The 72,089-nt window shown below is 34.7% G+C and overlaps 3 protein-coding genes and 1 long non-coding RNA gene across 4 annotated transcripts; 2 read left to right on the forward strand and 2 right to left on the reverse strand.

Moving 5' to 3' along the window:
• Nucleotides 1-12,961: 12,961 nt before the first annotated feature.
• On the forward strand, nt 12,962-16,999 carry LOC112030905 (pentatricopeptide repeat-containing protein At4g21705, mitochondrial). The gene is made up of 2 exons (XM_024063581.2): nt 12,962-13,401; nt 15,516-16,999. Exons 1-2 carry the CDS (start codon nt 13,123-13,125, stop codon nt 16,773-16,775), a joined length of 1,539 nt encoding a protein of 512 aa, XP_023919349.2. The 5' UTR covers nt 12,962-13,122; the 3' UTR covers nt 16,776-16,999.
• A 1,549-nt stretch (nt 17,000-18,548) lies between these two features.
• Nucleotides 18,549-26,892, forward strand: LOC112030883 (DEAD-box ATP-dependent RNA helicase 42). Its single transcript, XM_024063554.2, is given in 9 exon segments — nt 18,549-19,233; nt 19,595-19,640; nt 23,823-23,847; nt 23,850-23,871; nt 24,204-24,245; nt 25,206-25,319; nt 26,212-26,290; nt 26,386-26,457; nt 26,544-26,892. Coding segments are annotated over 9 exon segments (1,059 nt in total). The 5' UTR covers nt 18,549-18,622; the 3' UTR covers nt 26,592-26,892.
• Nucleotides 26,893-28,546: 1,654 nt separating this feature from the next.
• Nucleotides 28,547-30,418, reverse strand: LOC136063009 (uncharacterized). Its single transcript, XR_010624720.1, has 2 exons — nt 29,749-30,418; nt 28,547-29,408 (listed from the first exon to the last, which is right to left on the reverse strand). It is a non-coding gene; the product is annotated as an uncharacterized LOC136063009 (long non-coding RNA).
• Nucleotides 30,419-45,115: 14,697 nt separating this feature from the next.
• Nucleotides 45,116-49,368, reverse strand: LOC136063010 (F-box/LRR-repeat protein At3g26922-like). Its single transcript, XM_065762839.1, has 4 exons — nt 48,173-49,368; nt 47,878-48,018; nt 47,471-47,786; nt 45,116-45,321 (listed from the first exon to the last, which is right to left on the reverse strand). The coding sequence occupies exons 1-3, from the start codon at nt 49,214-49,216 to the stop codon at nt 47,514-47,516; spliced, it is 1,458 nt and encodes a 485-aa protein (XP_065618911.1). The 5' UTR covers nt 49,217-49,368; the 3' UTR covers nt 45,116-45,321; nt 47,471-47,513.
• Nucleotides 49,369-72,089: the final 22,721 nt, after the last annotated feature.

The following is a 72,089-nucleotide window of genomic DNA, read 5'->3' on the forward strand; positions in this document are numbered from 1 at the left end:
AGAGATGCAACACAAAGATAATATGACGATGTGTTATTGAAGAGGAAACCGAAGTACCTGGTGAAAAATCTCTCCGCCGACCTCCAAGCAGTCAATAATCCACTAGAGAATGAAGTTAGGATACATGAATAGCAGAAGACCTTCCAAGCCTAATCTACCTAGCGCATCTAAACTCTTCAAGTTTCTTACTTCAACAGGGTTACGCCAAACCTTGTCTTCTCTAACTTACTAAATCCCGCAATAAGTTCATTACATCAACCAAATGAATTGGTCCTCTCTGAATTGCTACCCAAACACTAAAATACCTCCTCACTGATATGTGTTTGGTGAGATAAGAATTTGGTAAATGTACCTCTCAAGGATATGTTAATAGAGAGGGTGAGAGTAAATGAATTTGGAGAATCAAATGATAAAGATTGTGAATGAGTCAATCTTGTTTTTCTATAAGGTTTCTCTCTCAAAATTCTCTCTAGAAACTTTCTACATTTCATGGATATATGGGTATATATAGTAGGGTGTATAAGGAATGCGAAAAGACATGTTTCAACCAAACAGGACATTTTGGCGATTCAATCTCGAGACTAGAACGAGTCACGAGTTTGAGTCGCGAGCTAACTGCTTGGCTAGACTGGAAGTTTTGTCCCATAGTGCTCCAGCTGTCGTGACCCTTCAGCTCCTCTGCATGCTTCACACGTGTGCCACCTTTGGCGACTTGCCAGTCACGAGACTCTTCTTGAGTGCACACATCTTGAGTTTTCTTCATATTCTCTTACACACAACTCTTACACAAATCCCACCTAAATACAGGGTATCTAATTGCTAAATTACAAGCAAATTTGGCACGGAATAAAGCCAACACATGATTGAATAAATTCAACCTTACAAGAATGAAAATTATCAAAACTAGAATGAAGTATAGGTACTTGAGAGTCTTAGCCATGTTTCCTTACTGATCACCAGGGATGGAACCACCCTTGGACTAGGGGGGCAATGACCCCCCCCCCACCCAGATTTTTTTTTTAAATATTTTTATATATATGTGTATTAATTTTAGCAATTTTGTACTATAAAATTACATTTTGTTTCCCTTTAACAATATCATTGATTCTTTTAAAAACAATGCTATATTCACAAACTTTTTTATAACATTTTTACAAACTGTTTTGGTAGCAAATTTTTATTGGTTCGCATATAGGCATACTACTCACATCATTTTTTACTTATCAATAACCATTTATCACATCAATAATTTATAATAAATAAAAAAATAAAAAATAAAACTTGTAGTTCTAGCATTTTCCTCATTTTAATGGCTATAAAAAATTTATAAATCTAAAATCTAAAACAAAATATACAAGCCCCAAAAAAAAGCTCAACAATAAAAATTACTAGTAAAACTAAAAACAAAATTAAGCTCAATTAACTAATTTTATCCAAAATAAATAAGCTTGCCCTTTAAAAAATTCGAAACAAAAATTATTTTGTTCTTACCCATACAAAAATAAATAAATAAATAAATAAATAAAAAATAATCTCAATAGCTAAGTAGCAGAATTAAAAGTTGAAACCACCACACAGCCAACAGTAAAACCGCCCCTCCCAATTCAAAGTTATGGCTCCTCCCCTGTTGATCACTGATGCAAAATTGGAATGACATTCTATTCCATTTATAGTACGAGTTGTTCTGTTTCGTGCACACTACAAATAGTTAAATAAGTTGTCAACAAACAAGAATTCAAATGGAGTTCATTTAATATATTACTTTGGCCCTGCAATGTTATTTTATTATAAATATGGCTATAGCAAGTCTTAAGAGTTATGAATAATATTTTTTCCATTTCTTTTTTGTGGTCAGGAGAAAAAAATCAACAAAAAAACAACTGCAAGACAAAAAAAAAAAAAAAGTAAAACTGAAAACTAAATTCTAAGAGGAATTCAAAGGCCATACTTTTACAATAAGATTCAAACTAGCTAGCTAGAGAGGATACGGATCGGTACATCCCGTTAACTCAGATGGATCCTCAAGTGAGCTTGGCAGCTGCTTAATCTGCTGCATTACTTGAACAAAGAACCATACTAGCTTGAAACTTTTCAAAATATCCATATAAAATAAAACATGGAGTAAGTAGAATACATCTTTTTTCTAAGCTGAATGAACTTTTTGATTCGTCAAGTAGATAAAATTGCCCAGATTATGTCTCCATCGCTACCTCTTCTGACCCTAAATTAATTGCCATTTATATATATATTTTTCTTTATATAGTCCCTGGATCTCCTATAAAATAAAATAAAAGATAAAGAAGAAGAAGAAGAAGAAGAAGGAAACCAAAACCTAGACCATCAATTACTGCCTCTTCACCATTTCTAATGACTAATGTCCATGCCAATGCTTGCATACTTACGAATTCTGGACTTTCTTTAGGTGGAATATACCTTACTAGCAACGAGGGATTGCGAATCCTTGCATGTTTATTGATATCGGATATATGATTTGTATCTAATAATTCTTATTTATTTATATGTTTATAGAACTATGTGCCGGTTTGGATAGCTAGTAAAGTTGCGTTGCGTTTCACTTGTTGCGTTTTCTCCTCTCTTTTTTTTTTTTTTTTTTTTGGCCGGCTTTGTTGACTTTGGGGGACAAAATTCACTGTGCATGTACTATTCACACACTGTTCATGCAATATTAATATTAAAAGTGGGTCCCACAATACTATTCACACATTTAAAAATTATTTTGCTACAGTGTTTTCAGCAACAATCATTTTTATCAACTTTTAACAACAATAAGTGCTATCCAAACGAACCCTATATATGACTTACGTTCGAAGACGTTTTAGCTATTTTTGTATCCAATGGAATCTCTTACAATTTTCAATTAATGGTTGCCAGTTGCCAAGGCCGGCCCGATACAATTTGTGCTTTAGGCAGGGGCTTTAATTGGGCCTTTGTATTATATATCACTTAAATAATAGTATTTATTTATTAACCAACCATTCAATATAATGTTCTTTACTATAATTTTTTATTTAAGATCTATTATTCATAGTTGGGGCAATTATCCTTCCCTCCCTTCAGGTTTAGGGAAATGACACTCCACCCTAAATTTGAAGGAAAAGACACTCCCCTCCCTTGAAATTTGAAAAAATTAATACTCCTCCACTTCTATTTATATATTAGTAATGAAATATTCTAAATTTTCATAAAAATCTCTTTACAAAAATTTAATACTAATGATTAATATTAAAATATCTGATAAATTTAGAAAATAAAATGCAATATTTATCAAGTATCAAAACACTTGCAATGACAAATCTTTCTATAACCCGATGAAAAAAGAGAAAAGAATAATAATCAAAATTCACACTTATATTTTAAAATACACTTTAATTAAAAATTTAAAATGATGAATGAAATAAGATATTTTGGAAATCTCCCTCAAGCAAGTTGTAGGTTAGTACACAACATTTTTAATATTAATTTAATAAAGTTTAATTTATCGGATGTAAAGGGTGGGGGGGGGGGGGAAGTGTTTTTTTACTTCAAGTTTGGAGTAGTGTCATTTCCTCAAACTTCAAGGGAGAAGAGTGTAATTAATCTTTCATACTTTTTTTTTTTTTTTTTTGTGGTTGATGCATTTGACTGATGTTATTAAAAAATTTATCACATAAGCTTTACAAACTAACATGTCACCAATCAGAAAAAAAATTGATTCAAACATCCATTTGTTGTGTCGTTTAAGTGGCAATGGTCTATTCTTGCCACAACAGTTTGTTAATTTGTAGTAGTTTTAGTATTTTCCATTTATTTAATGGTGATTTGGTTGAATTTCTATTAATCTATATCTTTTGGGAGAGAAAATGTTAAAACTACTACAAAATTTATTACAAAAAGCTTATAAAATAATGGCCCTAGGCCATTACCTAAGTGGCCTGGGCCTAAAGTTGGCCCGATGGTTGCCTTTCTCAAACCTTAACAGATTGCATTTTTTTAAAAAAATATTTTAATTGTAAGGACCAAAAAATCAAGCAGCCTAAGCCCACTTAGAACAGTAGGTTTGTAAGCTTAGCCATGACTATCGTTTACTAATACAAATCATAATTACTCTAGGGGACAAAATGGAAACCTTCTCGGACCATTTGACAAAGAGGGAAAGCCGGACTCGATTCCCTCTCATCAAAGCCGTGACACGCTCATGAATTCTAAGCCATGACAAGCTCACGCATCCAAAGTCATGGTTGATCCGCGCATGCCAAGCCATGGCATGTTCATATATCTCAAGTCATGACAAGCGCATGCATTCCAAGTCATGCCAACGCCTTAATCATTCTTGAATTCAAGATTATGCTTGAAGAGAAAGCACCAATGTTGCCATCCTAAAGAAAATTATTATTGTCACTCAACTCTTGCAATTGAAATTTGCAACTAAGCTAACTAATAAGAAGGGTTTGCGCACACGCCTTTGAAGAATTCTTTGCTAGACCTCGCTCTAGATATTGAAGTAAAAAAAGCTCAAAAATCACATGCTAGTTGCTGGAAATCCATTCCAAGGATCTTTGAGTGGAATCTAGTATAATGTGGAAGCTTGGAATAAGCGACATGAAGGCAAACAAGAGAAATTGTTGTGCTAGGGATGCAACAACCCTAAACTGACTTCTTTAATGCTTAGCCCACCATTATCCTAAAGTTAGAAGCCAAGCAAGCAAAGTATGGAGCCTTTGTTTACGGTACCATGTATCTTCGACAAAGAGGCTAACTGAAACATGAAAAAAAAAAAAAACGCTATTGTGCTGGGGATGAAACAACCCTATACCAACATCTCCAATGCTTAGCCTAACATTGTCCCAAAATTATAAGTCAAGTCAGTGAAGTATAGAGTCGCTGTTTGTGGCACAACAAATCTTCGACAAAGAGGAATCATATTTTGCCCACTATATAGCGTATAAGAGGACCTCCATTTTCAAAAGTTAACTTTGAATCATATGGAGAATACTAAGGGAGGAAGAAATCCCACCAATGACTCTTGGCATATCCTATAAATCTTCATGACATGAGTGTCCCAAAGCATTCCACACTTGAGGGCTTGACCTCACCGGACCTATCCATTTTCCCTTGAATAGGTACATTTAGGTCTTCGCCATTAAGTAATTCATTAAGTGGGTAGAAGCAATTTCACTCAAGAAAGCAATGGGAGTGGCCATAGCCAATTCCATCAAAGAGCATATCATTTGTCGCTTTGACATCTCACACAAGATCATAAGCGAGAACAATATATCTTACTCATACCAATTTTTGGAGGCAAGCCCTATTAAACATTAGGAAGCCGATGAACTGTCATATTATTCAAGTATGGTGAGACCCCTACATGCAAAGGTGTAATGCCTTTAATAAGGTTGGGAAAGCCAATACTTTCTCTTAATGGCAAACCTTGCGAAGTAGCGAGAAAGCCTATAAATTACTCTTTTGACGAAGCCTCTACATGCGAGGGTGAAAATACTCTCAATAAGGTAGGGAAAGCCAAGCACGTACTCTCTTAATAGTAAGCCCTATCAAATGGTTGGGAAGCCAATGAGACCTTTCATTATGGCGATGCCCTACTTGTGAAGGCATAACTAGTCCTCAATAAAGTAGGAAAGTCAATATGCTCTTAAAGATAAGCCTTACCAAATGATTAGGAAGCCGGCGAGATGTCATATCATTCATATGTGGCAAGACCCTTACTTGCGAGGATGCAACGCCCTCAACAAGATAAGGAAAGCCAACATTTTCTTAATGGCAAGCTTTACGAAACAGTAGGAAAGTCAACATCACATCTTAAAATTCAAGTACGATGATCTATTACATGCGGGGACATAGCCAGCCCTCAAAAGGATGAGAAAGCCGATGCATAAACCTTTTAAAGTAGCAAGGAAGTCAATGAACTATTAGCCCATTGCTATATGGTAATTTGTTAAATGCAAGGATAAAACTCCTCAAGAAAATAGCAAACTTGTCATTCTAAAAGTCATTTTATGCAAGAATTAACATCCTCAAAAGATGACAACGATACAAATTTTATTCAAGCCATTGTCTGTGAAAACGCAATCAACCTCAATGAAATGGTGATAAACAAATGCACCAAATCCTACAACGTGCGAAAACGCAACCCATATGTGCGGGCTTCTTGAAACTAACAAAGTTGCAACCTAATACATGTTAAGAATAAGTCGAATACTAAGCAGTGAGCCAAGTTTCAATATATATGAGCTGTTGTCTGCAAAACCAAACTTGCTCGTCAATAGAGCACTGAAAAATAGTGCACAGCATGTGAGACATGTGCTTAGCCAAAACCTATTCGCAAAAGCATGACAACCAAACAACATGACTACTAACTTGCCCTTGCAAAGGTAAATTCAATTTCACAACATATCCAATCAAGCACAAGTCATTCTCAAGAGACTAAGTGTGTACAATCTATCAAAGCTATGCTACTCAACTACAAAGTATGCATGGTCTTTTCAAGCAAGTTTTCCTCAACATATCAATGCATTCATAACCGTATAGGGGCTATTTTCACAACAAAACATACTCATATCCTATCAAAGAAAGGTACAAAGTCATTCTTAAGGTACAAATTACAAGCTATATACGTCCTTAAGGTACAAATCATTCTTTTCATTCCAAAATTCAAAATTACATGTTGAGACATCTTATATGTGTTTCTTTGTACAACATACAAATTGCATCTACTAATCATGACAGCACAAGTTCAAAGTTTCCGTAATGCAAGTAAAAGGGAGTTGGTCTATACATTTAAGTGGGCTGTTCATAAAAGCGAAATACAAGAGAATGTGTTTCCAAGGCAACAGCCCCTATTATACATTACACCCAACTCAAATTCTCAAGGTTTCAACAAATTCAAGAAACAAAAGAAATGAGAAAGAAAAGCGGGACTCGAAGAAGATCAAGACTTGCAACAATGTCCAAAGTTATTTCATTCAAAACACTCGCTTGCAATTGATCTCTATATGAATTTCTAGCTACAAGTTTCCGCCTCTTCCCAACAATCCGGTTGCCAAAAGATGTAAGTTGAACTTCAAGCCTCACTTGAACTATGTATCGACAAAGTAATGAAGGTAGTAGAGAAGAAACTTTACAATCAGCCAATCCTCAATCAAGTTCTTGGCGACACTCTTTCATTCGAACAATTGTTTCTTAGACAAAGGAACAAATTGAGTCCTATGCATTTTCATTACCACAGTCATTCCGCAATCATTAAAAAGAGAAGCTCTATGTTTGTTGTTATTCTTCTAACCAAGCTCAACCAAAGGAGCATTGTAATCATCTTGAGCCGAGCTAGGAGTGAAGAGACAAAAGAGACTCAATTTCAACTTTAGCACTCAGTTTGTAGCAACTTTGGATGTTGTCTCTCAATAGAGAAAGTTAAAGTAACTAGGTCATGTGCACAAACAGCAAGTCAACAAGTTCATCAAATGTCCAAAACTAGCAAGAAATTGATCAAAAATGGTTCAAAGTTACTAATGACAGCTGTGGTTCCATCTATTACAGCTCTATGTTGCCATTTGTAGCAGCTTCAACATCAGAAAATGATGCATTGGTAATAAGATTGGCCTTATGGATGAAGTCCCAACGATGGCACCACAATTGCCTAAGCCAAAGTCATCCTACAAGAAACCATAGTATGATGCGCTCAATATACTATTATATGAAACCAAGAAAAGAAAACGAATAAAATATGTGACTTACCAAATAAATTGCAAGTTCCTGTTCAACAATGGCGTAGTCTGCCAAAGTACATTTATTCTATGTAGAATGAAGAAGCATCATACTCAACAACTCCTATTGGTATGACAAGAAAGAGTGGCAACGAGCTTTGGCTTGCCACAATGGATTTTAACTCCACAAAAAAAAAATTGCAACTTCATTCTCAAACAAATAGAGCTGCGACATCACCACAAGAGAAAACATCTTGGCACAATGACGTTTCATTGAACATTTTTCATACCCACGTAGCAAAGTAGAACCTCCCACTTGCTTACAAGTTGCGTCGTTCATCACTTTTAGCATACATAACAGCTATTTTACAGGGCATCATCTCATGCCATCATGGTCTATTTTCCCTATCAAGGCCCAAGATGTGAGGGCTATTATGGATGGGCAACACTATGATCAAAGAATAAACACTCTATGGAATCATCAATCTCTTCTTTGCCAACAATTGCTTATTACAAAGCTGTGGAATACATGTCTTACTCAATAGCGTCAACATTTGAAGCTTGACAATGAACAAGCGGCTAAACAAGTAACTCGACGATGCTTTGGCTAGACCAACCACATCTCAATCTACTTAGGCAAAAACAAGCATTGCGAGTATGAAGGCATGGTTTCTAATACGTTTGTGCAAATATGAGCCCATGTTATGGATGTGGGCTGATCTCATCATTTTTTAGGACCAAGAAACAATGCCGCTCTAAACATGATATTTCTTGCATATGAAGAGGGAGAGCCCGTTGAGTGCCTCTCGTACCTTTTCATAGTCATCGACAACCTTGTCTTCAACCTAACACAATCAATATAACACTTACAGCGTCTTAATGTTAACACCTATCCCAATGGTGTCTCAACCAAGACTTTCCTCATCACTACAACAAGCATGAAGCGACAATAACTTGTGACTCTGTATTATTACTCGCATTCACCATAAGAACACCACACTAAAGGGCTGCTGGCACATATTGCAGCTGTGTCACACCCCTATATTACATCGTCAAGTCATATATTCACTTCATTCCATCTTAAATATGCTATACCAAGGCGGCCAGCAATATCTCTCATCACTCATGGTTACAACTTCATTGAAACTAATTTTGGCAAACACAATCTCACCAAATTGACCAACAATCAAGCAACTCAAGAATTGAAGCATCCCTAATATGATCCAATTATTCAAGATAGTTTCTCATTCATCATTATCTTTGCATATGGACCCAAGTCAAATTTACAATTAAGCATGCTACTTCATTATACTTCCAACACGATGGACAACTTAAAGCCAATCATAGCCGCATTGCAAACTAATCTTCATTCCTTGCGACTATCGGAATCTATGGGAATCGGCTTTAACATGAGATTTTGGAGTCAATGAGAACAACGGCTCAACCTTATGAATTAACGCAACCAAACTATCATTTTTCCAAAGAAAAGCCACTCTACAAATTTAATTGAACAATTTGTTCAACATATCAACAAGGGCAACCGAGAGACCAACAAAAACAAAAACAAAATTAGCTCACCAAAATAGGTGTCACATCTAATTTATCAAGTTTGCCCAAAGAATGGTTTTGACACATTTTCGCAATATTCAGTATAATTCTACTACAACAAAACCTTGCTCCTTAGTGATGATAGTTGTTTTCTCTTTGTCGACAGCATCGCTTCACTATCATTGGTAGCGACAAATTTTCCAATGGAACCCACTTGATCCCTATCAATAGAGATCTTCTCCATTTCCCCACCATCATCTCATCTCCCTTGGGTTTCAGCAAATATGGGTGGAGGACTGAAAGTGGGTGTCGCAAGATTTGACAGAGTTTAAAGGGTTTTGTTTTTTTTTTTTTTTTTTTTTAGAGCTTGACAAATCTTGATTTGGAGAGCTCAACCTTGAAAGACTAAGAGAAGTAAAATATTTTTGAAGTCATGCTTGAAGCAAATTGGAGAGAAAAGCCAAAAGCAATAAAAGAAAGGGCTATTGAAAATGTAGAGAAAACTAGTGTGTTGGTTTAAGGAAAATAAAAAGAAAGATATAAGTGGCATGAGAAAGTTTCAGGAAAACTAAAGGCCCGTTTGGTATATGTATTTAAACATATGTTTTCAGTTTTTAAATATTACACGTATTTTTACACACTTTTTCACCCACACGTATTACTAAAAAAATTAAAAACTGTTATTTAAACATATAAACCAAACGGGCCCTAAGGAATCTAAGATGTAAAAGTCAAGAAAGAACAATATGTGTTATAAGAGAAAGTAGTGTGAAGGCCAAAGTTTTTAAAGAAAACAAGGCTAAAGCTACATGGCCTTCATGAAAGGCAAGCCATTTAAGTGCTGTAAAGGGCTAAAGTTACCTTAAGTAGCATGAAAGACACTATAAAGAGATGTTAAAATCACCATAGTGGTCACAAAAGTCATCAAGGAGAAGATTCTAAAGTTACATGTGAGCATGAAAGCCAATCCTTATAGCTTTTCTCGAGGTACTTTGAATCATATTATGCATAAGATGCTACATGTATTAGCTGATTGGTGTTCTTTAGTGGAACAAATAAACATCAAGTGCCTCTGTCCATGACCCACAAATTTTTTAAAAAATGACTTCTTCAACCAATGTTTTTATACAAGTTGGCTTTGTGATCCATGACATCTCAACAAAAAATAAAGCGTTTGGGTAAACTAATTCGCAAAACTGCAACATCTACAAGTAATGAGAAACATCAACTACTCACACGCCTGAAGCAAGCAACACGCATGCTTGAGGGGCTAATGTTGATACCCATTTTTCGCAACACATTTCGTAAAAACCCAATTCAACCAAGCTCGACTTCCTTGTGGGCTCAATTCATGTATTATATTTTATTTTATTATTTTAAGCATGGCCCAAGCTCATATGACTTATGAGGGAAATTGAGAGAATGTGGTTTGGAGGTTATGGATCGGTTCCTTTCGGACCTTTTGCATGAGCCCAACCCATGTGTGCTACCAAATGGGCAAGGGACATTGGTAGCACCTTAGGCTCATGGGAGAGGTCTTGTACCCGAAAGTTCCACCTCAAAAGAATTTTTTTGCTCTGGCTGACTGTGACCTAAAGTTTCTGCCTGAACCCATTTTTCCTTTAAAAATGGTTGGCTCTCATTAGCCAACTTCAATTGCTAGCCCTCATTTAGGTGAGCCTTCCAATGGTCTAAAAAAATTGAAAATGGGGGCCTAATGAGGGTTTGGTTGAGCATTTCCCTTAATGATGATAAAAGTAAGCCTTCCTTTTATCCAAACAAAAGCAAATCTGAACCAAACATTAGTTTAGCATCATGGAGGTCCATAGCCTCATCTTTATCCTAAAAACCAATCACTTAGAGCACCCCAAACTCAATATAAAAGGCCTCAATCAGATTCAAAACAAACCAATCACATTTTACTCTGAGAGCAACACCCTAATCTCAAAACAAGAGTCTCGCTTCAGCTAAAAAACCAACCAACTATGTTTTACCCACATAGCTGAAACTTTAGAGCAAAAGCCCATTCAACCAGCCAATATTCTCATAATTCTGAAACTTAGGGGTGAAAATATGGGTACTGGGGAACCTTCCCTCTCTTCCTCACTACACCTCTCAATTTTCTCTTCTTGTTAACTGTAGGTCGAAGTTTCGAACTTGTGTAACTTTTCTACATTTTCTTGTATTTCAGTTATGACATTTTGATGTCTTTCTTGTTAAAGCACCATTAGCCTTTTGTTTATTATACGTTTGGAATTTTGGGCTTAATTCTCCATAAATAAACATTTTCTAAAGAACTCAAGGGGAAATTTGGGCTAATCTTGCATTTCTGGCTTTGTCACAAAAACGTCCTTGACAACCTTTTATGATAATAATAATCATTATCGAGATATTACTTTTTGTAGGCTGATTAGGATTCTTTGTCAACATCTATAACTAGGAACTTCAAGATATTCGATCAAAATAAAATAGGTAATCTACAAAAACAAATTCAACTGTTATTTATTTGATATCTATATTATCTATAAGAGATTCTACTATTTGAACTAGACTTTTAAGTGGTTCGGACATACCTTAAAAATACTCTTAAATCTTATGTTTAAGAGGGAAAAAATTGAGGACAATACGATTAAAATATGAGAAATGATATGTTTATAATATTTTTACAATAAATCCTAAGTGGCAGGTTGTTACTAGTTGTTATTGTTAGGGCAAAAAATTAATCTTAGTGTTAGTTTCAAATTTAAACTAATAACAACTAACCACCTGTGATTTGTTGTAAAAATGTTGTAAAATTGTTGTAGATGTAGCATCTCTCTAAAAATATATCTCCAACTCCACTTAAAATGCCTATAAAATAGAACACTCTCCTACTAATTCATGCATTCAAAACAAACTTATCCAAAATTAAAAAAAAAAAAATTATGACACTAATCTTAAAAAAAAAAAAAAAAAAAAAAAAAAAAAAACCCTCATTGCATGCGCAAAGCACAGGTAACAAGGCTATACTAATAAGGCTATACCAAAATACCCCTATATATTAAGTCTTTTATTTTAAAATAGAGGTCTAATAATATTATTATTATAAAATGATTCCATTTATATACCTCTATATTACGCCCAAAAAAGGTTATCTACCTTCAATTCGTTTCCTTTTTTTTTTTTTTTTTAAATATCCAAATAATATTACTTAATTCCATTTCATATATTTATTTTCCATTCCATTTCATTCATTTCTATTCTATTTCATTTCATTATTTATCAACTCTCTAATTAAGGCTAAAGATATAAGTAGGAGAGGAAATATACTATGAAGTAGAAATGATATCATGTAGAGATGATATCAAGGATTTAAAAGGACAATAAGCAATATTATATCATCTAAACTTTTATTAAATTAATATTTTAAAAATTTTACCATTATATATTTTTTTTCCACCATGTCTCTCCATATCCCATAAAATTAGCTACCTCTCTTTATATTTTCTAGTTTTTTTTTTTTTTTTGGAGATTATATCAACTTGGATTTATTTTGATAGAATTGAAGACGTATAAAAAAAGAGAGGAAAAGATGAGAAAAAAGAAAAAAAGGAAAAAAGGAGATATATATATATATATATTTAAATTAACGCGATTTTTTTTAAGATAAGATTTTTTTTTTTTTTGTTGAGAAATTTGATATATGAACATTATTTCAATTAAAAAATAAAGGAGCTTGCCAAAGACTCAGAGGCCCCTAAACCCTAAACCCTCTTCAACACAAGGCAAAAATCCTACCCTAAACTAAAAGCCTCCTCAATCCAAGGGGCAAACTGTTAAATCCCCCACACACAAATTCTGGAAAAGTTTGTTTCATTCCATGACATCAAAAATGATGTTCGCAATCCTGAACAGGTCCCGAGACCTCACAACTAATGCAATCCTAATAGTAAGATCTTACAGCACGGGAAAGCATGGTACCACTACCACTAGCAGGAAAAACCTCTTCTCAAGAATTTGTCCTATGGGGGACCCTTCCTTCAGTGTAGTCCCAGTGCTTGATCAGTGGGTGCAAGAAGGAAACGAAGTCAAGAACCTTGAGCTCCAGCGCATTGTCCGCGACCTCCGAGCTCGCAGGCGCTACAACCAAGCTCTCGAGGTCAGTTTATTTTCTGGGTAATGCTCTTTTTGGTTGCTGAGTAAATTATTATTATTATTTTACATGTAGCTTGAGGATTTTATTGTAGCTGCTTTGGAAATGTTGAACAAAAGGAAAGATACTCTGGGTTTATTTTGAAATGCTGGTTTGTTTTTGATTGAATGATGGAAAATTTGCTTCAATAATGGTAAAGAGTTGTATTGCTCACAGTTGAGGAGGTTCTCTGTTTGGTTGTTGAGAAATGGTGGAAAAAGAGCTAAACAAAGAAAGAATGGGTTTGGTGTATTATTTGGGTTTTGGGTCTTTGGGCAAATGAGTAACTCATCATCAAAAGGGCTAGGTCAGATTAAGAGGACCTTTTGTTTTCCCTGGTTGCAGAAGATGAAATTTATAAGAGGGTTGAAATTTATATAATCTCTTTTGCTAAGATCTTCTAAGCAATTTGTGGTGGGTGATGGGTTTTTGAGTTGCCAGAATATATATATATATATATATATCTGTGTGTGTGTATGTGTGTGTGTGTGTGTGTGTTTTTGAGTTCTTGTTCTGATAATTTGTGCTTGAGATTTAGAGACGCTAGCGAGATGTAAACCCACAATCTCACCCTTAAAATCAGAGTAAATAAGATGAGGAATACTAGTGTGGAAAAAGGAATGGATTGATGTGCATATTTTTGACTGACTTGTTTCAAGCTGGTAGATGCCTTTGTTTACTCTTGGTGCAATATATCTTTTTAAGTATCCATATGATGTCAGTTTGAAGGTTGGTTCTTTGGACCCACACAGAAATCCTTCTCCATTTACTGAATCTCTAATTTGAACCATATATTGCTTGACATGGATCTTCTAGCATTGGTTAGTTGACTGAAATCTTCTTGACACTGCAAATACTGAAAGTATTGTGTCCATAATCCCTGAAAATCTGATCCTACAGATAGTGGGACTGGGAGGTGTCATGTGGATTAGTAACTTTACATTTTGGATTTGTAAACTTTCTTTTACTCTCAAACCTGTATGTGAATTTCCAACTAAGAATTGTTTTCCTCATCAAATTCTCCCAATTTCCCTCCATTGCTGACCATGTCATGGGCTCTTCTGGAGTTGTTTGATCTGGGAAGGGATGGAGTACTCTGATTGTGAATTTTCCGGCATCTCTATAATAAGCTAGAATATCAAGAAGAGCATACCTGCTCATGTTAGAGCATAAACAATTTCTTGAGTTCTTTTTCATGTGCAGGAATGTGAAAAAATTTCTTGAGTTCTCTTTCAGGTGCAGGAATGTATAACAGAAGGAATGGTGTTTAGCATTGGCATCAAGCTATATTTTTATGGCCTCTTGCTAGGCACCAAGAGGGCAGATTAAAATAGAAAAAGTTGTACAATTAGATCCTTGTGTGTGTGTGTGTGTGTATTGACATTCTTAATGCTTTTTTACATAGGTTGATTATTCTGTCTAGTGGTAGTAACTTCATCTTGGAATAAGATACTAGCAATGCCAGTTGGCGCATTTGTGGGATAAACTCCATAAATATTAAAAACAACAGTATATTATACATCTATCTTAAGTTATTACTTTTTTTTTTTTTTTTTAATTGGCAAAACCTACTATAAAGAGTTATTGAGAAATGAACTATTATTGCTGGCATTCCATGGCTTACTGAAAGGAGCAAAATTTCCAGATTTGAGTGAATTTGTGAGAGTGGTGGTAAAATTAATCTTCCAGCAAATGTTAACTGTTTTTCATTAATATATTCAACATTTATGATGCCAGTAACCTTTGAAAATGAGCTTTTGAAAGCTTTTTCTGCTTCTGGCTTAAGGCTTGGGGCATCTTACGTCCACGTTTGAGGATGATTTCTCGCTCGTACATGCATCCATAACCACACCCACTCCCCAAAAAAAAGAAGGGAAACACCAGCAATACACACACTATATATATAGTGTCTTCTCCTATATTTCTACCTAAACTCTTTTATTAGATTTATATCATGCTTTTCTCCTTACTCTTCCTTTTTCTTTTTTCTGATTAATTTTCAAACTTTGGAATGTCTAGGAGATCTGTGGTTTCTTGTTTGTCACTGTAGTTGAAGTCACCATGTTAATCCTCTGCTGTAGGTTTCAGAGTGGGTGAGTAGCAAGGGACTCTGCTCATTCTCACCAGGTGATCGGGCTGTGCAGTTAGACCTGATTGGTAGAGTTCGTGGGCTGGATTCTGCAGAAAACTACTTTAATAACTTGAGTGATCAAGACAAAATTGACAAAATTTATGGTGCTCTTTTAAATTGTTATGTCAGGGAAGGCAATGTTGACAAGTCTCTCTCTCACTTGCAGAAGATGAAAGATGTAGGTTTTACTTTCAGTCCTCTCATCTACAATGATATCATGTGCCTATATACAAACACTGGCCAGATTGAGAAAGTCCCTGATGTCTTATCAGAAATGAAGGAAAATGGTGTCTCCCCTGACCATTTTAGCTACAAAATTTGCATAAATTCATATGGTGCAAGATCTGATCTTAAAAGCATGGAGAAAGTTTTAGAAGAAATGGAGAGCATACCCCACATCTCTATGGACTGGACCACTTATTCAATGGTGGCCAACTATTGCATCAAAGCAAGTATGCGTGAGAAAGCACTGATTTACCTGAAGAAATGTGAGGAAAAGGTAAATAAAGATGCACTTGGCTACAATAATCTCATTTCACTCCATGCAAGTCTTGGAAATAAAGATGAGATGATGAGGTTGTGGGGACTTGAAAAATCCAATTGTAAGAAGCAAATCAACAGGGATTATATAACCATGCTGGGTTCTCTAGTGAAGCTTGGGGAGTTCGAAGAAACTGAAAAGTTGCTTGAGGAGTGGGAGTCATCCTGCCACTGTTATGATTTCCGCGTGCCAAACATTCTCCTTATTGGGTATTGTCAGAAGGGACTGATTGAAAAAGCTGAAACTATACTTCGAGATAAAGTCAATAAAGGGAAGACTCCAACCCCAAATAGTTGGGCAATTCTTGCAGCAGGCTATGTGGATAAGCAGAATATGGAGAAGGCTTTTGAATGCATGAAGGAAGCTTTGGCTGTACGGGCAGAAAATAAAGGGTGGCGGCCTAAAGCTACACTGATTTCAAGCATATTGAATTGGCTCGGTGATAATGGAGGTATTGAAGAAGTTGAAGCTTTTCTGGGCTCTTTGAAGACTACTGTTCCATTGGACAGGGAAATGTACCATGTTTTGTTCAAGGCGTATATCAGGGGTGGGAAAGAAGTGGATGGGCTTTTAGAGAGCATGAAAGCTGACAAAATAGATCAAAATGAGGAAACAGATAGTATTCTAAACTCAAGACAGGAAAAACCTAAAATGGTGCATGGCTTTTGATGGATGCATTTGCTTGATTATGGCATATTGATATGCAATTATAGTGCACACTTCAAAATACTTTTAACTATTGTGATCAGTTCTAAGATTCAGCGAGCAGTTTGGAACTACTAGTATTTGTGAAAATTAAGTTTTTGAATGCCACACTCAAAATATGAAACAATATGGCACTCATGTCAAAAACTTTATTCTGATTATTGATGTTCTCTTTTCCTTTGTTTCCCTACGATTTTATATAATAAATGCTTAGAGATGACACTCGAAATATTTGTTCTAAAATTTGCCTAGTTTAGGATTTGATTTGCAATATGCAAAATGCCTTGTGCGTTCAAGTGGTTTTGTTTCAGTCTATTAATGTTGAGGGCATGTATATGAATCAGAACAATTGGTTGAAATGACATCTCATGAGTGGACATTAGTTTAAGAGGTTAATTACATTAGCCTCTATTGAAAACCTCCTCCTCATTAGAAAGTAGAAACTGACACTTAAACCCTTGAGGTTATTATTATTTATTTAAAAAACATTTCTTTATTTTCTTATTTTGAGGTTATTCTAGATGAAAATGTAATTTGAAAACTATGTATTTGATTTTGGGCTCCATTTATAATAGCATATAAATGGTTGTAGACTTGTAGTATCAAAACCGGAAGTTTGTGTCATTTCTGAAAATAGGAGGGGGCTTTTGACATCAAAATGATCTAATTAAATTTTTCATAAATTTTATTCATTCAATGTGATTTGTTAGATGACAAGTGTTAATCTGCATGGTTCACAAAATATTGACTCTTCTTCTTTATCATCTATTACACAATAATTTCCACTAGCAAATTTTTAGTCCGAAAATCTTTTCACAAAAGAATTCATTTGTTTTTAAGGTTGATTGGTTTTGTAATAAATATAGGATTATGTCATCTATCCAATTATCTCCCCATTAGGTAGAAAATTATTTGTCCAAGCATTTATTAGTTGAGGAAAAACTGATCTAATTTCGAGTTATTGATGTATGATGGTCGATCATAGAAGAAAACAATTCCAATTGAGTATAATAGGCATCAATCAAAAATTTTTCTCTCACAAAATAAGTTGCTTCATTAGTGGTTTTTAATATATATATATATATATAATTTGTTAAAATTAAAAAGTCAATATATAATTTTTTACAAGTTACAAGCTCTAAGATTTTATTTTATTTTATTTTATTTTTGATAAGAAAGAGGATTTATTTATTAAGACAAAACTTATATACAATATCTTAGGTGCTCCTTAAATTCCTATTTTAAGATTCTGCTTAATTAAAAAATACATCTTCATCCCATGAGAAAAAAGTCACATAGCAGAATTTTAAAAGGAGAACTTAAGAAATAGCACATAAGTCTTGCTCTGTTTATTAACTAAGAAGCACAATTACAAATATTGTCCATTGAACACTTGTGAGAAATGTCTAGTAGCAAAATATCACACACATATTTTACGTAAACAAAATTTGGATATTCATTATATTTTCAAAAACTTCTACAATCACTACTCCTCTTTTTATTTTTTTAATTTTTATTTTTAATTTTGTTCCAAAAAGAAAAAGAAAAAAGAAACCCACGAATGGGTGGACTGATCTATATGAGATAAAAGGATTTATCCAATTTTTGGGTCTAGTTGTTTCTTAAAAAAGAAAACATTTGGGCCTAGTTTCTGCCGAAACGCATATGTTAACCTTCGGCCCAGATACGTCAAATCCGAAACCAATATAAATAGCTCCATCCCTGTCCCGTTTCTGTTTCGTAGCTCGTATTACCTTCCCTCTCTCACTGTCAAAAAAAAAAAAAAAAAATCTTCAAAACCAAAAACGAAAATGGCAAAAGATCGAAACGGTGCGCTGCCAGATAAGCGAGCAAATGAGGAAGAAGAAGAAGAAGAAGAAACCGAAGCTCCGTCGAAGAGAAAATCCAGGAAAGCGCGAGAGCATTCCGGTACCGATTCAGATTCCGGTTCCGGAGAAGAGAGAAAAGGAGTTAAGTCTCGAAGAAAAGCGCGGGAAAGTTCCGATTCGGAAGAGGAAGAGGATTTGAGAAAAAAGCACGGGAAAAGTGAGAGGAGAAAGAAGAGGAAATCGCGAAGGCGGTACAGTAGCGAAGAGAATTCGAGTTCGGGTTCGGACTCGGAATCGGAGTATTCTGATTCGGAATCGGATCAGGACAGTGGTTCGGATTCGGAGGCGGAGAGTGAGAGCGAGGGCGAGAGGAGGAGGAGGAAGAAGAGGAGAGGGAGAGAGGATGAGGAGAGAGAAAGGAGAAGGAGAAGGAAAGAGAAAGAGAGGAGGAGGAGGAAGAGAGAGAAAGAAGAAGAGAGAAAGAGGAGAGAGAAACGTAAGAAGAAGAAGAAGGAGAAGAGAGAAAGAGGAAAGAAGGGAGCGGTGACGAACTCGTGGGGGAAGTATGGGATTATCAGAGAAACCGATATGTGGTAAGTCACTGGTTAGGGTTTGTGTTTGTGTTTGGTTGCTGAGAAAATCTGAAAAAAAAAAAAAAAAAAAAAAAAAAAAAAAAAACAAAACAAAACAATTTTTTTTTTTTTTTGAATTTTGTGTTGTAAATAAAGTATGCACACTTAATTGACTTTTAATTTTTGCTTTTGTTTAAAATTATTTAGGATCATTGGCTGTGGAGAGAATAAATGCATGGCAATTTTTCTTTCGGAAAATGAGAAATAAGAATGAGATAATATGAAGATTTCGATTGTAGTTTTCTTGTTAGCTAACTGATTATTCAATTTTGTATGAAAGAAATTGACTGTTTTTGTTTACATGATGCTTTGTACTTTGTAGGAACAAACGGCCAGAGTTCACTGCATGGTTGGCAGAAGTAAAACAGGTATTCTATCTCTCACAATTTCACCATCTTATAGCATGTTCAAGACATATCATTTTCCTTAGCCGTTATCATTAATAATGGGTATATGTAAAAACTTGAATTCCCTCTGCTTTTTAACTTTCAATGTGATAATCTGTGTGTGAGGGAGAGAGAGAGAGATGAAGGGAGCATGGAGGCGGAGCACACAACAATATGGAAACAGTAGAGACATAGAGGTTGTGGTTGTGCCAAATTTTCATCTCTGAGGGGACTGGCTACAATTTCTTTGTGCCAAGGCCCAAGTGGCTAGCGTCAGCTATAGACATATTATAAAGCATTCATGATAAAATCAGATGGAGATTAAATTCAATAAGGAATTGGTGTAAAACCTCATCTTTACACCATTGAAATATTTCCGCATCATAATTTTTTAAATTGATGAATACGTATTTCTACACACAATCACAAATCTAACAAAAGCCTTTTTACCCTATAGTTATAAAATTCCATGCCAAAATTAGGAGGGAAAAAAAGAAAAAAAAGAAAAGAAAAGAAGGAAATTTGTGAAAAAGAATAAGAAAAAGAAAAAGAAAATCCTTTAATAATATTGCTGGAGATGCCACCCTTATGTCCCTAAGATCTCATTCGGACCTCCACCAATAGGTGAAATCCTTATCTCTAGTTTGGTGCCCAGAAATTGAAACACGAAAACACAAATTGTTTGCAACTTATGGCGATGGATTTCTCAAACCAAAATATTTATTATAACATGTAGGTCCAGGCAAAGTCCAATTTCTCTGCCTCTATCCACTGCATTGTGTACCTAAATACTCCTCTTCCACATTCTTTACTTCAAGCAAACTAATGGTGACTGCAAGTTTGGTCTCTCTTTGTAAATTCAATAATTTTAAATTACTTTTAATCCTATCCAGTGAATGGCAAGACACACACATGGAGATCAGGTACAACCTGCTTCTCTAATTGCATCTAGGAAATCCTTTTGTATGATAACCACAAAACCTAAGCGGGATGATTAGGGTGTCAATGGCAGCTTCTGTAGCAAAGTTGTTAGTACTTTTTTTTTTGATAAACATTTGATTAGTAGTGTTTCTTGTTCTTCACCAATGGTGGTTTTTTTTTTTTTTTTTTTGGGCCTTTTCTTTTTACAAAAGATTTTATAATTATATGGTGAAAAGGTTTTTATTAGAGCTTTGATTGTGTGGAAATACTTATTCATCTAATTGAAAATTTCTGATGTGAAAAGATTTTATTGGAGGTGTAAAGATGAGGTTTTACACTGAATCCTTATTGAGTTTAATCTCAATTATATATTATTTAAGCTTATGTCCAAACCGTATAAGGCAAGAGCCTTCAACTAGTTCTATATTTTTAGGTTAAAGATAACAACCATAAAAATATTCGAAAACACGTAGAAAATATTCTAAAACAATAATGGATAGCAAAGAAATAGATTGATCAGCTTAAAATAGAATCGGTGAGCAATAATAGTGTTGTAATGATAAAGTTGAAAAAATTAAATTGTAATAGATTATATTTCACTCAAATTGTGAAATAGAGAAGAGAGTCAACCAAAGATAATAGACTAATCGAGAGTACTTTATAGTTTATTCAACCTACCTACTTACTACTTGTCTTTTTTTCCCATTTCCATTGGAGTAGCTTGCTGCATGCATACGTTATAGAGAGATTTCTTGTGGGTGGACTTGGGAATGAGTTTAAGTATAACTAGTGCATTGGAGTGAAGTTTGTGAAACAATCAGAGTGGCAATTTGGTATCAGAAATTTAGTTGAGCTCAACAAGGCTGTATTGGGGAATGGGCTGTAGGGGTATGCATGTGAGAAGGAGCCTTATGGCGGAAGGTGGTGGATCGAAATATGGCAGCGTGTTTGTTGGGGGGTTGGAGGTTGGGTGGGATGGGGTTATTTGGAACATGATTCCTCATTGCCTAATGTGGGGTATTTTGGGGACAGAAATGCTCGGATTTTTGAAGGAACCGAAAGTTCAACTCAAGACCTGAAACTAGCTTTTCTCTGTACTTTACTTGGGTGGACAATGGCTTTTTGTGTTTTCACTTTTAACTCCTTACCTGCTTTGGTTAATAGTTGTACTTTTCATCCACCTTAGTTTTGTTTGTTTTCATGTTTACCTCAGCACACTTGCTGTGTGCTTTGGTTCTTTGTAGTTGATTATTTTCTTTCAATGAAGTTTTATTATTTAAAAAAAAAAAAAAAAAAAAAAAAAAAAAAAAAAAACCATAGGGGTCAGGATGGGATGGTTTTCTAAGGTTCAGTAGTTTTAGTGTGGGTGATGGCACTTGCATAAAGTTTTGGTATGACTCTCTTGGTCTGGAGGATAACTGTTGAGGGAGACATTCCCAAAATTATTTTTGAATAGCATGTGATACAAGAGGCATCAGTGGCTGATCATTAGATCATTTTGGGGAGTCCCATCATTGGGATATTAGTTTTGTTACAACAGTATAGCTGTATAGGATTTGGAACTGGAATTCATTGTAACCTCTATGGTCTAATTTACTCCAGTCAGATATGATGAAGTGGAAGTGGACACACATTGTTACACCCTTCAACCTAATCTTCCTTTTCTTGGAAAAAATTGTGGAAGCCTAGAGTCCCAAGAGGGGCCTTAGGAAAAATCCTGACCGTTGATATTTTCAGGAAGCGTGGTAATGGTTATATACCGGTGTTGTATGTGTAAGCCAGTAGTCGGCTGGGGAAACTACGAATCTTCTACTTCTTTACTGCCCTATTGCTCAAGAGCTTTGGATTATAGTATTTGTTTTGTTTGGGGTCCATCAGGTAATGTTGAGGGGTGTGGTGGAGCTTCTAGCAAGTTGGCAAGGCAGGTTTGATACAAGCAGCAATAGTGTGATTCGAATGTGATCCCTCACTGTCTCATATGGTGTCTTTAGTGTGAGAGATGCTAGAATGTTTGAGGACCTGAGAAATCTGTTCCAGATGGACCAGATCTCAAAATTTCATTCCTCAAATCTATATTTGAGTGGATTAATGTGTCCGGTTTATTTTCATTTGAGTTTCTTGAGAGTTTTTCTTTTTGTGATGTTGTACTTTTTGTCCCCATCATGTGTACATGGGTGGGGCTCCTTTGTCTTTATTGAATTATTATTATTATTATTTTTTTTTTGGGTCCTGTTAATGGTTTTCCTTATGGCATTTGTTAATGGATAATTTTAGGAAAGTTTTAATACCATTTTTATGGGAAATATAACAAGCTATTAAAAAATCAGTTGCTTTTTTCTTTTCCTATAAAAAGTTCCTAAAAATATTTCCTAAACCAATGCCCTTAGAGAATCCGATAACTTTTCCCTATTTTTTATTAAAAGAGAAAAAGAAAAAAGAACAGAGCTATCTGGTATTGGAGAGAGAGAGAGAGAGAGAGAGAGAGAGAGCATAAAGCATGCAGGCACATCCACACCATTTGATTGGATCTACCGTCCAATTGATCATGGGGTAAGAGATAGCATATATGCATGCAGGCATGTACACACTATTTGATTTTGCCCTGTTTGTGCTTCATAGGNTATTTTCATTTGAGTTTCTTGAGAGTTTTTTCTTTTGTGATGTTGTACTTTTTGTCCCCATCATGTGTACATGGGTGGGGCTCCTTTGTCTTTATTGAATTATTATTATTATTATTTTTTTTTTGGGTCCTGTTAATGGTTTTCCTTATGGCATTTGTTATGGATAATTTTAGGAAAGTTTTAATACCATTTTTATGGGAAATATAACAAGCTATTAAAAAATCAGTTGCTTTTTTCTTTTCCTATAAAAAGTTCCTAAAAATATTTCCTAAACCAATGCCCTTAGAGAATCCGATAACTTTTCCCTATTTTTTATTAAAAGAGAAAAAGAAAAAAGAACAGAGCTATCTGGTATTGGAGAGAGAGAGAGAGAGAGAGAGAGAGAGCATAAAGCATGCAGGCACATCCACACCATTTGATTGGATCTACCGTCCAATTGATCATGGGGTAAGAGATAGCATATATGCATGCAGGCATGTACACACTATTTGATTTTGCCCTGTTTGTGCTTCATAGGATGCAAGACATTAGAATTGCATTACTTTTATGCTTAATATGTATTCGTTTTTCAAATTGGTCGTATGCTTAGGATGTGATAATTGTTTGTGATATTTCTTGGCAGGTGAACCTTGAAAGTTTGCCTAATTGGGAGAGAAGCAGATGTTTAAACAGTAAGTACAGAAAAATGTTGATTGGATTGAGTTAACCTCTAAAAGAAACTTTTTTTTTATTTATTTTTTAAAGAATTTATAAAATTAATTATTTTTCCTCTTATTCTAAATTGAGTAAAAATGTTTACCCAATAAGCTCTAGCTCAAATTGCACCTGCTATCCTTGTGAGTGCAAGGTGGAGGGATGATGTCATAGGTTCAAGCCCATAGGGGTGTGTATTACTTACCAATAAATAAATTTTTGCAAAAGAACTTTAGTATTGTATAAATGTTTAATGCTTATTACCTATCCAAAAAAAAGAAAAAAGTCTAATGCCTCTTTGTTTTGGCAGATTCATGGAGGATCACAATACAGCTACTTTTCCTTCTAAAAAGTGAGCTTCTTTGCTGTTAGTTAAATAGTCTCTTGTTTTTCATTCTTTTGTGTAGAATTGTAACGGAATTAGTCTCTCTTTTTATCAGTAGTAGTTTGAGGTTCATTGACTCTGGTTCTGTTAGGCTTGTCTCAAATTTTCCTGGATATCAGTAGTCTTTTCTCTGTTGAAGGTGTATCTTTCCTCTAGTCAAAGTGTTATTTGTCAATCTACGTTTTCATTAGTGAAACTAGCAAAAGGGAGGAAATCAAGGCCGAAGCGTGACTCGATCAGTAGATAGGTATAAGCATATGGACAGGTCATTGAGAGCATAGGCAAGAGCAAGCATGTAGGCTTTGAACCAATAATAAAGGAGATCTGGTTGGGGGAGGGATAGGTGAAGAGACCTGTGCTTATTGGAGACTGGAACTAGGTTGTGGGTGCTTTAACATTAAGGAGTAAATTGTGAAATTATAACAGACGGTGCCCATTGGGTAGATTTTATTATTTTTGTTATCATCATCATCACCATCATGGTTCTTCATCTACATAAGTACTTAAAAATAGGCCCAAATCAGTAACAAAAATGTGGCAGTCTTTCATTTATTTTAGTCTAAATCATAAAATGCACATGGTTGATGAAATAAGGGGTATACACTTTTTAGTTTATTGCCAGGATGAAATAAAGAGAAGATTTTAGGAGTCATTTGTTATCAGTTCCGTGGTTTACTCCAAAGGGCCATGCCTTGGTAAGGTTCCACATCATAAAAAAAGAAAGAAAGAAAGAAGATTTTAGGATTTAATTTCATATATTTAGTTGATGTTATACAGTCTTATCTATTTTAGAGAGTAGTGCTAATTGCTTATTTGACACTTGTGTTGATATCTTCACCTTACGCAAGGTTTTGCATTATAAATCAGTCCATCCAGTTTACTGACTATTAATAAGCCAATAAATCCTTTCAATGTTTGTGGTTTCAGGTATTACAACCTTGATGCCTATTACAGACGTAAAATGGAAAAAGATCTGATGAAAGGTTTTAAAAAAGTACAGCAGAAAGAACGGACTATCTTCGATGATGAAGAACAGCGTCGGTATGTTTCAGTGCATGCTACATTATTTGAATCTATCCTGAAGTTGCAAAGAGCCTGGCATCCTAGTAGTTCTGTGATTTTGTCTTGTTTGATCTGATGAAGAAAGATTCTTGTTTTTAATTTTTATCACCCTCTTCATGTGTTCGTATTCATCTGTCTCAAATCAAATAGCTAAAGCATGAAAAAAACAGCATCAAACCAGTTAGGAATTGAGAATTTTCAACCAATGCTAATTTTAAGCGGTACTTTGTTACTCTATCAATCTCTTACTGGATTTCTGTAAAACAAAACTTTTATGCCCTAAATTTCTGGAAATTTTTTTAATGTAATTGTTATTATTATTGCTTCTTTATTAGAATGTCTTGTTATTTATGAAATTAAACGAGATCCTTATTTGGAATTTTATATCCTAAAAAGTTGACCATCCTTTCATATTTAGCATTGAGAGAACAGCTTTTTCCTTCAGATTTTGTCCATACTGTCGAATAAATTTACTTTACAGAGTCTTTATCAAGAGAGTATTTTCATTCATCTGAAAAGGTACTATTAAGTATTTTTATTGTGTGATTTTGGTATTATTCAGTATTTTGACTTGTGTGATTTTATCTATATACCTTAATAATTGGTCTTGGTGAATTGTTTAAAAAAGGGACTGTTAAAATAACCAGAAAAGAGAGTTTGAAGGGTTCATATTTAAAAAATGACAGAAGGTGCTACGGTTCTTCCTCTATAAAACTTAGAAGTTTTAAGGAGAAGTGTTATAATAAAGTAAAAGAAGGTTAAATGATAAGTTGTAGAGACTATTCACCATTATCATCATTTTTTTTTCTAAATAAATGTCAAGCAAAAATTAGCTCTCTTAACCTGGGCTCTAATTATTTCTGCTTTTCAGGCAAGAACTTATGCGAGAACGTGAAAAGCACAAGGAAGAACAGGTGGTAGCTTTAAAGAGGTCAATGCAGGGTGGAATGGTTAGTTTCCAATTGATCACTTAAATTCTAATTTACTTGACCCATCACTTGATGGCAAGTCATGCTTTATCACTTTGTTTCCATTTGGATAACAGGCGCAAGCAATGAAAGAGCAAGCTCAGCTGAGGGAGGAGATGGCTTACCAGTACAAAATTGGAAATTTTGAGGTGAGTATAATAAACTTGATCTGCCCCTACTTTGGGTTTTCCAATCATCTTGATTCAATATATTGAGGTCTCCACCACTGTTATAGGCTGCTGCCGCCATTCAGAGAAAATTGGATCCAGATGTTGCTATGTAAAGACGGGTGGCCATGTTATAGGAAAATAGCATATGTCATGTTTTTCGCATTGCATTTGCCTAATGAAATATGTAATGTGCAAAGGGGGGTACCCCTATATTGAAGTAGAAAACACTTTTGAAGTATCCTGTATCGAAAAGCTACCCAGATTCATGTTATATTCGAGGCTGTAAAATTTTGTGTTTAGTTGGTATTTATTTCAGGAGGGCTGAGTTTGTGTTTTGTTTTGCCTTCCTGCCAACTTGCAGGTTATATTGTAATATTTGTCATTTTCTTTTTAATAATTTCTTCTTTTTCCATACTTATGGAATCGCTTGCAATATTGCAGAAAATCAAAGCAAGCCAACTTGACAAGCAATCTTTTACATTGAAAGCATGGTTTTCAAATTAGAGATTCAAAACTGGTCATTACAGTTTGGGCAATTTTGGCCCATTTTTTTTTTGCAATTCAGACCAGTACAAACTCAAGTGTTTTCTTCTTTCTTGCTTGACTCTTCTTCTTTTTTGTGTTTTCTCCTTCTGTTTTCTAGGCCCGTTTAAGGTTCTCTTTCTTTTTAATTTTTTGTAAAAGGGCACAATGTAATTGCTAGTGGTTGGTGTGTGCCATACTGCCACTGCAATGGCAGCTAATACCATCTTTTTAGCCTGCATATTCGTGGAACTCAATCTCGTTAAGTTGATCATTTGGAGCAAAGTTTGGCTCATGCTTACCGATGACCTCCCCCACTGAAACAAGAGTGGGTTTTTGCCAACTAAAAAATATTCGATTTTAGGGTATGGGTTTATCTTTTCTCTTTTTACTTTTTACTTACTTAATATTTAAGTTAAAAACATTATGCAGTGCTGACTTTTGTGAATATTTTTAATTAGATTGATTATAAATTTTTTTATTAGGAAAATTCTTAGTTTACATTTTACTAGCAATTTAAGATTTACATTATAAATTAATCAAATAAATGTGTACAACATTATACATATTTGTCTAGTCTATATTGTAAGATTTACTACTATATTTATTTTACTTATCAAAAAAAAAAAAAAAAATTGTAAGATTTTTTACTACCATGTAAATTTATAATTAGCCTTTTTTTATTTTTTATTATAAATTATTAGCTTGATTGTAATGTTGTGAGAATATCACTATTTTTCTTTTTCTTTTTTATTATCTTATAAGTAGATGGGCATATTTTTATAATTATTGGGCTAACATTATAATTTTAAGTTCTTAACAAAAAAAATATGGGTTTAGTTAAACAACAAATACATGTGTCCATTAGGGAATAGTTTATCTAGTTCTTTGCTAATTTTTTTTTTTTTTTTTTTTGCTGAAAGTGTGTTAAAGTATACTTGCACCTTATTTTTTTTTTTTGAAAAGTCAAGTTTTAAAAAGTTGTACATAAAAATTAAAAGTTAAAAGCTAAGAGCTGAAGTTGATGCCAAACAGACTCTTAGTATCCGTTTGGATAGTGTTGAAAAGCAGTTGCGTCTGTGTTTCACTTTTTATTTTTTATTTTTTTTATAATTTTTTTGAGAAGAGCATTTCATGTTTTCAGATGTGGAATTATGCTTTTCCAATGGGTCTCGTGCACTGTTCATGGGATTTGTAAGTACTTTATTCAAAAAAAAAAAAATTTAAAACTGAGTCCCACAGTATTATTCATACATTTAAAAATTATTTTGCTACATATTTTTAGTTTTTAATTTTCAGCAAAATAAGTGATATCCAAATAGACAGTTTTTGTAGTAGCCGTAGGATATTTAGTAAATCTGTCATTCTAATATGAGTAATATCCATTAGTCATGACAAGTAATGGAGGTGCCACGTTGATATAATGAATTTGCCACTTGTTCCACCAAGAGTTATCTGTGGTAGTCCATACATAGTCGTGAAGATTGATTAAAAAAGAAAAATTTCTAAGTCTTTCTTTCAACATTTAATTTCTGAGGTCACACTTCTAATAAAATCATTCAATTATATTGCCATTTCACTTGTCATAATCGGGAACACATTGAGTGAGCCAGATTCTAAAATTCCAGGCATATCAAGAGTTAACAAAGCCTATTTATGAGCATCTCTTTTTAAAAAAAAAAAATAATAATAATAAAAAAAAAAAAAAAAAAAAGAAAAGAAAAGAAAAAATCTTGTGATTCAAAAAGCAAACATACTTATCCTATGGAACAATTTCTTTGACATGGAGGCCAGACTACTTAAGATAATTGATCCTCTCTCTCTCTCTCTCTCTTTCTCTCTCTCTTCAAATTAGTTGCCAAGTTCTAATAACTCCGTGATAATAAGCATTGACATCCTTAACAGTAAAGTGTAAACAGTTAAACTCAAGTACAGTAACCCAAATCTTTAGGTCTGTTTGGTACACCCACTCAAACACATGTTTTCAGTTTTTAAATAATATTACATGTATTTTCACACACTTTTTTACCCATACGTATTTCCACACATATTTTCAGTTTTTAAGTGCATATACCAAATACTCCTTAAATTTTGCAAGACTGGCCCTGTTTGGTACACTTACTCAAACACATATTTTTAGTTTTTAAACAACATTACACGTATTTTCACACACTTTTTCACCTCCATACATTTTCATACATGATTTTCAAATACATATTTTCAGTTTTTAAGTGCATGTACCAAACAGCCCCTAAGTCTCCTTTAGAATATATCTTACAAATTCAACTTCACGTTTCAATCCTCCATATTGATTAAAAGTAAAAGTTTTAAGGTGCGATTGATGACAAGCAACGAGGATCATAATCCAGTGGCTCCATTCAGCAAAACCGATCTTCAAAGTCGTAATACTGATGACAAGTTGACAACATACACATTAGACCATAATTGTAAGTTTAGGGAAGATTAATTAAATGTGTCTCCGATTAAGTTAACTGACCTTATCAACAACAACAACAACTTCTAAAAGAATAAATTAGATCTTTTAAGTTCAAAAAAGTTCAATCGGACCAATTTTTTGAACCTAGAAGAATAAATATAACCAAAGAGGATGAACGCAACAACATCGCACCTTGATACTGGAAACTTTTATCAATTCAATAGAGCATGATATTGAGGTTTTAATTAATATATGTACTATAATCCTAACAATATTCACCAATTAAAAACAAAGAAAACAGGATCTCTTACCTTTTTGCCACCAGGAAGCCTGAATACCCTGTTTCCATATCCAATCTTATCTTCAATGCTCCAGTCCTCGTCAAGTACGTATATTTTAAATCTGATCAGACCGTCCCTGAGTTTTCTGATGAAGAGAATCATTAGACTTTACATTTCAATTTGCAAGAAGAAAAAAGAAAAAGACATCAGTCAATAACACGAAAAGTTATCCAACAAAGGATATCCTCGTGATCGCCATTAAGTTAAATCTGGAGATGTAGCTGTTGGACAGTACGGGGTATGGAAGTGTGGGTCCATATGTCAAGAAGGAAAGTGTCACAACTCACAACGAGTATAGCTTTTTGGAGGAATGGTGCTATGCGTATGCGGAGAGGCAAAACTAGCTTCTGAATTCTGATGTATGATCGAGGTGGGGTGGAGTGTTCCAGAGGAGCTTTCACCTGCTCGACAAAATGGTTGCGGCGATGGCCTTTTCGGTTGGAAGGAAGGAAAGAAAGGCCGTCGCCACAAGCATTTTGTCGAGCGGGTGAGATAAATCATAAAATGGAAAAGGAGAAAGGCCATTTGGAGAAGAGAGTCAGGTAGATTGCTCATCAACACGTATGCGCCGCAACAATGTTAGGGTTTGCTGGAGCTAATAATGAAGTTAGAGATGGAGGTTTTCTTTCTTTTTATAGTGTTTGCTATAGCTAAAGGTTTAGACTTGTAGGTTTAAAGTTCAGACTTATTGGTGGGAAAGTTAGATAAATGTAAAAGGTAAAGTCACTTTTTTTCTTTTTTTTCGCAGTGATTGTCAACATTAGAATGATTGTGGCACTTGAATGATTATGGACAGGAATGAATTTTTCTTTTTGGATAGGTTATTTAGCCTAGCCTCCGCTCGTAAGCCCATATTAGTACCATTGTTAATAATTTATTTTAAAAAAGTTTTAATATTATTTTTATAAAAAATAAAAAAATTTAAAATATTATTTGTTTTCTTTTTACTCTTCTTATAAAAGTTTTCATAAAATAGTTTCCAAAAAAACACTTTTAGGGTATTCGTTGTCCTTTCTTTTTAAGCTATACCGTTTAATGATGATTTATTGTCTATAACTATGCCCAAGGCATCAATTGATTTTTTCTATAGGCAAGTTTGAACTTCAAATCTTTTATTTCTCGTAGGACTTGATTGAATTAAATGACCATTTAGTTTATTTCTCTTATTTAATATTGACCAAAAATTTTAATAAAGGGTAAATTACAAATTACATTCCTAAATTTTGAGAGTATCTGAATTTTACACCTTGAAATTTTAGAATTTGGATTTTACTCTTTAAAGTTTGGAGGCATTTAAATTTTACACCCTAACATTTCAAAAATTGGATTTTACCTCCAACCACTTCCAAACTTTAAGGGGTAAAATCTAAATTCTAAAATATCACTATGTAAAATCCAAATACTCGCAAACTTCAGGAGGGTAAAATCTAAATTTTAAAATTTCAAGTTGTAAAATCCAAACACCCTCAAATTTTGGGGTATAATTTACAATTTACCATTTAGTAAATTCTTATTTGGAGCTTAGCAAATTAGTTTTAACCTACAAAGAAAGTACAAAAAAGAAAAAAGGAAAAGAAAAAGAAAAAACAGAAAATCCATAGTTTTATTATTGAAATACGTTAAATCCTAGTCTTTTAAATGGGACGTTTTAAACTTAAGACTTTCATAGATATCAATTACATGTGTGAGGGTGGGATTGTTTGGGTTTTTCAAGGCACATTTATGAAAGTTTGGGGTTTATTTATTTATTTGATAGGAAAAGTTTGGGGTTTAAATTTAAATTATCCAATTAGAAAATGAGGTTTAATGTGTCCTTACCATAGAAATATGGTGTTATTATTATTTTTTTTATAAAAATAAAAATAAGAGTTATTACAAAAATATTTAAAAATTGATTTGAAAATGAATTTGAATAATATCATTTCAAAATGCGCTGACGTATTAGTCTATTAGTTTATAAATTTTATGTAAGTTAGATTTAGAATGTCTGTAATATCACTATTAAAAAAAAAAAAATTAAGTCAAAATGTGACATTTTGGGTGTGGCTTAAAAACTAAGTTACATGCAAAAAAAAAAAAAAAAAAAAAATGGTAAATTTGGTTAATTACCCCTAAGGTTAGGGCAAATATCAAAGAGGTCCAAAAGATTTCAAAATTGACCACTTTAGTCCATAAAGACAACTTTGTTCCTAAACAATGTTAGCCCTCTGTTAGCTTCTCTCTCTTCCTAGTAACTCTCTCTTCCTTTGTCATGAATGTCCTTGGTGGTAGTCCATCAAATAGGAAAGTCATTGAATTTTGGTGGAAACAAAGTTCTTTAGAGGAATCCCATGATCAACGGATCATCTAAGAGTCCAAGTCACTATCAGAAGTCCTTAATGTATTGTATCGTTTTTGCGCAATACCATTGGTGCTTCATTAAAAAAAAAAAAAAAAAAACCATTGGTGCATCAAAATAAATGCAGACTTTATATTGTTAAGGAGCCACAACTAGTATAGCTAAGTCAGCCACACCGTAGGACTAGGACTAGATAATCTCACCTTTGTCCCTCTCGTCCTTCTTCTCTCATCGGTTTACTTCATTCCCCCCCCCTCTCTCTCTCTCTCTCGCTCGCTTGCTCGCCCTCTCTCTCTAATCTTAGATCTTTTCTCTCTTCAATTCACTCATCCCTCTATCTCTCTAATCTTAGATCTACCACAACCACCACCCCAGCAACAAAACCCAAATCCAAAAAACCCAACAACCACCCTCACTACAAATATACCCATATAAGAAATCTATCACCACCATTGGCCACAAAACCCAACCAAATCCACAACAAAAAAACTCAAATCCTTCAACAAAACCCAAATCCAAAAAACCTATGGTAAACCCACCACTCCATTAGAATCCACTACAACCACTGGAAATCCAACCCACATCAAAACCGACCACCACCACCACCGGCCATAAACCCAAAAGCCCACAACAAACCCACCACACATTAGAACCCACCACCACCGAAAAACCCACAACAAACCAAAACCCAGCACCGGCAACCCACAACCATGGCCCAGAACCACTAAACCCATAAACTACTGCTGTGAAAAGAAGAAGAGACAATGAAAGGGTGAGCAAAGAGAGGAGAGTGGGTTGGGTTTGTGAGAGAGAGATATGAGAGGGAGAAGAGAGGTTTGACTTTTGAGGGAGAAAGAAAGTAACTAGAGAATTAGAGAAAAAAAGAGAAAGAGATAGAAGAGATAAGTTTGAGAAAGTAAATTGAGCAACGGAGGCTAACGGAATTAGGATTAAATTGTCTTTAGGACTAAAGTGGTCAATTTTGAAATGTCATGGACTTGGTTGGCATTATGATAATGCCTTAAAATATATACTTGTTATGTATTTGTGTGGGTATTATCTCCTTAATACTATACTTAATTTGTATAATTAAGCCATGATTTGCATTAGTCCTTATTATTTATCTTTACATAATTTCTTGAATAAGATATCATTCATTGTATGTAATTTTCTACTTTTAGGAAATCATGTGAAAAAGATGAGTTTACAAGAGTATGTGAGAAAATAGAGGCCAAACTAGAATTTAAGAGGAGCTAAAGGACCATTCTTAAATGTCTAAGGAGGTGCAGCTGGAGTGCTTGAGTCATCTAATATGTTTGGAAGCTTCAAATAAGGAAAGAAATCAAAGAGGTAGAATATGAAAAGGAAAATCAGATTTGAGCACTGATCAAAATTTTGGGCATATCTTTCTCCTCAAAAATCCAATTGACACAAGACTAGATGGTTGGAACCGTAACTTAAATATCTACAATTTTTTAGTTTTGAGTTTTTCAAAATTCTCAATTTTTGAAGGCTGAAATTAACTCAAATTTTACTTCAGTAAACTTGGACGAAAATTAAAATAGTAAAAGTTTTATTTTCTTTGGACACTTAGACATTAGGGTTTTGAGGGGAGGCTAGATAGAATGAATTTGGAAGAGAAAATCTTGTATTTTCCTTTCTTTAATGGCAACTTAAACTCTTTACTAGGGCCAGGGGTTATGTTTCTTCTATACGATATGAATATTTAATGTGATTCTTTCTAAAATTTTATCAACAACATATTTAATTGCTCAATTAGATTTCTTTTGATGTATTAGTTCTTCCATGATTTCAATAAGTTCAATAATGTTTTTTTTTTGTTTTTTTGTTTTTTGTTTTTTTGTTTTTATTTTTTTTATTGTTAAGATGAATTTCTAATAGTTTCAAATAGAAATAAGGTTTTAAAATGAATGGGTTTTTTCTAAAAACTTTTCTAACCACATTATTAATATATGTTATCATGCGTTCTTGAATTGTTTCAGTTCAACCGAATCATAAGTATTTAATTGCATAAGAACAATCAATTATGAAATATATAATTTCTTAGATCATAAAGAATTTCATATCGATATAGGGAAACACCCTGATGCCCTAGTATTTACATTATTTACTTAAATAAGTTATCACTGTTATTCTTGTTTACAATTACCAAGCAAAAATTATTCTTCATCTTCACCAAAAAAAAAAAAAAAAAAAAATTTAATGCAACAGAAAGAATTTACCCCTCTCCTTGTGGTTCGACCTCAGTACTCCGAGAATTATATTGTTACGATCTCCTGCACTTGGGAGGGAGCAAGCACATTAGCTCAAACCTCAGGGGGTTTGAATGGAATTTACCATTTTTTTTTTGAGAAACAGAGTTACATGTTAAAGTAGATAACTAGTAAAGATGCAGTTGTGTTTTAAGGCATTAATTAAACATTTAATTAGTCATTCTTCTCTATAAATAGAGAAATAAGAAAAAAAAAATGCACATTTCCCTTTTTGCATATTCTACTAAATGACATCTTCACTATTGGCTCTACAATTTAGGTAAATTACGTAGTCATGTAAGCCCTAAGTGGATAAACGTCCCTAAATTTTAACTAATAGGATTATTTATTTCATTGTAATAGTATTAATTAATTACAAATTTTAGCCAATAAATAAAATACATGAAAAAAGGAAAATAAATGCTACACAACAACATTTTTACCACAAATCCTAAGTTGCAAGTTGTTATTAATTTTTGTTGGTGGAAAAAAAGTAATTTCTATGGTGGGTTCAAATTAGAATTAAACAACTTAATACCAATGATTTGTTATAAAAATGTTGTAGATGTAGTATCTCTAAAAACAAATTCCACAACATTTGAGTTATCAATCTTTTAGTAATTCTCATCTAGGTCCACCACTATAATCATGTTTTAACTTGTTACTATCAATTTGTCACATTAACAGGTGTGAAAAGTTTTGTCAAATTTTTTGTCTATAGATTTTTTTCAAAATAAAAAATAAAAAATTTGCATGGGTTGTAAGATTTGCTCTAAATCTCAGACTCTTTTTCTTTTGTATGTGGTAGTTTTAGAGTGTTATACTCATTATCTCCCACACTATACGCTTCTCATTCAAATAGAGCATTGAAAAATGAATAATTTATTTACTCTTTTCAAATGTGTTAGGAACCCAATGGTTCTTAATGGGAATGAATAAGAATTGTAGGGGAATTGACTTAATTCAAAGTAGTCATCTCCATAGAGAATAATAGAGATTAAGAGAGAAAGATGCACTAATGCACTAAGAAATTGGTTTATTCTTTCATGATGAACATGTGATTACAAATAGGTATTCATAGAATCATAAAACTATTTTATTGACCCACATAGTCTTATCCTAATGGTCCTATTATTCCCCATGTGTATTGATAATTCTAACACGTGTTAAATGTAATTAACATGCTTGGAATTGTAACTAGCTAACCAACTAACTAACAAAATGTAATATTACAACAATTATTATCTATATACCTATAGAGTGGGTTCCTAACATTTCCCTCCCATTCAAAACACTTTGACCACTAGGTGTTGTTGTGACATGACACCTTCATTAAGGGAAACTGGCCACTAACCAAACAAGCCAAAGCATCTTGACTGTTGATTACACAAACAACTCCAAAGCAATTAATCATAGCCCATGACATAGGAACATGACGCAAAGCAATCGTATTGAACTTAATCTTCAGCAATATAGAACTCAGTTTCTTATTAAAATTGTGATAATCTCGGCTATTGTTAGGAATGCTATAAGCATATGGATAATAATTGTTGTAGATTTAGTTAGTTAGTTAAGCATGTTAATCACATTTAGTATATGTTGGAATTATTAATACACATGGGGAATAATAGAACCATTAGGATAAGGTCATGTGTGCCAATAGAATAGTTTTATGGTTCTATAAATACTTGTAATCACATTTCCATCATTGAAGAATAAAACAACTCATTGCTTAGTGCATCTCTCTCTCTCTCTCTCTCTCTCTCTCTCTCTCTCAATATTTTTCTATGTAAGGTGATTACCTCGAATTAAGTCAATTTCTTTAAAATTTCCATCAACCCCCCTATAATTCCTATCCATCCCCATTAGGAACCACTAGGTTCCTAACAAGTGGTATCAAAGCCAATCATCCTAAAGCCATGGTTAAAACTAAATCTACAATACTTCTAGACGAAGCTATTTCCAACTTTCAAGAAGTTCAAAAACAACTTAGTATTATTTTGAAGAAATTATCTGATGCAGAAATAAGAAGACAACAACCCCAAACACCTTGGTCTAATGAGAATCATATATCAAGCAATGCTCTAGCCATAACTTTTCCAAAATCAATCAAGGTTGATTTTCCTAGGTTCCAGGGTGAAGAACATTCTACTTGGGTTTGTAAAGCAAACTAATACCTCAACCATTACAAGACCCCAGATCATAAAAAACTTCCAATCACCTATTTTCACATTGATGGGAAAGCATTAGTGTGGTTCGAAGTTGATGAAGATATTGGGTTATTTGTTAGTTGGGATGCCTTTGTTCAAGCGCTACAAGTCAAATTTGGATCTACTGCTTATGACAATCTATTGAAGGCTATTATTCAAGAATCACCTATTCTTGTGAGTAATCCAATGCTCACTAGAGTTAGACAAACTCATGTTTCACCAAATGGGTCTGTTCATGTAATCAAGAATGAAAATGTAAACTTACCACACATTCACGTTGGGGCCAAATCTCATTGCTTAGTGGCTATCACAAAGCCAAGGAACTAGATGTTTCTTTTCTTAGTGATATTTGGGGATAAATGATGGATTCCATAGCTATTTGTAACCTGATGGTTCTGTTAGGACATATGTGATTTGATGTTAGGAACATATGTCAATATTTTTATGTAATTGGCTAATTCTTTGACAAAAAGCATTTTACTTGTGATTGTGTAGATTTAGGATGTGTTTAATACTTTATGGAACAAAGTTTCAAGATTTAAGTATTAAAGCCATGCAAGTCTGTTCAAGAAATAAGTGAAAACGTGTTAGTTTTTAAAACTCAACAGCTAGCTCGACAACTAGTATCTATCGAGGTTTAAAAGCTATTTCAACCCGTGGTTTGACAACTATCTCGATAGATGGATATCTATTGAGGTTTATAAAATTTAGTTTTTCAGAGCTGATTTCACTCCAATCCATGAGTATGTGTTTAGGCTTTCTTTTCTCACAACCCTAAACATATATAAGGATTATTTTAAGGGCCGTCAAATGTTGCATAGTTGCACAAGTGTAATGCAAAGTTTTGTTCATACAAATTGTGATCGGAGATAGAATTTTCCTTAGTTCATCTTTCTCTTGAAAAAGTTGCTGTGTTTGTACACCTTAGGGTTTTGTGACCAAGGAATTTCATGATCTTCATCATGTGATGAACTGAAAAACTTTGTAGCCAACATCTTTCTCAAGTTGGTGATCAAGTGGCATACTGGGATCCACGCATCTATTGGTTAGTCACGTACTAGGAACCGTGCATTGGAAAGGAGAAATTGTCACTACAGAACAAGTCCAATTGGGTATTGGAGTAAGAGTTCAACTGTATGTTGATATAAGGTACTAGAATTTTTTTAGTTGTAACTGCTTGTTTTGATAATAGTAGATTCTCGAGAGTGGTGATCTTAAAATCACCCAGTGGGGTTTTTGCCATATAAGTTTTCCTTATTTATAAACAAATCACCGTGTCACGTTGCATTTAGTTATTTAGTGATTTGTTTGTGCTGCCACGCATATTGCATGCAAATTGAATTAACTAATTAACATGGCTAAATCAATTGGTTAATTTATTACAATGGGTCAATACATTCTTGGCTTATCAGGTTCGTAATGGGGTGGATTGGAATTATAGGGGACTTGATAGGAATTGTAGGGAAATTAACTTAATTCGAGGTAGTTATCCTCCATAGAGAAATATTGAGAGAGAGAGAGAGAGAGAGAGAGAGAGAGAGAGAGAGAGAGAGAGATCGAGCTCTATGAACTCGAGTTATAAGTTTAAAAAAATAAATAAATAAAGCCTATAACTCGAGTTCATGGAGCTTGAGTTCTAAAACGCTACTATAGGTCCTTAAAATGTCACTATAAGCTCCTTAAAATGCCATTATAAGGCTTCAAAAAAAATTCTTTTAACTCAATTTTGAGAAATTCGAGTTTCAAAAGAAGAACATTTCCATAATTAGTTTGAAAAATGTGGCAAAATGCTACTTATTTTGCCCGAAAAGGGCATGTGCTAATTTGTTTCCCTCCATCTTATGAAGAATGGTTCAAGAAAACATTGGCATAGATTTTGCTGAATTGCTAAAAACTGATGTTGTGAAAACACTGCAAAATAATGAATAGTTTGACCATTTTATTTTGGACAGTGCGTACGCAATCTTAAGTGATTACTGTCATGCGTTAAAAAAAAAAAATCCGACATTGAATTTATTTTGCCTAATATGGAGATGATTTGGATCTTGTTAGGTCCGTTGGTATCACACTATAAAGTGAAGGGCATAGCAAAGAGTGATCTTGATCCATTTGTAAAAATTTCCTTTGTGTTAGAGAATGCTAGCGTTGACAAGCAAAGAGAAATTTCAGGCCCGCATATGTCACCTACCCATCCAAGTTCAAAACAACGTAGAAGACGAAGGGTGATTGATGGTTGTCCAATTACGCTTATCAAGAGTGAATAGGGTGATCGCGAGTCTTTGAGTAATGGTCTAGTGGCCAGTTCCCTCATGAAGTGTAATTTCACAACAACATTTTGTGGGCAAGGTGTTTTTATGGCAAGGAAAATGTTAGGAATGCTAAGCATATAGATAATAATTGTTGTAAATTTAGTTAGTTAGTTACAATTCCAAATATGTTATTACATTTAGCACATGTTGGAATTATTAATGCACATGGGGAATAATAAAACCATTAGAATAAGGTCACGTGGGCCAATAGAATAGTTTTATGGTTCTATAAATACCTATTTGTAATCAAATTTCCATTATTGAAGAATAAACCAACTCATTGCTTAGCGCATCTCTCTCTCTCTCTCTCTCTCTCTCTCTCTNGTTAGAAACTTCTATAGGTATATAGGTACTAATTGTTGTAATATTGCATTTAGTTAGTTAGTTACAATTCCAAGCATGTTAATTACTTTTAACACATGTTGGAATTATTAATATACATATGGAATAATAGGACTATTAGGAAAAGGCCATGTGGGCCAATAGAATAGTTTTATGATTCTATAAATACCTACTTGTAATCACATTTCCATCATGAAAGAATAAACCAATTTATTAGTGCATCAATGCATCTTTTTCTCTTAATCTCTTTCTTTCTCTATAGAGGGTGACTACCTTAAATTAAATCAATTCCCCTAAAATTCCTATTCATCTTCATTAAGAACCATTGGGTTCCTAACAAGTGGTATCAAAGTCATCGATCTTGAGACAAATGAATGTGACCGAAGAGAATTTTGGAAGGAATTACGGCAAATGGTGAACAAAGTTTTAGAAGATGTCAAGGCTTTTTACGAATCTCACAATGCTATTTTAGAAAAGGTCAAGGCCTTGGCTGAATCTAAAAAGACCATAAAAGAAGAACTTTTGAAATTACAAGAGGATCTTAAAAACATGTCTAAAGAAGAGTTACAACTTCTTGAAGGTACAAGTGACAAGTTACAAATTCTTGAATCAACGAAAAATGCCTTTGATTTTGAAAGCAACAGTGAATATGTGGCTAATCAACATCATGCAAAGGTTGATGAAGTTGTGGTGGTTGATGCCACTCGAAGCCAAGATGATCAGCTCTTGGAAGAGACCCTAAATGGTCATAAGGTGCTGCTATTAAATTGCAAGACATTGCCAGCTCTTGTGGAAGTTCTACCAATCAATGTTGACTGTTTAGGTGATCACACTTATAGCAAGACAAAGCATGCTCACAACCAATTAGGGAGTTACACTATTGATAGTTTCATTGGACGTGCACAAGCTATATTAGTTGATGGATTTAAGGAGATATGGTTGAGCAGTACAACTTGAGTACTTAAGCACTAGAAGTACAACTCTATTTCTTTTCCTCCATCTTAGGAAAAAATTGGCAAATGCCTTTTCAGGCAAAATAAGTAGCATTTTTCCTCCTTTCTCAAACTAATTAAGGAAATGCCCCTCTTTTAAAACTCGATTTTTTCAAAATCGAGTTAAGCCCTATAGTTGTGTTTTTAAGGAGCCTATAGTGACGTTTTAAAGACTTATAGTGGCATTTTGGAACTCAAGCTCTATGAACTCGAGTTATAAGTTTAAAAAAATAAATAAATAAAGCCTATAACTCGAGTTCATGGAGCTTGAGTTCTAAAACGCTACTATAGGTCCTTAAAATGTCACTATAAGCTCCTTAAAATGCCATTATAAGGCTTCAAAAAAAATTCTTTTAACTCAATTTTGAGAAATTCGAGTTTCAAAAGAAGAACATTTCCATAATTAGTTTGAAAAATGTGGCAAAATGCTACTATTTGCCCGAAAAGGCATGTGCTAATTTGTTCCCTCCATCTTATGAAGAATGGTTCAAGAAAACATTGGTCCGTTTGGATAGCACTTATTGTTGCTGAAAGTTGCTAAAAACTGATTGTTGCTGAAAACACTGTAGCAAAATAATTTTAAATTGTGAATAGTGTTGTGGGACCCATTTTAATATTTTTAATACATAAACATGCCTCAGCTGAACAGTGCTAATTGTCTCCTGCACAGTGATTTACTGTTCATGCGTTGAAAAAAAAAAAAAAAAAGCTCCGAACGCAGAATTGGAAACGCACGGCAACTTGAGTGCTATCCAAACGTAGGCAATATTTGCTTTCCAACATCAATGAGTTTATGATCCCATCAATGAAGACATTGAATATTTTCCTATTGGAGATGATTTGGACTTGTTAGGTCCGTTGGTATCACACTATAAAGTGAAGGGCATAGCAAAGAGTGATCTTGATCCATTTGTAAAAATTTCCTTTGTGTTAGAGAATGCTAGCGTTGACAAGCAAAGAGAAATTTCAGGCCCGCATATGTCACCTACCCATCCAAGTTCAAAACAACGTAGAAGACGAAGGGTGATTGATGGTTGTCCAATTACGCTTATCAAGAGTGAATAGGGTGATCGCGACGTCTTTCGAGTAATGGTCTAGTGGCCAGTTCCCCTCATGAAGTGTAATTTCACAACAACATTTTGTGGGCAAGGTGTTTTTATGGCAAGGAAAATGTTAGGAATGCTAAGCATATAGATAATAATTGTTGTAAATTTAGTTAGTTAGTTACAATTCCAAATATGTTATTACATTTAGCACATGTTGGAATTATTAATGCACATGGGGAATAATAAAACCATTAGAATAAGGTCACGTGGGCCAATAGAATAGTTTTATGGTTCTATAAATACCTATTTGTAATCAAATTTCCATTATTGAAGAATAAACCAACTCATTGCTTAGCGTTCTCTCTCTCTCTCTCTCTCTCTCTCTCTCTCTCTCTCTCTCTCTCTCCTCTAAAATGATATCTATTTCGAAGGTTTTAAAAGATGAAAAAAATTCAAAAAGGTTTCCTTAGATGCATATATATAAATATATATATATATATATATACATACATATATATATAAAGCTAATTATCATGAAAGCCCAAATGGCATCTATGACAATTTTATTTGACCCTTTTAAGGCTGTGTTTCTTTTCTATTTTTGGACTAACGAGGCTATGTATCTAATAGTACAGTTAGTATGTGACATTTTTTTTTACAAAGTTTCAACCTATAGCGTTACTTTTGTGATATATTTTGTTCTTTATCATCAAACCAAAATATCAATCAGTTTTTAGTGTAGACAAAAATTAAACTTCAGATCTCTTATTCAACCATCAAAAACTTTACCAGTTGTGACACTTCTTTTAGCATTTTGCGTAAAAAAATATTTCAAATATAATTGAACATATTATTATTCAAAAACACTTTTTTTTTTTTTTGAATATTAGATAAATTATTAACATGTTGAGTCTGGAAATCACTATTAGCTTTTTAGTGTTAGTGTTATTTTATTTTGGTAAATGATTTGTTGCAAACTAAGTTGTTGCAAACTAAGTTGCAGCAGCTCTTACAAAAATGCACACATGTTAATGTATCTCAAATAGACACATGTCTAAGCTTATATTTAAATGAAAACTTCCTTGTCAAGATTGAACTTTTTACCAAATGGCTACTTGAAATGTTTATATTTTGCAAGAGTTGTTGCAACTTGGTTTGTAGCAAATCCTTGCCCTTTTATTTTTGCGATTTGACACAACTATTTTTGTATATTTAATAAAATCTAAAACTGTTGGAGTGTATTACAGAATATTTGTAAGACCTAATTAATAGTGGATAATAATCACCACATGTTGCTCACATTGAAACCCTTTAATGAATACAAATATTTTATATCACTTTTTGTGTTTCACCTATCAAAACTTGCCATGTATTTAATTTTTCTCTATTTTAAGCTTTGGCTATTCTATAAAGAAAATTAAAAAAAATATATGGTAAGTTTTGATTGATGAAACATAAAGTGGAACACAAAAAGTTGTATAGAGAAATTGTATTCATATAACTAGATGATGTCCTGGGCGATGCGCGGATTACTCTACAATTTCATTTAAAATATTATATATATATATATATATAGGCGATGCGTGGATTACTCTACAATTTCATTTAAAATATTATATATATATATATATATATACTAAGACATATATACAATACTTGTTTTGTTGTATAATATTTATGTTTGCCCACAATATTGTTGAATACTTTGAAACTTGATTTACTTAATTCATAATTAATTTTTAAAAAAATTGTATAACACTATAAGACTATAATAAATTATAATATTTACAGTTAAAAGTAGATTTCATTTTTTAAATAGATTAAATGATTTTAAAATCTATAAATAAAAATTTAAAGCATAAAATACTTTATATCCTAAAATTACATTAATTTAAGCAACCTCTCAAACACTTAGTCAACCACTCTATTCTCACAACCAAATACAGAGATCTTAATTACAAACACTCAATTCATTATTTCAATGAAATTGAGGATATCATTTGTAAGTATCAACATAAAGAGAACGTGATTAAACAAAGAGAAATTGACTAAAAAAAAAGTGGAAAATATTTCTAAATCATCATCGATTCTTATTTCTATTTCTATGGCTCATACGGTACAAATAGCAGTAAAAAAAAACCTACAAAGAAACCTACAAATTATGAGTTCTAACACAAAATAAAAAAATAAAAATATCTATGAATAATCAATTAGAATGGTTCTTTTTCTTTAGTTTTAAAACAAAATACATTTATGAAGAATCAAATGGTACTGTAATGTTGGAGTTATGTAGGTGTCGTTGAAAGGTTGAAGGTAAATGACATCATTTTTTGTCTAACTATATTTGAGATGGGATTCTTGAAAGGCTGTGGGCATGTGTATATAAAGGAGTAGAAGTGAAAAAGGGTGAATGGAAATACAACTAATTTTTTGTGTGTGAGAGAGAGGAAAAGTTTTGAGATACTGAACTAAATGAAACAAATAGTAATGTTAAAGCATTGAATAAAAAATATGATACAAAATAGTCTTGAAACATTGAACCAAAGGAAATAAAGAGTCCTTCTTTATATATTTGTTCTTATCTTTGATGTGGTTTAAGAATATTTCAATTCTCTCTATAGAGTACGCTATATAGTAGAACCTTAAACTCTCCCGCATAAGGTCTGCTTTTTATATATATTGATAATTGATTGATATGGGGTGTTAGTCTGTAGACTAATAAAATGAATAGAAAAGGTGTTAAGTAAAGAGTCGTTTTAGTTCACATTCTTCAAACACTCATGCTTCGTTCAAACTCTTTTTCTTGTGGAGGATCTAACTTCACCAGGTGAGTCATGCTTAGCTTCTCATTTTGTTTTGTTTTGTTTTGTTTTTGTTTTTTTTTTAATCTTTGAATATAATGCTAGTGACTCTTGAGAGTTTTGTAGATGCTTTTATCCACATTTATTATGTGAATCTTAGTTTAAGTTTTTCATCAATCGCTTCCTTGTTTCTGATTGCCCAAAAGTATGCATTTGCCATTGGTTAGAATGTAGTCACTATTACACACGCATCAAGCGTACTACAATAGGGAAAACATTCTTGAGGACTGCAACATTTTAGTGAAATTTTTAGAGATGACTGTGAAGTAGCAAAAGCTTGGACAAAAAGCTGACAAGTTCGTTCCGTTCAACTTGATTAGCTTCAATGAATTCATTCCTTGTCATCGTGTATAACACCAACTTCATTGCCTGTCAACCTAGTTCATCACAGTGGGTCGACTATCCAACCATGGATTTTATCCTCCCAAAATCTAATTTTGAAGTCATGATCCATTTGAAGGAATCAATTGTTTTTCAGCACCTCAAATGTGACAAACAGAAACAGAAACAATACTCATTTTTAGCTAGAACTTGAAAATTTTAAGGGCATAAGAGGCTACCTAGATAGTCAATTTTCACATCCAATCTTGAGGTTTCAAGGGTATCCCTAACTCAATAATGAACATAAATAATATAAAGTTAAAGACATTATTTGCTACTTAGTTGTCACAAATCACCTACTAATAAGGGCATAGGATAGCTTGAGAGAGTTCTAGGTTAATATGATGTTTGGGGACAATCAGTTCCCTTGTTAAGGAGCTGAGCGCATGTGATTGCACAAAAGTATTCCTTTACTCATTGTTACAAGCTAGATTCTACATCCACTTGTACATCAAGTATCCAATAAAACATGGGAAGCTTTTATGCTCCCTTGAAAGTGTAGATGATATGTTCAGCAAATTTGTACTAGCACAAGATTCAACTAGCCTACTTGGAACATATATGATCAAGGATAACTTCAGCATGGATACTGTAAACATTCTACATACATTACTAGTAATAAAGTTGTTCCACTTGAGATTAATGCTAATATAAGACACTTTAATTCTTTTCTCAGTAAGAGAGAAAACAAACATACAATTTCACTGACCACATATTTTATAGATATTGACGAGCTGTGCTTGTAGATTGTAAAGAGACCATAAACTCCATTCCCCAGATCTGTTGATTATCTGCAGGGCAAGATTGTAATGATTTAGCTGCATAAAAGTAAAAAAGAAAACAAAGTACATTTTTGGAAACACTCATTTGAAAAAGAATAAAACAACCATCAGCTAAAAGCAAATGCAAAATGGTGCTGTGCATTATGTACTATGGATATTAATCGTGGCCTCATCATCCTAATATGTATCTCATCACACAACAAGAAACTTCCAACGTTGCTGAACAGGATAACCATATTCTCATTGATACAAAATTATAAAACATAGAAAATTAACACCAATACTAATCAAGTGCATCCTGTCCAAAAACCTTAGAAGCAAGCTTGAGTAGTAACAACCTACACAACACCAATGTGATGAGATAGCAGACCCCAATAAGAGACTGGTAGGCATACATGATCATGAGAACTTGCAATGGTGAAGATGTTGAACATAATTAATAACTAAAAAAGAGTTTATCTAACTGTAATTAACAAAGAAGTAGAGCAGGCCAAGAAAGACCATGAAAGCTTGCTAACATCATTAGATGTTTTCAAGCCAATAGTTAAAAGGAACATGTCAATTGATGAAGTAAAGGAGACTATGCCTGCAGATAGCATAGAATAAAGGAATATATGTGATAAACTTATTGGAAAATATGGCTAAATAAACAGGTTTTGATTCAATAATATAAACCCTAAAAAATTAGCAATGATAAAAATAGATAGTTAAAGTTAGAGAGATCCCACAAACTATAGAATCACGCAAATAATATTGTCCTTAAAGGTAGATTTGTGCCACTCAGAGTAGAACTCGGAGCAAATGGCTCTCTTGGCCGAACAACTCCTCAAGATTAAACTATAGTAATTTCTTCAAGTTGGACACACACCCAAGAAAGAAGAACCAAGAACAACCTTACTTACCTTTGCTTAACCAAAAATTAGAAGTTGAAATTTTTGTGGAGAAGAGCAAAAAAATAAGAGCTGAATAGAGGAAGAGAGGCAGTACGGACACACTGAATTTGGGCTAAAAGAAAGAAAGGGTAAAAGATAAGGCCCAGAAAGATATGACAAATCCCAACCCTAGCCAACACCTAGCTCATCATATTCCAATTTACTACTTAAATTGTGCAGTTGTTTATAAATACACAAGAAGACTCATCTCTAACCATTGTGGGACACAAAACATAAGGCTAAATGTTTGAAACACGACCCACTCCAACAAATCTCATACTAATCTATTGAAAATCCATAACTGAAACCAAAAATTTAGCACTAAGACTTTGTTGTTCTTTTTGTAGTGTGATAAAGTAATTCATGTGGTATTATTTGTGTGTAAATTGTAAATTTTGTAACCCTTAATCCCCATATTGTTTTTTAGTGTAACACACAACCACCATATGAAATTATTTGATGTGAAAATGTAGTTCTAAATATTTACATGTGTCATAGCATAAGCAACTCACTATATATTTTCGTGGATGTTTAACTGTTGAACATAAAACAATACGAGATAAGTGTTAAGTGTTACACTCAAAACTCTAGTGTGAGAAGCCACATGGGATTTTGTGTACTTTTCCTATCTATTAAAGAAGCACTTTCTCTACGATGAGAATTGGTGGCACATCTAATCAGTTGTTTTTATTACAATAAAAAATGGAATTAACTCAACTTTTAATGTAGTAACTTCTATACGATGAGAACTAGTGGCATGAATATAGAGGAAAAGGTTGAGATGGACAAGGGGGTGGGCAAGAAGCATAATCATGACTAGTTATTATTTAACAAATACAACCAATAAGGCTAAAGCTCCAGAAGAGATTTGACTCTAAGATCTTACATTATAATTTCTTCCTCACAAGAAGTTCATCTTACTACATTTAATCCCTATGGAAGTACAAAATGTACGTCATTGCTGCATATGTAGCTTATACACATTACACAAGGCAAATGGAACTTGGAACATGGTCATGACTAGTTATAGATGTGGCATGTTTGAAAAGGACAGTGAGCTGTTTTACCTAAGACAGACACGGGTGAATAGTGATTAATAAAAACGTACCTAAGACAGACACTTTGAAAGACTAATTTTTGAGCTCCCACTTTCAATAAAAATACTCAAGTATTTACCGTTTACCTCCTAAAGTGGTATATTATGAGCGCAGATATTTGTAACGTACCTTCAAATTTAGTATAACTCGGTCATATTTAGTGTTGGCATCCTCAATGCTGAACCTCAACTGTAAGTAGACATGTCGTTGAGGACCTTGGGAATGTTGATACTTCCTCAATAACACTTTCCTTTAATGCAGTATCACAAACACTAATTGTTGCCGTCTTCAAAACCCTTGCCTCCTTTAGAATATATTTTACAAATTCAACTTCGTATTTTGATCCTTTATACTGATTAAATCTAAAAGTTGTAAGTTGCGATGATACATAACCAGGACCATCGAATGGCTCCATCGAGCATAACTGGTTTGTTGTGCTATAAAGCTGAAGGCATCAAAGTTCATTAATTAAAAAGATTCAGTAGACTATAAATATTATTATACTTTAAGGGAAATCTCTGATTAAGTTAACTAACCTTATCAATCACAAGAACTTCTAAATTAGGACTCACTCGGAGCAAGGCTTGTAGCACATGCCAGTTAGATTTTTGAAGTGTAAAGTTCAATCGGACCAAATTTTTGAACCTGGAAGGATAAATAGAACCAAAGTCGACGCACTGCATGGCAAGATTATATACACAACAACATCAGATCTTGTACTAGAAATTCTGATCAATTTAATATATAGATCATGAAATTGAGGCATATAGTCATAACAATATTCATCAATTAAAAACAAAGAAAACATCGGAAAATGTGAAGGACTCTAACCTGTTTTTTACCAGGATATAATGTAAGGGATTTAGCCTTACTTAGTGCTTTAAGAAGCCTGAATACCCTATCCCCATAACCTATCTGATATCCTTTTGTCCATGCCTCCCTAGTACATATAAATGGATGAATCCATACACCTGCTTCAACTAAATTGGCTAGTTTTTCAAGAAAAACGACGTGGCGCAAATCGCCATCAAAATGGAAGCACTCAAGAGCTGGGGCGCATATCGCAAGTTTGTAATCAGGAAGGCTGGGTTTAAAGGTTAGAAATTGGAGACATAAATATTTCAGCGTAGGTACCCTTATGTCAAATCTGATTAGACCGCTCCGACTATCACTGCAAAGTTTTAAATCTTGGAGGACTGGGCAGCCACTGAGGAGCCTTTGGACACAGTCACCATTGGGAAAAAAAACGTGAACCAGACGCAGATCCTTTAGGCTTGGGAATTCAAAGGATGAAGGAGGATCAACCGCAATTCCATTCCATAATTCCAGAATCACTACTGTTTTGCAGGAAAAAAAGCTTTGGGGCAACACGAAAAGTTCCCCACGGTAAAATTCGTCCTTGATAAACCCATCAAGGCAAATGTCAAGTTGGAGTTGTTGGACATCACGCGCTATGGCCGTGAGGATCCAAGTTTCAAGATGCAAAGGGTCACAACCAGAATGGCATGTGAGGCAAAAATCTCGGAGGACTGGTGCTTTGTTTAGAGCCAAAACTCTGGAAACGATATGTGTAAAAAAGCTTACCGATTGCGTGCGATTATTACTATCCAAACACTCGCTCATCTGGCTGACCGATATTAATTGAGTGTCGAGGTCGATTGCTGGGACCAGAGTCCAGAGGGGTTTCCAACTGCTAGACAAAATGCTTGTGGCGACGGCTTCTTTGGTTGGAAGGAAGGAAAGGATGTGGCACAGAATAGAGTCCGGAAGATTACTGATCCTGTCCACCGCTGCGTCTGCGTGTTCTTCGGGAGAGACTTCCAGTTCCACTCTCTTTCTCTTGCGTTTTGACTTAGTTGATCCTTCGGGTTCCATTAGAAGACTTTGCTGGAGCTGGAGCTATTGCTAGGGTTTGCCTTTCTGGAGCGAGGTGAAGTTGTTGGGAATTGGGATGGACGGAAGCCGAAAAGGTAACTTCTGGAGCTGGGGCTTTCGTCCACGCCTTTATTGCTCGATCTAACTCGAAAAATGCGATTCAAAATTTCACTATTATTTTAGTCCTTATCTTATATTATACTAGTATTATTATGGTTGCAGTCAATTTGAACTAGAGCCAGAAGAATCACCTGATTGCTGAGGTTGCTCAATGAAAGGAGTAGAAGGAGTAATAGCCAAAACATTGAACTTATTCTGGGCTTGAAGGGTTGCAAGCCGAGCTTCTTCTCTAACCAACTCGTTTACAGCAGTGTCAAGAGAGGGAGGAGGACTGCGATTAAGAAGCTGACCTCGGATGGGCTCAAAGTCCTTGTGAAGTGACATCAGGAACTCATAGAGACGAAATTCATCTCTAACTGTAGCATATTGTTGAGCATCTTTTGAGCATGCCCAAATTGGATCAGAAAGGTCAATTTGGTCCTAAATGAAGCGAAGCTGATCACAGTAGTCATTGATGGATTGCCCTGGTTCTTGTCGAAGTTGATGCAATTCAACTACCAACTGATATTTCATGGATCTGTGAGTAGTGGAGTACCTTTTGGCCAACATATCCCATGCTGATTTTGCATCATCAAAGCTGCCCAACAGATTAGAGATGGAGGGAATGGAAGTGTTTCGAATCCATGTGAGGATCATGTGGTTGTGACTATCCCATTCAATCATGCGACCAAGGAAGGCAGCATCTTCTTCACTTGCTCCCTTGACAGGAATGGTAATTGCACCAGTACAGTAATGCCAGAGCATGCGACCCTTAAGAAAACTGCGCATAGCTTGAGACCAAGATGAGTAATTCTTGTTCCCCTCCAATACAGTATTGATGGGGCGAGGAAGAAAAACATCCTTTTTATCCATATAGAAACACAATATGCAAAAACAGACTGCAAAAATGAAATCTACGCGAAAAACTGGGTAAGGAGAACCTGGACTGAAAAAGTCAACCCCTGGAAAGTCAACGGTCAACTGCCCGGTCAAAGTCAACGGTCAACGGTCAATGGTCAGCGTAGATGACGTCAGCAGGATGACGTGGCGCTGACGTCAGCAGGTGACTGGATGCTGACGTAAGCTAGGGCTGACGTGGCACTGATGACGTCACGGGTGACGTCAGCCTTACCTGAGGACGGCGCGTGCGGCGCGTGTGGCGCGTGTGGCACAGTCGCAGAATCTTCAAGCGGCGCGTGACGGCGCGTGGGCACTCCGATGGCTGTGAGGCTTTCACCAACAGGTAGATCGTTCCAAGACGATCTCAGTGATACCTTCAGAAATATGATCGTAGCAGTATTCGAGGCGGGATGACACGTGCAGTGATATTGTGCGGTGTTGGACTCCTCAACGAGAACGGCTGCAGGTCCGGAACCCAAGACAACGTTTGGAAGACGTCGGGGGTTCAACGGCGAGAGGCGGCAGCGACTGTTGTGATAGCGGAAGCGATGTTGAGAGTGGAGTAACACCAATAAAGATAAGATTGCTAAGAGAAGGTCAGAGCAGTGGCTCTGATACCATGTTAGAAATACTGAATCGTAGTATTGTATTTCATGATTAAGAAATATACATGTGATGCCTTTATATAGGAGGCATATGTGTGCGGTACAAGTAAGTATATGTGTGCAGTACAAGTAAAGTGTAGTACAAGTACAAGTGCTATACAAGTAAACCATCTGGGCCTAAAGCCCATAACCTAAAATACATTAACAAAATCAATTGATGAAATGGGCCGACCTCAAGATCTACATGTGAATCACTTGTCAGGGCTCGTCAATCTCTCAAGTATTTCTTTATTTGGTAAATTAAAGAATCCATCCATCATCATAAACGTCACCGGACTCCCTCAAAGCTTGACTGAACTTACCTTATCAGCCTCTGGAATTTCAGATGATCCAATGCCAGAGTTAGAGAAGCTTTCCAAGCTTAAATCCCTCTATTTCTTCTCAGGTTCTTATACTGGGAAAACCATGGTTTGCTCTATGGGAGGCTTTGCCCAGCTTGAAGTTCTGAAATTCTGGATGCTTCATGAACTGGAAGAATGGATTGTGGAGGAACAAGCAATGCGGAGACTCAAGAAGTTGGAGATTCGGTCCTGCAAGAATTTGAAGGTCTCCACTGGATTGAAGCATCTAAAGACTATTCGTGAATTGAAGGTAAAAGATATGCCAGTGGAATTCACAAAAGCTATTAACGAAATCATCCCATTTTAATTGTGGATAATCACAAGTCAATGCTTCATCGAACTCAAGCTTTAATCGACCTGAGGTTGTCTTTCTTAATCTTTCTCTGTTCGACTGTTCCTTTTGGTTTTTTAGTCCTTTAAACTAATCAATGAATCATCAAGATCTTGACTCTGCAACTTGCAACTACAGATTTATCATTCCTTTCATAACTCGTCGGGCCGTGAGAAACTATGTGCGCTTTGGACAAAAACCAGCAGAACTGTTTGGAGATGATGTCTTAATCAACTCTTTGGGTCACCATCCATAAGGTACTCTTTACTATTATTTCTTATGTTTCACTTGTTTCTAAGGTATTTTTGATCAATAAAGTCACATGATTGACATGCAAATGACTCTAATAAATCGTACACTCTGTTACAAACAAAGTGCTACTATGTAATTAAAAAAAAAAAAAGTGCTACTATCTCTGTTGTTTCTATGGTATCTGATGAATAATATGTAATAAACTAATAGTCATATGCTTGCCATGCAAATGACTAAGAATAATATTTTACCCTTCGTCGCAAACGAAATGCTACTGAGTGTATATTCTTTTATTGGGTGTGGGGTTATTATATGTTCTTTCTGGACAGATGTATCTGTTTGTGACTAATGTACTTTGATGATTCTTCTTGTATAATTATTCGGTTTATTGCGCTAATCTCCCTCTCCTTAAATAAGACAAGTAGTTATGTTATTCGTTTGTTATTTCCAATCACAAAACGGCTTTTGCTTTACAAACTGAGGTGAAACAACAATTATTCTTGTTCTTCTTGTGCACCAATTTACTAATTAAAGGATGAAAGAAAATTTTGAACTGGATATTCATATCGTAATGTTAACATTGTGTAGTAGATTGAGAGTGGAATCATATGATGAGGTGAGCAATTTAAATATACAAGACTATAAAACAGACCTTAAAGTTCATGACAAAGATAGCATGTTTGATCATGCATTTTGAAAGTTCAAGGAGTTATAAGTGTAATTGAGGTGATAGTTAGGGATGAAAAATTGTGATTTGCCCTAAATTCAAACCCATAATTATATTGACCAAATGACTGGGCAATTATTATTATAAAAATTATGTTTAATCGAGTGAAATGTTTGAATTTAATTGGGCAATGTACTAAGCTATATTGCACAACATGTGCATCTTAGGAAGGGACAGCTACTCCACACACAAAAAAAAAAAAAAAAAAAAAAAAAAAAAAAAAAAAAAAAAAAAACAACTCTCTCTCACACACACACACACACACACACACACACACACACACACACTTTTCATGTGTTTTTCATGACTTGAAAGTAAGTGGCTGCTATTCTATTCTCTTTTCGTGCCAGTCCCTTTCTTAACCCCACTGGACATAGTGCCTTCGTACACCTCATCAATAAGTTATGGGCAAAATTAAAGTGAATTCTATTGAGTGTTATACTTCAGGAGAAACTCCTACGAGAGGAGTCTCCCTTATCCCCTCCTCTGACAGGAAGTGTGAGCCCTACCATGGATTTCACACAAAATGAATTTATTCTCATACTTTTTAGGTTCTCCAACTTAATAGAAATGCATGTTTTTTTCTCCCTCATTATGATATATAGGGAACTCAAATGCATGATTGTATTGATTAATTAAACACAAAAAAATATTATATTTTTCAAGGAAATTGAATTCAATACAGTCCTATGCTTCAATACAATTGAGGGAGTGGTGGGCAAAAATAAGTCAAACCAACTTTTTACCTCATACAATTAATTTATAGAGATGGGATGCCAATCAACCTTTGTTACCTTTGTTTAAGTGAGTTAAGCTTGAAATGAAAGGATAAGTGTTAAGAATAAGTATGAGACAAGGAAATTGATTAACAATAATCTTGGATTGCCTGTATTATGTGATGATGCTCAAAAAATCAATAGACTAAATGCTTCAGGCTTCGATGATCTGGAAGGCTTGAAAAGGAAAAGAAACAATCAAAGGAGATCGGGGTTGACCGGCCAAGAGCCCTCCGATGATGAAGTTAGTTTCTATCTCAAATTCTGGAATTCCAATTTTCTGGAAAAAAAAAATGTCTAAAGAGAAAAAATTTCCTTTATTTGTCGGGAATGAGTGTTTATATAGTACTATTAGAGTTGTTACTTGTCTTGTAACTTCCCCCACATTTGTGGAGGTAAGAAGCTTTACACTCCATTCTTATAACCGCTATAGAAGTTATGATATTTATTCTTTTCTTCTATAATTGTCATCGGGAGTTAAGTGCTTGGCAGGAGCTTACAGTGAAGTATCAAGATCTCACCACGTGGTTTGATTCATAAGCCCATGTAGACAAACCTTGTATTGGGGATCGTCCATGTTTGGACGATCTTCCTTGGTTTGGACGAGCTCCTCTTAAGAGTCCGTGAATAATAGTGGGTGGGTAGTAGGCCCAATTACTATGGTGTTTTATATTCTATGGACAACTACTCAAGGATGAGCAAAACTTGTCAGGGACGAGTCATACTTGTCTTTCCCCATCATTATGTTTCTCAGGTTTCATTTGAGATACAGATTTACACTTGTTCTTAGATTACAATGATGTTCCTTTCTTTTTCTCTTTGTTCCGATTTTCCATCCCCTTTTCACAGAGGCCTTTCTGCCTTATATAGTCACTGAGCATCTTGGCCATTTGGAGGGCTAGGGTTCATTTCTCTTAATACTTATCTCATCAGAGCCTCACTAGAAGGTTTCTACCCCAAGCTATGAGTTGTAATGACACTGTTCAGGAGTCATTTTCTTATTAATGCAGCTAGCTAAGTAGGTTCAGAGCATTGAATGCGGAGGGGATGGGTGTTTTATCTGCATTCTTCCTTTTCTTGTTTAACGATAAATCTTCCTTCTTTTTCTTGGTTTGTGCTCGATGTTCTTCAGAACTGGGCCTTGGATCTTTTGAGGACATGTTTGTATTCTTGAGTTTCTCGGGTATTCTGGTCTCCTTGGGCTTGTGGTTGAGTTGTTATATTTGCCACGAGGATTTGTTTACAATACTTTCCGAGGTCTGTTCTTCTAACATTGATCTCCTTTTATTTATCTTTGTCCTCGGATTCTCATCCTCCCATAGAGGGAATTAATATACAACACTTAACATACTATCCATAATTTTTACCCTTAGTTTAATGTTAGTTATGTATAACATGTTAACATCTTATTTGTTTAGAGACATTTAAATAATAATAATAATAACATAAATAAAAACTAACTGAACCAATGGAACGACTAGACCTAGGGATTATCTAATGACTAATCAAGATGTTATTTTGTTTTTATTTATTTATTTATTTTTTATATTACTTAGATTTTGAGATGGTCAGTTGGTTTTGGATTGTTTATTTTATTACCAAAAAAAAAAAAAAAAATTTATATAAAAAAAATATAGGTAAAANCATTTATTATCTCTTTTTGTTCTTCCATTTCTATAAATTTTTTTGGCATTCTAGTTTCTTGGACTTAAAACAATAAAATTAAAATAAAAATAAAAATTTTATAAAAATTTAAAATATTAAAGTGAAAGGTAAGTGTGTACTGTGTAGTCAATTGTAGGAGGGAGGGGAAAAACTTATGAATATGTTATTTTAGTAAGCTAAATTAAGAAAACTAATAATTTTGTGTTAAAAACAAATCTAACAACTTGTTAGATTCAAATAAAAGTACAATTTTAACACAAATCTCATTTTAAAGCATTTGTCTATGTATCGTACGATACGTACAATTTTACGATACGATACGATTCATACGATACACAACTGTATCGTACGATTCATGAGCACTTACGATACGCTGATACGATACGGAACTTTTTACACACGATTCGATACGTATCGTACGATACGTATCGTGTATCGTACGATACTGAACAATTAATGACGAATAACGATGAAGAAAATTTTAATGAAGAAATAAATTTGCAAAATTATAAATATGATGATAGCGTTAACTTAGATGGGGTTGATTAGGCAATTTGATGAATATGATGAAAATAAATTTTTATTTTTGAGTCATTTGTAATATATTATCACTTTTGAATTTAAGTAATTTTAATGTGTATGTTATGAACACATGCTAGTTTGATTTATTTAATTAGTTTGTTAAATATTATTACATAAGTGATGAATAAATTAGTCATTAGTTGAATATATTTAAAATTTATAATGAATATATCATTTATATATGTATATTTATAATTTTTTATAAATTTTATTAAGTGTTTGTGTATCTTACGATACACGATACGATACGATACACGATACAAAAAAATTAAAAATCGATTCACGATTTGACAACTATGTATATAACAACATCTACCATTTCTTTGTGGATCGTTTGCCTTTTAAAAAAAATTAAACATTCACATGGGAGCGCTTACCTATTAAAATATCTAACATGCTGATTCACAAGAAATTATTAAAAACAAACCATTTCTCTTTAATACGTGAACCTTTTGAGGTTTGAATTAAATCAAGGGTTTTGCTGCAAAATCAAGACGTAGCAAAATTATTTCTTGCCAATCTTTCTTTCAAGATTAGTTAACCATTGGAAGATTTAATTATTGACACTAAACACTGCAATCCCTATACTTGGTTTCAAAACCCTAAGAAAGAGAAAATATAATCACTAACCAAGGAGATATGCAATTTTTTTTTTTTTACGTACTAAAATATCCTCATAGAAATTCTTAAACTCTTTAAAATACCTTTATCTTTTAGTTAAATAATTTTAAATTAAAAAATACAAATTGGTTAAAAGAGTAATTTATTGTTCCTAAGTTTTAAGTTTTTTCTTTTATCTTCTCTATTCGGCCTAAAACTTAGGACTCTATCTTTCTCTAATTTTTAAACATTATTCTACGTTATCTTACCTCTTTCTTAAGAAAAAAATACACACAATTATTTATATAGCAAAGCGCATATAATAAGTCTAATATATATATATATATATATATAACCTGAATACTTCATTAAATCAAACAGAGGTGCATATAATAATGCGATCAGCCTTGTAAAGCATCTAGGATGACTTAAGAGCTTCTGGCTTATTAAAAAAAAGAAAAGTTTGCAGCTTTATTTGACATATATACTCTTTGTATACTTTGTTTGTCACGACTAGAGAATTAGGTAAACTTCTTATTGTTGATTAATAAGTTTATTAGGTCTCAAGAAACTTCTTCCTCAAAAAAAAAAAAAAAAAAAAAAAAAAAAAAAAAAAACAAAAGGTCTCAAGAAACTAGACATCAGTACTTGTTTTTGATTTTCGTATCACCTGCTTACTAATTATATACTTGTTCTTGAAGTGCATCTTAAAGGCAAGATAAATTTGCCGACCAAGGCATTAATTTTTTTTAGAATCAGAAACACTACCAACTTTTATTGAAGAAAGAAAAAATTAGTTATAATCCCGCCACAAGAAATCATGTAGGTGGGAAGGAATAGTCTCCAATCACACCTCTAAACCTTTAACATGTCTTACATGTTTAGGTTAGGTTGTCAGTTACAAATTGCCTAATTTAGAATATGAGAGAGGAAAAAATATTACCAAAGCATCTATATGTAGGTTCCATTGATTCTAAGAGATGGCCACAAGATGCCAAAGATTCATCTTCATTCTTCAAGGCATTAAAACCACCTGGGAGTCCCCTCTAAAGATCATAGCAATAATCCTAATCCTAATCTTAATTCTTCAAGGCATTACTTCTCTCTCCTGACGAAGAAGAGAGAAATAATTAAATATAATTTGTATTTAAGGGAAACAGAGTTAGCACATCCTTTAAATAAAATTATCAATCTGATTCTTGAGGGAGCAGGGAGGGATATATATATACACACACACACTATTTTATTTATTTTACTCATAATTTTATCTTTAGGGATCAAAGTTGAATATTTATTTAAGACTAAATTAGTATCTATTAAAGTTAACAAAATATAAACAAAGAAAATAGAAATTCTAATATATTTCAAACCAATTATTATCAAAATAAAACTTAATATTCTTTTAAAAAAATCCCAAAATCATTAATGATTGATTAAGTACTAAATTAAATAATAAAAATTTCCTTTTAATATACAAAATCAAAGATTATTATAGTAAAGGAAGACTTAGGTACATACTTAGTGTTGTTTCTTAGGTTCTTCTTTTAAAATTTCATGTGGATTTTTTCTCATGAGATGAAAGTATATTTTTTAGTTAAGTAGCCAATGACTAAATCTTAAGAGGAACTTAAGAATAGCACCTAAGTACTATACTTAAGTTTTGTCCATTATAGAATACCATCTTTATTTTTATTGCACAAAAGTTTGATAATATTCATGTAGTAAATTTTCTTTTGGAAGAATAAACACAAGTGTAACTGTCTATAAATAAATTGTTATGCCATTACCACCATTAGCATAAACATAAAAATGATAAATACAAATATATATATATATATATATGTTCTTTTGAGCTACTACAATGGAAGAAGAAACAAACATGCATATATAAATTTATAATACAAAAAAAAAAAAAAACAGTAACCTTGCTCAAACGCTTAACTTCTTATTTCTTGCTTTGTGCATAACTTTAATTAGGCTGATTAAGAAATAATTTTTTTGTTTAATTAATTAAATATTTTAAGGACATGAAACACACACACACACACACACACAAAGGTATAAAAATTGTTTTATGTTAAAAGTCCTTTTAGAAGGACAAGGATCACGTAGCTGGCCTTTTCATTTCTTTTGTGATTGAGCTCTACTTTATAGCAGTGGCGGCTTCATGTTTAAGGTAGGGTGTGGTCCTGCAAAAAAAAATTTATATACTAAATTAATTTATTATGACCATCCTTATAAAAATGTTCACAAAAATAAAAGTAATGTTACATCAACAATATTTTTACAATTTACAACAAATTTTATGTGTTAAGTTGTTCCTGATTTTGATTTGGACACAATATTAACATTACTTTTTACCCACAAATAACAGTTTTTTACATAAGATTTGTTGTAAAAATATTGTGAATGTAATATTATTTAAAAATAATTTTGCCCCCCAAACATGATCTTTAAACCCTTAAAAAATGGCTTAAACAACTACAATAAAAATTAGTCCAAATAACAATAAAAATGCCAAACAAAAATAAGACTAGACCAAACAACAAGTGAACAAGTTATTCAACAAAAAAATTATTCAAAAACAAAAAAATAAGAATAAAAATCTATAATCATTCAAATTTGTAACTCCTTCAAATCATTCAATAAAAATATTTTCTAATTTCATTTTTTCTTAAAAAATGAGTATCAAGAGAAATACCATAAATAGCTGCAACAATTTTGCTCTTCTAAAAATATTCTCTCTCTCTCTTTCTCTCCATTTTTCTTTTTTCTATTATTAGTTTAGACTCTCTCTCACTTTATTACTCTCATATTAACATTCTTAGTTCCTACTTTATCTACTATCAGTCCATTTTTTTCTTTATCTCTTTGTTAGTAGAAAAAAAAAATTGTACCACTTTATCTATTTGCATTTTTGTGACATTGATACATTAAGGTTATCTCTTTATTAGAATTTGTATAATTTAAGTTTTTTAGTGACCACCTTACAAATAATTCCTAAAGCCACTACTCTATAAACTAATTGAATATAATTTTGGGAGCCCGGTATAATTTTTTGGGACCAGACTTTAAGTTTATATATATTGCAAAAACGTTTAAAATGGGGAAGACCATTAGGGTCAGTGGGCAATAAGGGTTCTTACGAAAGGTCGACAGAGGTCCACCCTTGTTAATCGAGGGTGCATTTATATTTAGATTTTAGACTAACGAGGGCTATGCCCCTGCCAAAAGTTTTAATTTATTTTTTATATATACTAGAAATAAGCACATAAGAATGGTGAGGTGCATGAATCAATAAAAAAAAAAATTATATATGAACTATAAAAAAATTTAAATTAAATAAAAAAATAGATAGAAATAGACTAACAAAAACTACTTCAAGTTCCGTGACCAAAAGTACTCTGTGTAAAACCAAAATTTTAATAAAATAAAATTTTATTACATATTATTATTAAAAATAATTATAAAAATCGAAGTAGCATTCTAAAGTTTTTGAAATCTTCTTAATCTAGTTTTAACGAGAGTACACTATGTTAGTGATAAATTGTATTTACAGTGGATTACACGGCCAAATTATGTTCTATAACGAGACCTACATTTAGTTAAATATTGCAAGCATAACATATAAAACCCAGATTTTATTATTAAAAAATAAAAAATTATGGTAGATAATTAAAGTTGTAAGGGCGGGCTTTGAATCCTCTGCCCAAAAGATAAATGGATTAAGGGCCGAAGAGCCTAATACAATGAATTTGTAGATAATTGGTTGAAAAGTAGGTTTCAATGAATTGGACAACGCTCACAATGGATCAAAGATATTAAGAAAGCCAAAAAAGTGATGGAAAAACATGTTTGTGAAAAGAAATTCTTCCTCGACAATATCCAAGGAGAGTAATACTTGGATATCTATCTTTTTTCTTAGACTTGTTCACAATTCCAGCTCTTAATGCTACAATATTTTTTCTTTCTTTCAATTCCTCTCTCCCCTACTTGTAATGGGATCCTTCTCCTTTATATTGCCCCATTTCTTCTATCTCAGCCCTCCATGTGTAATCAAATGTTGGCTTTTGTCTTATCCATAGCACCTTCCTGAACTTTTATGGTAGCTGTAAGGCTGAACATCATGTTCAGGCATACTTCACATAATGCGGTAGAGAGTTAGTACAGAGCATTTAATGCAGTGGTAGCAGCTTTCTCAGATATTTCTCACTTTCTTTTTACCTTATCCTTCCTGATGCTTATCCTACTAGCAAATTCACCAGAATTGTCCCTGATGTCAGGCCAACCCTTTTGACCTCTGCCTTGTTAAGCAGGTGAAATCTGTCCTGGAACATACTTCTCAGAACCTTAAAACCAAACCCTTCGCCCATTCATAGCTTGCATCCCACATTAGCGTCTACCCGTCCTGACTATTGAATGTCTTCGAACAGGGCATGGCCCAATATACCCTTCTGGCTTGCATCCCTACAATACCCTCTAAAATTCTCTTTTTTGTTCCTCAGAAAAAAGGTGGATTTCGATATTATCATCATTATCCTCTTCTTGTCATATGTCACCTCTTGTGCGTAGATCCTTTCCAATTGCCAGCACGCTCCTACGTTTCAACATCTGGGCGCTTCTGTATTAAATTCTGCACTCACTCCCCACTTTCTACGACATGATAAGATCCAATGGCTGAGGATCTCATTGGACTTGAGGGGAATTTTCCGCTTTCCTTTCCTCTGATACAAATACTATTCGAAGACTCATTCACTTCACTTTTGCAACATAAATATCAAGAGCAGTCCGAGGAGAGTTCCTTCCTTCATAAGTCATTTAAACATTCTCTTTTACTTTCTCTTATACTTTCTTTATACAAGCCCTTCTAACTTCCCTCCACCTCCTTTCACCTTCAACTATTTCTGAAAAATGAGTAGATTTGCTTACCTGTAGACTCCTTAGAAAGTATAGAGAGCTTTAAAGCTCAATATGGAATCCCACAAGGGTTTCCATTAGGTAGTGTAAACAAGGGGATGGTACCCCAGAGCAGGAGGAGAAGTGGTAATCCATGATTGCCTTCAAGAGGGAGGGATGAAAATCCCTATGAATAGAGTCACTAGGGATTACCTATAGCACATAGATTAGCCCCCACCCAATGTGCCCCAATATGTTTAGGATCTTAGGTAGTGTCGATACCCTCAACGAAAAGATGGGTGTGAACCTCACCTATCACAAGTTAACGGGTTTACAACCACCATAAACTAACAGGGCAGGGCTACTACCTAAAAACTAGGGACTTGTATCAGGCTATATCTGTCTCCTCAGTTTAATAAGGTATGAATAAGGACACTTAATTGTCTTGGGGAGTGCAGATGGCCTTCATTGTCTGACGAGAGAAGGGACACAGGTGGGGTTTTAGGTCTAGGTCTATTGTTCTAATAATAATCCCCTTTTCTACCGACATCTCTCGTGCTCATTTGTCTTTTTTTTTTGTTTTTTTTTTTTGTTTTTTGTATTATAATTTACTTCCCTCTGATTTGTGCCGCTTTTTCTTAAAGCTTTTTCTATTTTTGATGGTTTTCAGATAAGCACATGCTACTCCAACATAAATTTAGTTAACCAACCAGATTTAAAAAAAGTACTTAAGGCCAAGGTCTTTGTCCATAGTGACGGGCAATTAAAGGCAGCCCACCTCATCCTCGACTACAACCTGATCTCATCCAGCTTTCAGACACCAAGTGTGTGATCAAGGTGAGGGACCCACGTTTGCATTAAATCAACGTAGTAGTCCCTAGCTTCCACGTCATCGGTCCTTTTCTAGAGGGTGTACTGCAAGCGGAGCTACCCTTCCAGTCCGCAGCCGAGGTGGAAGCAACTTCCTCCTAACCAATAATCAAAGAAGAGGAAGAATAAGAAATAGTAGAAGTTTCAGGCTCCGAGGACGACTTCGAGGTCTTTAACCAATCCTAGTCCCCGAAAATCTTGGCTGGTGATTTCAGCCATTTCCTTCTAGCCCAGGTTAGCCATAACTAGGAAGCCACTGATATTCCAGATGCCATGGGGATACAGCGTAGGACAAGGTTAAGCCTCCAAGAGCTGTTGGAGTCCCAAGTTGGTAGCAACGCACCAGGGAAGGCAACCCAGACCAAGCCTCCCACCCTTTCACCCACCCAATCTCTCTAATCTGACCTTGCTGACCATAAGAGGAAGAGGAAGTAGAAGGGCAATAAGGTGGTGGAAGGAGGAAAAGGCCATTCCTCCCAAGTGGCTGAGCCCCAAAAGGGGCTAAACAAACTAGAGTGATGTAGACGGTGGCAAAACAAGAAGTAATTCTTAAGTAGGACCTCCGACCTAGACTCTTTCCTTAGTGCTGGACATAGCTCACTTGCCCATCAACGCCTTTATCAGGGACTTCTAGCAAAGGAGGGCTGGCTACATGGCTGACACCGTGGAATAAGCACTGCTGCTACCTGGGTACATGGTCGATCTAAGGTCAATGAGGAAGCATGAGGTATTCCTCAGCATGAAGAGGGACCTTGCTCTAGTAAGTTCGTAAATTACTTTCTCATATTCAAAATTATAAACAATTTTTTTTTTTTTTAATTGCCATGCTTGTTCCCTTGAAAGGTTGTCCAAGCTACATACAAAGCTAAGGAATTGGTGAATGGCTCCCACAAGCAGATGAAAGATGAAGAAGCCAGGCGGATTGCTGATGTGGAGGCCTTCAAGGTGGTGGACAGAAGATCTAGGAGCTGAACGTCAAGCTCACCAAAGCTGACCGGGAGAAGAAAAGCGCCGAAGTGGCTCTACAAGGGGTTGAAAGGTAGGTAGAGGCTCAACGCAAGCAACTCCGGCAGGTCGAAGATGAGCTCGCTGCAGCTAAGGATCACATAAAAGTCCTGAAAGAAGAAATTGGAGCGAGGTGAGAAGCCAAGGATCAAGCTTGAGCAGGATGGGTATGATGTGGGGGTGGCAGAGACCAAGGAGGCTCTTAGGGCTGAGGTCTCAGAGGTGTGTAAGAATTACTGCCTTAGGTGTGGAATGAGGCCTTAACAAGCTGGGTTGAGGCCTCTTCTGCCCTCTAGGAGAGTCTGAGAGTGTATACTATCCTCTTGCCTATCCGTGCATCAATTCTTCGGATCCAAGGCTAGACACTGTCTCCGAGGAGGAGATATTGGCAAGGATAGCCATGCCAAGGCCCTTCTCANTGGTCGAGAAGCCCAATCGTAAGGATTTCTCAATGATAATCTTTTCAGGTGATATTACAACTAGCCCCACTCCAGATCTTCTTTGATTTGTTGTGCCATTGAAGTACACTCTCAAGGATAAAGGCTCTTGTGGGGAGACTACACCAACTGATTTTCATCCATGGTATGTTTTTCTCCCTCCTCTTCCAGTAGGGATTCAGCAAACTCGGCCACTAGATTTATGAGGACTTGACCCTTAATAAAGACACGAGGCATATACTTGATACTGAAAGCTCCTAAGATCGTACCCTATTTGGAAATTCTTCCTGTGTAATCAGCTCTCTGAAGTAGTGATTGAAATGGAAGTTAGGTTAAAATCACAATTGTGTGAGTTTGGAAGTAGTGGGGGAGCTTACATGTATCATGCACCACTGCCAAAATGACATTCTCTAATGGTAGGTAATGAACCTCAGCCTCGATCAATGACTTGCTCATGTAATAAATTGGTCTTTGCACTCCATTATCAATTCGTACCAGTATTAAGCTAACCGCATGGGAGGCTACAGCAATGTAAGCAAACAGGACTTCCTTTTTCTCCAGCCAGGACATAATAGGTGGCCGAGAAAGGTATTCCTTCTGCTGCTAGAAGGCTAAGGCACACTCCTCGGTCCACTTGAATCCCTTCCACTTATGTAACAATCGAAAGAAAGGCTTACACTTGTCTACTGACTGAAAGATGAATCAGTTTAAAGCAACAGTCATCCCTGTCAACTTCCGGACTTCCTTGGGAATCTGAGGAGATTGCAAATTGTTAATTGCTTTAATCTGATCCAGGTTGACTTCAATTCCACGATGAATGACCATGTAGCCTAGAAATTTACCCGAGCTAATGCCAAAGGAACACTTGGAAGTATTGAGGTGCAATTTGTGCCTTTACAGTATTTCAAAAATATTCTCGAGGTCGCCTACATACTCAAACACCACCTTACTTTTCACCACCATATCATCTATGTAAACCTCTATACTTTTGCCTAGTTGTGACTTGAACATCCTAGTCATCATCCTCTGATAGGTAGACCTTGCATTCTTCAACCTAAAGGGTATCACCTTGTAGTGGTAATTTCCAGTAGGAGTAACAAAAGTTGTTTTCTCCTGATCGTCCAAAACTAATGGTATTTGACGGTACCCTTGAAAGGCATCCAAAAAGCTTATTCGAGGGTGGCCTACAATTGCATCCACTAATTAACATGTCCAAGGTATGGGGAAAGACTCTTTTGGGCAAGCTTTATTTAAATTTGTGAAGTCTACGCATACTCGCCACTTCCTACTTTTCTTCTGTACTACCACTATATTGGCTAACCACTCAGGGTAAAATGTCTCTTTAATAGCTCCAGCCCATTTAAGCTTGATCACCTCCTCCTTGACGACATTAGAATGATTCTTAGATGATCGTCGAAGTGGTTTCCTTTTGGGGATAATAGATGAATTGACATTTAAATGATGGCAAATGAAATTTGGATCCAACCCCGGAGCTTTGTAAGCGCTTCGCACAAACACATCGATATTCTTCATAAGAAATTCTATTAGCTTTTCCTTCTTTTAAGGAGGCAACCAATCTCCGATCTGGAAAAACTTCTCCTTGTCATCACCAATGATGACTTTTCTTAATTCCTCACATTTTCCCCCTTCCATTACCACATCTGCGGATAACGTTGCGACCCTTGATTGCTATAAACCTTGCTCAGCAGAGGTTGAAGACTCAACTTCACTTTGATGTCTGATCGCAGCCACCAACCTGGTCTCCAGACAGATACTTCACCTTCAAGTGCAGGGTAGAGGAGACAGCCCCCAGGGTATGAAGCCAAGGTCTTGCTACAATGACAGTATAGGGAGAATAAGCATCCACCACAATGAAGTCCACCTCCACCACTTCTGAACTTGCTTACACGGGTAGTTTAATCTGGTCCCTTGGGATAATAACTTTCCCATCGAAGCCCACCAAGGGTGAATCATAACATGCCAAGTCCTCAGGTTTTAATTTTAGCCCTCCATACAAGTCAAGGTACATGATTTCTGCGCCGCTGCCCTGGTTTACTAACACCCTCTTCACATTATACCCTCCTATCCTAAGAGTGACTACTAGAGCATCATCATGTGGCTGCAAGGTTCCAACCTTGTCTTCATAAGAGAAACTCAATGCTGGTTGGACCTCCATCCTACTCCTCTTTAGCTCAGGGGATAAGTCACTTGTGAGTGGCTGAGCTATAGACATTATCTTGGAGGGATGAGAATCAGTCCTTCCTGGAGCAGTAAGGATAACATTAATCGTGCCCAATAGTGTCCTTGAAGAAGTATCTCTCTGTGATCCCGAGCCTGCTTGGCCTCCTTGCCCATTGGGCTGATATAGAAATTACTTCAATTTTTCACCTCTGACTAGCTACTCTAGATGACTCCACAAAGTTTTGCACTCTTCTGTGATGTGTTCTCGCTCCTAGTGGTATTGGCAATGAAGGCTTTGGTTATGCTTTGTAAGGTCTCTTCCCATTTTATTTGGCCATTTAAAATATGGCTCATTCTTGATTTTTTACAAGACTTGATGTACTGGCTCCCGGAACACCATGCCAACCACCTTAGTAATGATAGATCCAGATTACCTAGCAAAGTCCCTCCGAGGCCGATTATTGTTATATTTGTCCGACCTAAAATCCCTTCTATCCTAAGGGACCAACTTAGCCTTCCCCTTCTCCTGCTATTGGTTTTCCTCGACCCGCTTATACTCATCAATATGGTCCATGAGCTGACGCACACTCTCAACAAGCTTCCTAGTCAAGGATTTCCTCAAGTCATGATCGGCAAGTAGGCCGACCTTGAAAGTCTTTACAACCATGTCGTCAAAGTTCCCATCTATCTCATTAAACATCTCTTAGTATCTATTAGAATCTATTAGAATATGTCTTCAGGGGTTCCCCTTCCCACATAGTTAGGGACAATAGGGAGTCTAAAGGCTGAGGGACTCTACTGCAAGTAACAAAGTAAGAATCACACGCTCTAGTAAGCTCCTTAAAAGAGTTGACAGAACCCTTTTTCAGACCATCAAACCACTTCATTGCCATAAGCCCTAAACTAGATTGGAATACCTTGCACATCAGGGTTTTATTCTTTGAGTGAACAGTCATTCTCTGGTTGAAGTGGGCTGAGTGAATTTCCGAGGAAGTCTTCCTCCTTCAATCCTACGGGTGAAAGGTGACTTGGAAATTTGATTCAGGGCCCTGCCTATGGCATCATTGCCCAGATCTTTATGAGGCGAACTCTCCCTTGTCCTCCTGTAATGGCGATCTTCATCACATGAAAAAGATTCACTGGGAGGAGTCTTAGATCTGGACCGGTATCTATTATCACTATCATCATCAGAAGAGGGGCCAAAGCTTGAAGGAATTACCCCACGTCGCTCGCGACGTAACCTTCTTCGCAAACAATTGATCTCCAGTTGCATGCTTCTAGTGTTCTCTTCATGAGAGACGTGACTCCTACCTCGAGATTGGCTCTTAGTAGTATGTGTGGCATGCACACCAAACTTTCAGTCCCTTCTTCACCCAAGGTTGAGAAACTGGTCTTGACATTGAGAACCAACAAACTCCCCTCGGTGAAGGCCTGGGCCTACCATAATTGAATGCTAAACTCATTAAAGCACAAGAAATTTCCCACAAATGGCGCCAATTATAAGGGCAGGCTTTGAATCCTCTGCCCAAAAGATAAATGGATTAAGGCCCAAAGAGCCCAATACAATAAATTTGTAGAGAGTGGGATGAAAACTAGGCTTCAATGAATCGGACAACACTCACAATGGACCAAAAATATTAAGAAAGCCAGAAAAGAGAGGGAAAAACAAATTTGTGAAAAGAAATTCTTCCTCGACAATATCCGAGGAGAGTAATACTTGGATATCTATCTTTTTTCTTAGACTTGGTTACAATTCCAACTCTTAATGCTACAATATTTTTTCTTTCTTTCAATTCCTCTCTCCCCTACTTGTAATGAGATCCTTCTCCTTTATATTGCCCTCATTTCTTCTATCTCAGCCCTCCATGTGTAGATCAAATGGTTGGCTTTTGTCTTTATCCTATTAGCACCTTCCTGAAGCTTTTAGTGGTAGCTGTAAGGCTGAACATCATTGTTCAGGCATCACTTCCACATTAATGCGGTTAGAGAGTTAGTTACAGAGCATTTAATGCGATGGTAGCAGCTTTCCCTCAGATATTTCTCACTTTTTTTTTACCTTATCCTTTCCTGATGCTTATCCCTACCAGCAAAATTACCCAGAATGTTGTCCCTGATGTCAGGCCAACCCTTTTGACCTCGGCCCTGTTAAGCTGAGATGAAATCTGTCCTTGAACATACTTCTCGAAACCTTAAAACCAGAGCCCTTCGCCCATTCATTAGCTTGCAGTCCCACATTAGCGTCTACACGTCCTTAGACTATTGAATGTCCTCGAACAGGGCTTATGGCCCAATATACCCTTCTGCGCTTGCTATCCCTACAAAAGTAATATTGAATAAATAATAAACTTTAAAAAAAATTAGAAGCTCTTGATAGATTATATTATAATATCAAAATTAATAAATTAAATTTTTACTAACTCCTTAAGCTTTTTTTTTTTTTTTTTTTTTTCCTTATGTGCTTGTGTCTTACTTTTTAAAGCCTAACTATTTTTAGGTATAATTGTATTTTTTTCAACTTACAATAAATAAGTAAATAAGGTTTGTGTAAAAAGGTAAGACAATCAAAGACTTTTTATTTTTAAAGAGAAAATATTTTATAATTTTCTTTCACAAGTATTAGGGTGACGAGTGGAAATTAGTGTAACATGAATCCACCATTAACATTATCTTTATTATGCCTCAATCACAGCATACTACCTCAAGCATTGTTACAAGTAGGGCTGTCCAGACCCGACCGGAGCCCGGCAACTCGACCAACCCACCCGCCAGAGACCCGATTCAGGCCCGAATTGAAGGTCCAGTCGGTCGGCGGCGGGTTTCCGTTCTCTAGAACCGACACCGGTGGGTCGAGTGGCGGGTTTGCTTCTCCAAAACCCGAGCAACCCGAACCCGACCGGAGATGTATAAAAAATCCAGCCAAACCTGCAAAATCAAGCCAAATCTGAGGAGATCTCGACCAGATCCGGCTAGATCTAGTGGGATTTATCCAGATCCGGCCAATTCCAGCAATTTTTAGTGAAAAATTTCAGATTCTGGCGAAAAAAATGCAGATACCGGCAAGATTTTCCAGATTCTGGCGACCTTTTTTTTTTTCAAATTTCGAAGAATTTTTTTACTCCGGCGCCCGACCGACCCGACCGACGCTTACCCTCACTCGAAACCGACTCGATCGATTTTTCCGGCGGTTGGTTTCGGGTTCCTCCACCCTCCCACCTGACACCGGCGGGTCGAGTCCGGGTTGGGCCCAAAATTGACCCGGCCCGATCCGTGGACAGCCCTAGTTACAAGTGACAGAGATTGAGCCTCACCTTAGCCTCAACTAAACCTAATCCACAGTTTGGTATGCTAAGCATCATAACACATTTTCACCCCAAAAAAAAAAAAAAAAAAGTATCATAACACATGGCTTGAATTGTGTTGACATGAAAGTCTGGCTAGGAAAACTAAAGGCCCATTTTGGCTTTGTCTATTCTATTTGGTTTCGTCTCCACCGCAAAAGGCCAATTGGGCTAATGACTGTATTCTAGCCTATATTAACTCATCTGTATTCTAGCCAATTGGGCTAATGACTGTATACTAGCCTTTGTTTCTTAATCCCCTCTATATTTACTCTTTTTATTTTCAGGGAAAATAAAAAGAGACAAGAACTTTAATGTTTGAACTATTTATTTATTTATGGGTTTTAGTTAGCTCAAATGACAAAGTTTCTGGTGGTTGAATAAGCAAATTGGGGTTTAATCTCTGCCTACACCAAAAACAAATTGATATCTTTACTTAATGATAAAGAATTATCATTAGGAAGTGGACGGTCGTAGATTAAAATTCTCTTTAAAATAAAAAGAACTATTTATTTATTTAATTTTAATTGAATTTGGAAGTCTTTTCTCTACGAAGGGTCGTTGATGAAGTTGAGAAAATAAGCTAATAAGGTTGGGTTAAATGTTATGCAAGCCCAATCATGCTTTAATTAAGTTCGTGACAATGTTGTTAGCTATGGCTTTTTCAACTGGACGAAAAATTGCGAATCATTCTTTGTAGCAAGGAAAGCATTCCAAGACATAGGTCCAACTATGGCTTTTTCAACTGGACGAAAAATTGCGAATCATTCTTTGTAGCAAGGAAAGCATTCCAAGACATAGGTCCAACTAACCTTTAACTCTTTGAAGTTGCAAGTGCTAGGTATGTGTATTTTAGGTTTGACATACACACATAGAATTAGTTTATTTGGAGAAGGTATACCATATATTAGATATATGAGTTATTCCCTTTTAGGGTTCACTCTCATGTGAGGGGCAGGACTCATGAATCCGAAACATAATGTATTTTTTTCGTTTACTTGTGCGTTTATTTCAATTAATTAGATTAGTGGCCTCCTCGGCCCCTTGGAACAACTGGAACAAGCTTATTAAGAATAAGTACCAAATAAACTAACAAGACTAGTGATTTGAAGTCTCTCTGCTTCACTATTTCCAAAGAAAATAAAAGGGGAGAGGAGAGGGAAATTTTGCATAGTTCATTATCTCTTGAACTATTAATCAATGCACACTGTTTAATTCATACAAAATTTAAGCATCTCTTCTTCCTGAAAAATGTTTTGCTAAAACTTTCCTTCCTTTGTGGGGGTCACTTTATTTTTGCAAAACTCCAGGCTTTCTGCTTTGTGCAAGTCGCTTATTTCAGTATGTTCTTTAAACGTTGGCCTTTGTACATAAAGATTTTGTAAATCACATTGTCCAACAAAACACCAGTTCATTAGCAAGAGGAGAATGTTGAATAAATAGTTTCTCATAATTTAAGAATTGTATCAAGAAGTGTGAGATTGTAACATGAGTGAAATCCACATGAAACAAAAATCTTCTTTTCAGTAAACATTATGAGCAATTCTTTCAAGTAGATTGACATACTTTTGTACTCATGCATAGTCGTGATGCGGCTTTTGAGATCAAGAAAGGGGAGTTGTTCTTTGGATATCAACCATTCGCTACTAAAGATCCAAAGGTTTTTGAGGATCCTGAGGAGTTTATGAGCCATAGGTTTGTGAGAGAGGGAGAGATCGAAGCTTTTGAAGTATATTTATTAGTCAAATGGGAGGGAGATTGATGACCCTACGGTGGAGAATAAACAGTGTCCAAGAAAGGATTTAGTGTTGTTGTTGTCTAGGGTAATGTTAGTGGAGCTTTTCCTTTGTTATGATACATTCACAATCAAAGCTGGAACATTGTTGTTGGGATCATCAGCCACATTCACTTTGTTAACCAAGGCCACGAGTATTTGATCTTGGTCAACTATAGATCCTTTCATTCATTACACATGTTTGGATTAGTTTATTTTATTTATTTGTTGAAGTTGGATAAAAATGTATTTATATTTAGAAGAGGTAAGCTTTTTAAAAAACTACTTGAGTATTATATATGAAATTGGTTACTCTTTGGTGGATTTTTTTTTGGTAAATAGTAAGGGGGACTAGAGATAAGGTTTGAATCACAAACATCGAGGCTGGAACATTATTGTTGGGATCATCAGTTACGTTCATTTCGTTTGCTAAAGCACCAAGAATTTGATTCTTGCTAATTATAAATCCTTTTATTGTATGTTTGGATTTTTTTTTATTTGTTTATTTACCTTATTTGTTGAAAGTGAGAAAAAATATATAGAAAAAAAATGAAGTGTTAAAAAATGAATATAAGAAAAAAGTAAGGTTTGAAAAGGAGCATTAGATTTTGCACCAATTGTTATATATGCAATTGAAAATTGTTTAAAGGATACAAGTGTGGGAATTTAATTTATAACTAAAATAAAATAAAAAAAAAGTTTGTGCTTTTCAGAATAGTATGATTATGATCGTATCTCAAGTTCGAGATCTTATTTCCAACTTTCATTAAATAAGTAAATAAGTTTATGTAAAAAGGTAGGACTTTCAAAGACTTTATTATCATAGTTGTCAAATCGTGAATCGTATCGTGAATCGATTTTTAATTTTTTTGTATCGTGTATCGTATCGTATCGTGTATCGTAAGATACACAAACACTTAATAAAATTTATAAAAAATTATAAATATACATATATAAATGATATATTCATTATAAATTTTAAATATATTCAACTAATGACTAATTTATTCATCACTTATGTAATAATATTTAACAAACTAATTAAATAAATCAAACTAGCATGTGTTCATAACATACACATTAAAATTACTTAAATTCAAAAGTGATAATATATTACAAATGACTCAAAAATAAAAATTTATTTTCATCATATTCATCAAATTGCCTAATCAACCCCATCTAAGTTAACGCTATCATCATATTTATAATTTTGCAAATTTATTTCTTCATTAAAATTTTCTTCATCGTTATTCGTCATTAACATTTATTATCTCTTTTTGTTCTTTCCATTTCTATAAATTTTTTTTGGCATTCTAGTTTCTTGGACTTAAAACAATAACAATTAAAATAAAAATAAAAAATTTTATAAAAATTTAAAATATTAAAGTGAAAGGTAAGTGTGTACTGTGTAGTCAATTGTAGGAGGGAGGGGAA

This window comes from Quercus suber, unplaced genomic scaffold (assembly GCF_002906115.3).
Source record: "Quercus suber isolate HL8 unplaced genomic scaffold, Cork oak 2.0 scaffold_475, whole genome shotgun sequence".
Classification (NCBI taxonomy): domain Eukaryota; kingdom Viridiplantae; phylum Streptophyta; class Magnoliopsida; order Fagales; family Fagaceae; genus Quercus; species Quercus suber.

Excerpts from the sequence above, each read along its gene's own strand:
- LOC112030905 (XM_024063581.2), top strand. The coding sequence starts at position 13,123 with ATGACATCAAAAATGATGTTCGCAATCCTGAACAGGTCCCGAGACCTC. Across the intron at positions 13,402-15,515 it reads GCTACAACCAAGCTCTCGAG|GTTTCAGAGTGGGTGAGTAG; the intron begins GTCAGTTTATTT and ends CCTCTGCTGTAG.
- LOC136063010 (XM_065762839.1), bottom strand. The coding sequence starts at position 49,216 with ATGGAACCCGAAGGATCAACTAAGTCAAAACGCAAGAGAAAGAGAGTG. Across the intron at positions 48,019-48,172 it reads TATATCCTGGTAAAAAACAG|TGCGTCGACTTTGGTTCTAT; the intron begins GTTAGAGTCCTT and ends CTTGCCATGCAG. Across the intron at positions 47,787-47,877 it reads AAGTTCTTGTGATTGATAAG|CTTTATAGCACAACAAACCA; the intron begins GTTAGTTAACTT and ends TGATGCCTTCAG.